The following is a 72,089-nucleotide window of genomic DNA, read 5'->3' as shown; positions in this document are numbered from 1 at the left end:
GGTGGTGGTGGTGGTAATTTTTTTGCTTATGCTGCGGTAAATCAGGAACATTATCAGGGACATGAATGATATTATGCTAGTGTATAGGTACTATGAAAAAGGAAAATGTACAGAAAATTTAAATGGTATCATTGATATGAATATAAGATGCTTACTCATTTTCCTTGTCTAAATATTCAAAACCATGCAAGATGCAAGAGAAAACCTTCATAACTAGACAAGAAAGAGAATTTACTGTTAAGGCATTTGTCCTGAGCTGCTGCAAGTTATCCTTGTTCTTCAAAAAATAAATAAATAAATAAATAATTTAAAAAAATCTGCTCACCTACAGAAGACAAAACCCTTCCTTATAACTTATGTCCGAAGTTCACTGTGGCATAAACACTGTTGAGCATTTCTTCAGTGACCTCTACGATTATGTAGGGCCTTTTTGACTGAAGGTCATCTTTATTCTGATGGCCATGGACCTCTGCTAGATTTTTATAAGGAAATGTAGATTAATTTTCTGTGATAAAATACCTGTATGTTTGCTGTGGACTCAGAAGTCATCTGTATGAAGGAGATTCTCTTTTTAAATTTAGTTACATTGCAAATGTGATCAGACAAAAAAGTAAACTGAGAAAGTCAATGGAACTGTGGAAATGGTTCAGTAAAGCCATCATTATTACCATCATATAGTATGAAATTTTCCCACCACATATATTGTTGCAGCATAGGTTAATACCTAGAGAAAGAGTCTACACCATTACTCTTGTCATTAAAGCAATATTTGACCTCAACAGTAGGAGGATGCCATTATTTCACTGAAAACAGCTTTTAGCCAGTAGGAGCTCTAAAGCCAGTGAGTAGTGGCCTGCTACTTGCAAATGTTTTTTTTAATCCAGAAGTGACAAGAGAGAATTAGTTTTGAACTCTGTCTTTGCTGACCTCAGAGGAATAAATTACCTTCTCCTTAGAGGTAGTATGACAGACTGACACTTTACACAGTGTTAACAGTTTTCACCAGCCTAGGGAATAATCATTCAAATCTCACAATTATTGTGGCACCTCTCATCTGGCAGCCAATCACTGTTCTTAAACTGTAGTACTAGGGTGTATGTACAATTTTAGTAGACACTGTTTGAAATTGGCTGTTTCTTGAAGTGGACACTGAAGCTATAAACCTGTCAAGAATTTTTCCTAAGAGAAAATTGTTCAGAATCAGTTTATAGCATTTTATTGGAAATTTATATTATCCCTTACCCAGACACATTTATAAGAAGCATTTTTTCTCCAGATAACTGCAGTGTGGTGTGTTTTTTGTTGTTGATTGTTTGTTTGTTTGTTTTTGTCTCAAGTTTTAATAACAGAATCAGAATGCAAAACCCGTGACTATGAATTTATCAGTCATTCTACAAATATCTCATGCAAATATGTTAACAGGATTTTTAAACCTACACAGTGAAGAAGCAAACAAAAAAAAAGTATTATGCAGACCAAAATGAAATACATGAATGCAGACAAGACTCACATACTAAGACAAACCTTATTATAGCACATGTTAAGGTGAACCTTGTTATAAAATAATCATTTCAGCATGAAGAGTTTCATCTGTTAGTTTTGGAAGCAGTGTTATAACTCTTTCAATGTGAAATTTCTTCTAAACTGTAAAAATATATCAGGATATGCCATATCCCAAATATGTATATGTTTGTGTATTATGTAATTGGTTCTTAATAGCTGCAATCTTGAACCCAACTCACATTCAGGTGTTGATTCATCACAGAAATGTTTGTTAGATAAAAAGTACCATTTAGTGAAGATTGGAATTAAACAGAAAGCCAACTTATCCATATTTTTACTTATGTTTATCAGATTTCACAGACATAAAATACATTGCATACAGCATATTGTAGATCTTCTTACACCTGTTTAAGTTACATCTGTCTTTCACAAGTAGCCAATTATACATTATGTTCCTCTTAAAATCTTTTCTTGCTTCTTTTCTACATAACTTTGTTTTCATTTCTCATAGATCATAAGTGTATTTATTCCTTATTACTCAAAAGTCTATGAAATACAAGTAGTTGGTGACAATTGGGTCCAGTGTTCATTGGTTATATGACTAAACGAAAGGAGTGTGAGATACCAATCTGTTACGAGTCAGTTTAGCTCTGATGAAGAGACCTCCTAGTTTGTTTGCTAACGAGATGTCTATTCTTATTCTACATATCAGAAACATGTTTATTTCACCATAGTTAATTGTCCTTTATATGTTACTATTGTGTACCTGTACTATTTGCTATCATAAATGCAGTTGTAAATAGCTTTTAATTGTTATATTATATATATACCATTTTAATATGCTAAAACTTTTTTCATTTGGAACATATATATATGTATATATATATATATACATTGCCATTAAGGCTGTGTGCGAAATGATATCCCTGGTAAGTATTTTCTCTGTACTAAATCTAGTGTCTCTGGGAAGTGTAATAGAAGTGCCACATTTAGTGCCACATGATAGCTGGAAGTGTCTTTCCTAATGACAGCCACTTCAGGAAAAAAGAGAAAAGGAAGCACTTTGCTGTTCTGGATAGTGATGATGAAAGAATGATGATTATTGCAATATTGCACCATTAGACTGAAATGCAGATGCCTTTGACAAGAGTTTTCTCTAATGTAATAAGCAGTACAGGTCTTTCATATTTGCTATGACCATCAGTATACTGAAGAATAAACTGAAGGAGAAAGAAGAAAGTCTAGCTACAGGTCCACATTGAATTGTATTGCTGAGTATTGTCATGTTGAAAGACTTCGTAACTTCAAGTGCTAATCTAATGAAAGCTATTTACAGTTGTATTGTTTGCTTGCTCATTTTTAATGGCAGAATCTGTGCATAGATATTGATATATAATGTAGATATATACATTATTATAAGTGGTAGCACTGTCTTGATTAATTTCTTCCCTTGATTGCTCATGATCCTCTTGATGTATGGAATAGGACTGTGATTTGACAAGACAATAAACCTAGCTTGAAAGTGCCTACTGTCTGATAAGAAATGCCATGGCTGTGTGATTTGGAATTACTCAAAATATTTTGATAGGTAGCATTGTTGAAGCAAACTTTATGCCAAACCAGATACCACTTATCAAATCTGGTATTATCTCATCTTCTGTTGCTGATATCATGCCAATGAAAAGGCATATGGCTAACATAAACACTCCATTCTATGTTCTTACTTACTCACAGTAAATAAAATCATGTTCTGAGGCTTAATCTAGATTCAGTCTCTGACTGAATGATACATCTGTGCCTTACTGATGTTAATAATAAGGTTAGAACAATGACACAAATCTCCATTTTGTTTTTTTCTCCTGGCTGCTGCAGTAGTGGAATTCGGGACAGTGTTCAAAGATTAGATCACCAAGGATGCAAGAAATAACACACACATTTGAAGACATAATATACTCAGGCAGTGTTTCTGGACCAATCTAACATTTAAATTGCCCTAAACCAGTCAGTCTGCCTTTCTGATTTAGATGATTACTTCCTTAATATTGCAGGTATATGTTTCCTTAAGCCCCTGGAAGGTGTAAGTCTCTAAATAGAAGTCAGCATTGATAGTGGTATGATTACAGCTGCTAACATAAGCTGAAGGTGTGACTCCCTCTGTTCACTGTAAGTATGTGAATCCTGGGAAAGTAAGTGCCTTAAATTCCCAAAAGCTATGAGTATAGTGTCATTATAGGAAGTATTTTAGATTTTGCAAAAAAGCCCTCAATCCTCAAGTCCAGGTGTCAGGGCAAGGTTTCATAAAAACAATGCGAATAGTTCCAGATACCTATGCCTGTCCTTTCTATATGGACTATGGCCATGAAAATCTGGACATTTTGAAAATTAGGTTTCTTTCTTTCTTTCTTTCTTTTTTTTTTTTTTTTTAATACTTTGTTTCTGCAATAACATTTTTCTTTGCCTCACTCTAAGCTTTTAATAAATCCTTTTCTCAGCTCTCATAGCTTATGCAGTGAAGCTGCATTGTTGAGCTGGCACAGATAATACAATTTGTTCATCCTTCTGGTAGATACTTCCCATGGAAATTATTGGGAATAACCTGCTTATCTCTAAGACTATTTTTTTGTCACACTGAGAAATAGGGTGATTTGAAGAAATGTTATATATAATCACCATTGTAGTTTTAAGTATATGATTGGGATAAAGAATATTATTCATAAAATATTAACTAATGTGCAATTCTGAAATCAAATTAATTATGTCTTAATTTCTTATAATGACTCTGCAATAAATATTTTTCTTAACTGTTTTACAGTTACATTTTTTTTACTACTAATACTTGTTTCACTAATGTGAATTGTCAGTTTCATCATTTTACTGAAAAATCTGAGTTAATTCAAGAAGCCAGAAATAGCTGAGATACCTCAGGATGGGAAGGAAGGGGAGGTGGCAGTGGGAGGATGTTTTTGAGAATTTTCTTCTGTAAAGAGTTTTCAAGAAGTGAATAATCAGTATTATGTTGGGTCCCTCCCACCCAAGAAGCTATGTGCCAAAATTTAAGCTTCTTTTGAATAGCAGCTATATTTACATGGCTGGAGAGTTTGCTTGGATCTGTGGCTTAGCATCTGAGGAGAAAGAGGAAATGCATGAAACTCTTCTCTTTTGATTGCTAATTGCTTAGAAACTGTACATTGTATCTACTGCTCATCTTATAGTTACTAACAAGTACCTTTATGTTTTGATCAAACTGTCGTAGGGCTGCGGTAGTCTATCATTTATTTTACCTAGAAGAAGGAATGTGTTTAATATTGTGAGCCTTTGTAGTCCTATTGAAAATAGAGAGAGAAAAAGAAGGAGAGGTTATATTTTGCAGTGACTCAAAAAAATGAAACTTTTTGTTCTCTGCCCTGGAATGTTAATAAAAGCACTGTAGTGACAATAATATATAGCCTTTTCCAGGATGGAAGGAACAGAAACGTATGTTCTGCCTTCTGGCAAGAACAATGATTATGTGTTTTATCTGTCAAATCTATCTGTATATATAATGCTTCTAGAAGCATAGTATCTCTATACTGAAATTAAATTAACAATTCTACAAACCAAAGTCATGCTGAAAATAGAAAGCATGTTCTGAATTATAACTGTAGTTTCTAGGAAAAGGAAGACAGAGATGTTCATCCACTATGTAAATATTAACTATTTTTTTGCATGTATGTATAAAGTAGATCTGTGACCAAAAAAAGAAATAAGCTTTTTAAAGACACTCTTTAGTTCCATTTTAACAGAAGGTTTTGTTTATTAAAAATTATAACTAAAATTCTTCCAGTAATTTAGAAGTTTAAATTCAAACCTTCCAAACTTTTTTTTGGCAGACATTACTTTTTTGACATTATGTTATGAGAGGGTAAACACAAATAATACCATATTTTCAGTATTTTGAGAGGCACAATCAGTATAATCCAACACACTATCAACAGTTAGGAATAAAGATTCATTTCTGAAGTGTTTTATTTAGAGAAAGAAATACATAATACATTTATTTATTTAGAGAAAAACACACATTTATTTAGAGAAAAAAATACATATTCTATGGATATACTTCAGTCATTTGACTCAAATTTATTTATTTATTTTACAAATAAAATTAATTTAACAAATTATAAGAACGTTTACTCACAGCTAATTTTAACTTTGAAAACTATTCTTTCTTGTAACATAGATCTGCCCATAACCTTTTTTATCACACTACATGCATAAACTAACTGAATTCTACATCTGTATTCAGCTAGGCTTATGCTGACATCACTGGTTTTAATATGTTAAAATAAGATCACTTTTAGGAATGTCCTTTTACTTGATACTTTCACACTTTGATTACATTCATGTTCTTTACCTAGTATTTATTTTAACAACACCAACAACCAAAACCAGTTTTGAACTACTTTTCAGAAGGATTTGTACAGTCTTTTGTTATTATACTTTCTAGTGACAACATCTTTGTCATTTTCAGGATTTCATATAACATGCCTAGGATGTTAAATACTGACATCAGACAAGAGGAACTAACAGTGTCTGTGAGCAAATTACCTGTGAGCAAATTTGAGGAATCATTCTCAAGGGATTAGCACACAGGTAGATTCCAGTGAACATATGGATAATTGATGAGTTTTGTCTTAAATATTTCAATTATTTCCATTTCCAATTGATATTTTCTAGCAAAAAGAAGAAACTCATAGTAACTTCCAACATATATCCTATCATTTGAGACATGCAATACAATTATGTATTCCGTTTTTTTTTTTCTAGTATAAATATAATAGATGATAGAACTGTAATTCTGTTCACTGTGTTAGGAAAGGCCATAACTGTGCAACAGAATTCTAGCAAAGGCAATAGAAAAAAAACTGTCAGAGCACATTCAGTTCTTATAAAACAAACAGAAAAATATCGTGATGAAATACATGTACTCATATGAAAGAGTGAATGAATGCAGTAACAGTGATGTTCATTTGAGTGAAAATTTTATCTTAACAATTAGCCTTTATTTCATGTCAAGTACTATTCTTTGTTGTTTCCTTTTGATATCCATATAAGAAAATGTGTTATTTTTCTTCATTGGCATTTCTATCAATCTGAAAAATAGTTTATAGTGATATGATATACTATACCCATAAATGTCATAAAATCATACCCTATCATCAACATCCATGTGGTTTTGGTCAAAAGTACAGAGTAGATATGATGAGGATAGTTGGTTTTATGACACACTCTTATTATTATAGAGCTCAGATGGCTGAAACAACTGCTTGGAACAGAAACACCTAGATTTTACCCAAAGGAAGGGCACATTATCCACTTGCCATGAGGCCAAGTGAAATATGCTATTTCTCTAAAAAGGAGCAAATTGCCTTTCCATAGGTCAAGAGACATGCTAAGCTTCACTGTCATATGCATAATATGTAGCTATGGACTACAATTAGAGGGCGCCAGGAGCTACATTTATTGTCATTATTATTGTCATTATTACCATTATTACCATTATTGTCATTTTTACCATATATTGTCATTATTACCATTGAATGCCAAAAGGTACATGACATTGAAAGAAAATGTGATTCTTGCTCTATGAAGACTTCAGTTTTTCTGTAAATGGAGAAAGGCAAGTATTAGCTCAGACCTTATTGTGGGTGGAAATTCCATACTTTTGTGACCTCTGCAAGAGGTTTTTGTATGCAAGCAGACATTTCTATGAATTTCAGATGTTAGAGTGAAAGGAGGGGACAATTGAAAATGCATGATCAATACATATATAACTTCTTAGTCTGTAATTTATCATATTGCTTTTGCTAGCTATGGGTTAGATTATTTATTGTCATATTTAAAAGGGTTATATTTTTCTCAGAGAGCTTATTTTTCTTTTAATTTACTTAACTGATACCAGTCCACTACTAAAACTTCCCATTAAAGATGACTTTGTGATATAAATATTAGCTGTTTCCTTTGCTCTCAGTCTGTTAACTGCTAATGAGTAAGGGAGTATTCTGCTTAAATATTGCTTAACATCTTATCCATGAAAACAATGTATGAAACAGTTTCTGAAGCCTACATATATGGTCCTTCTGGTAATCTGGAAACTTGGCAAAACTACTTGACTATAGATGAAATGCCATTTTGTGATCAGAAGGGACTGCAGATACAAGGCTGATAAAGTGCATCCATATCACTGTAAGAAAAAAAAAAAAGAAATGACATAAATGCTTCTCCAGAGCTTCATATCACTAGACATTAGGTCTTTAAAGGGAAAGTGGGAGGGACTAAACCAGTATTTTTTTTCTATTTTCCTTTTTTGTGCATGTGTAACTCTGCACAGACAAGTATTTACAAACCATACATTAAATCTATTGCACACCGATAGAAATACTATAGTGAATCAATTTCTATTTTGATTCTGTATTAATTATTATTAAATTAATGAGACTCATTTATAATTTTTTTTGGCTTGGTCTATCTAGGATGCTGCAAAATATTGTGCTCCTAATGGCATGCAAATCATTTTTCCATCTGCACAAGTGCTCAGCCCCTTCCCAATCAAAAGCAACAACTTTAAATGAATGATTTAGCACAAGGGAAGTGTATTTGATAAGAGAAATTGGAGTTATATTCACTGAAAAAAAGAAAAGAAAAAAAAAAAAAAGGGCACTGACAGAGAAGCAACACTGCTAACTTTACTGTGATCACAAAATCACAAAATTCAATCCAGATGATTCATCTGACTAAAGCAGAGTACCTATTGCAATGGTTGCAATATGCTGTTTGTATATTTATGTATGCATTTTTCCTATTTAGAATTTTCCAATATGCATCTGTATACTTTTTTTTTTTTTTTTTTTTCTTCTAGAGAAATTTACCATGCATTTTTACATGAATGTAGGGAATTCTTAGAGCAGGCTTATTATAGTTCTGCATGTAATCTGACAGTGGGATAACTACTGTTTTTTTTGTTAGCAAATTAAATCTACAGGGCTGGCTTCATTTTCCATAATTTTAATGTAATAGCAGGATGGGACAATTTTTTTCTAGTGAAAATTCTAAAAGTTTAAAATATTCCTTCTTCTACAGGTTGTGAAATGAGATCCAAGTGCAGGAGCATGTTTTGGTTTAAGTTTAGAAAAACAAAGCACAAGAATGATCATTTTAATTTCTTAGCATGATATTAATTCTTTTCATTGCTGTGGAGTTGACACGAGTTGTTAAAAAGGTGTTTGTTTCATTTCTACACTGCTACATTTGAGTACTTCATTTGTATGTTATTCTCAGTCAAAGTATATATATAGAAGGGGAAAGCACGTATACTACTATTCATTACTTTCCATTACACAACTCATTCTAATTATTCTTCTTGCTTTTGAATGATACAGTAAAAAATAGCTACTACATGTATAATGCTCTCAGTTGGTATTTTTATGCAATATCTGATATCAAATAGTGAAACCCATTTTTAATAGTAGAAAATGGTACCTTTAAATTTCCTCCTTATTAAATACATCCTCAAACTTTTCAGCTTCTATATGGAAGGATACATGATGGATAAATCCAAGTATTTCCAGGGATAGAATGCAACCTAGAAACATAAACACAATTCAAAATATGAAATACTATACTATGCTATATGACCCCAAAAAAATAAAATTCTTCAGGATTAATCTTGTTTTTTGTTTGTTTAGTTGGTTATTTTTGTTTGTTTGGTATTTCTTTTCTGGGCATAACTAAATACAGTGTGCTTTCGGAACTGAGGAATTAAGATCTACTGTTCAATACAGTACATAACTGGAAGACTTGAAAGTGTCCTTGACATAAGCCAGAGTTGGGACACAGAATCTGCTTTCTTTAAACTAAGTCTACAACAAGAAATTGTATTCTAATGCAATTTCTATTTAAGTTTAATGTACTATATTTAATGCCACCAAAAGTGGTGATTTGGGATGAAGAGAACACAGAGCTAAAGGATGTCCAAGCCCTTTGTCTTTTATACTGCCATGCTATAGTGAGACATTGCCAGCATTGAGGCAATTACTAAATGAGTATTGGCAAATTCTTTTTGTATGATCAGCCTTTGAGTGTCTTCATGAGTTACCTAGTTAAGAAAATGGTAGCTTGGATCACAGGCATGAAAAGAGTGCCTCTTCTCTATTCTGGCAGAGATCAGAAGGAAAGAATAATAGATTCACTGTGTTATTACATTTCTGTGTCAAGGGAATCTCCTTTAAACTGGATCCCTGAGCAGCTACCAGCTGTGACAATGTATGGCAACAGCAACGATTTAGCACAGATATGTAAAGCTTTTTCAAGCTGTACCTTTTTCTTACCAAGTTCTCATACTAATCCCAAATGGGTCGTCCTCCCTAGTCCATTCCCCATGGCAGGGTAGTATGAGTCCAGCTGATACTATTGTTATAAAAGCAAACTTCTGCACCTGCATTAGCAATCTGAACATGTAGTATCTGAGTGAATAAAAGGTGCTTTCTTCCATTCAGCAGATTGTGTGAAATAAAGGTAGTTTTTCCCCTCAGTTTCTAAAGTGAAGATTCCCACAAAAGACATTAATCTGATAAATATCTGCAACAGTTTTAAGTGCTGGAAGTCAGTGCAAGTAAATTAAAAGTAGTGCTATATTCTCAAAGGAGAGTTTGAAATCTCAGTTCTGGGACTGAATGATTATTTTTAAAGCTCTTCCTGCAAGAGAGAGATCTTTTAAAAATACTTTTTTTTTTTTTTTTTTTTTTTTTTTTTCCGTATCCTTTATTAAAAATTCTATGAACTTTTTTCAGCTCACAGAGTGAAAAGTGCAGGAAAATTAAAGCATTCACATGTGAGAAAACAATTGTTTGATGGCATCTGTACTTCTCTTTGTAATGCATTATTTATTCCCTTGCATACCTATGGCTTGTACAACATATATGGAAAGGAGTGCAAAGTTCTGTCCCTAAATCTTATATTATGCTCTGGCTATAACATAAACAGTATTTAACACAATAATATATGCACACCTACTTCTATATGCAATACAACTTTTATTACTGCTTTGTTAAGAGTCTGAGTTAAGAGTCTGTGAGTTAAGGGTCTGTGGCCTGCATCTCCTGCATCAAATAACATTAACAAGGTCACCAAGGCCTACCTATATGGCTGATCAGTCAAAGAAAATTATCAACAACTTATCTATTTCATGTGTATCTGGTGATGTCTTCAGGGTTGTCTGTACACTTATCTGCTATTAAAATAAATAATTACAACAAAACAAAACATTTTTAAGACATTATAAATATCTGTCGAGTTTCAAAACAATATTGACACTTTGCTTAAATAATGAACTTTTAAAGAAATAAGTTTTCAGATATTTCCAAAGTGAAAACATTCTTCACTTCAGGACTTGGCCAAGTATATTTAATAATGATCAGAAACATATACATCATCCCATTTTTCATAGAATATTCAAACCATAGAATGGTTTGAGATGGAAGGGACTTTAAAGATCATCTCATTCCAACCCCCCTACCATAGACAGGGTCACCTTGCACTAGACTGGGTTGCTCAAAGCTCAATCTTACCTGGCTTTGAACACTTCCCTGGATGGGGCATCCACAGCTTCTCTGGGCAACCTGTTCCAGTGCCTCACCACCTCCTGAATGAACAATTTCTTCACAATATCTAATCTAAATCTACCCTCCTTTAGTTTAAAGCCATTGTTGCTTGTCCTATCACTACACTCCCTGACAGAGTCCCTCTCCAACTTTCATGTAGGCCCACTGTGTGTACTGGAAGGCCACCATAAGGTCTCCCTGGAACCTTCTCTTATACTCCATCAGCCTATCTTCATAGGAGAGGTTCTTCATCCCTTGATCATCTTCATGGCCCTCGTCTGGACTCGTTCTAATACTTCCATGTTCTGGGGACCCCAGAGCTGAAGGCAATGCTCCAGGTGAAGTCTCATGAGAGCAGAGTAGAGGGGGAGAATCACCTCCCTCAACCTGCTGACCATACTTCTTTTGATGCAGGCCAGGATACAGCTGGCTTTCTGAGCTGCAACATTGCTGGCTCATGTCAAGCTTCTCATCACCCAACATCCCCAGGTCCCTCTCATCAGAGCTGCTCTCAATCCATTCTCTGCATGGCCTGTATTTGTGCTTAGCGTTACCCTAGCCCAGATGCAGGACCTTGCCCTTGGCCTTGTTGAACTTCATGAGGTTTACACATGAGCTGTGATTCATGAAATTTCAGAGTCATACTAGAAATGAAATATTTTGCAAGACTGAGGAAATTAATCAGAATGGCATGATATAAAAGAAAAGTTTATTGAAATTTTTAGCTATTTCGCAGGGAAACATAGCAATGTCTCTTCACTTTTTGATAAACAAAGGTTACTTTTTATCACACATAAGCTTTGGGGCTTGCTTTCTTTTCCCCAATATTTTACTTTCTTTGACTGTGGATCCCATGACACTAGGTGAATGGAATAGAAAGAGGTGAACTCCCATGTAAGCCTAAATGTGTCACCAAATTTAAACTGTTCTGATTTGGGTGCATTCCTTTATGGAGATTTAAAATTTGTTCTTTCCTACACCACATATTTCCAAACTTCTAGTTCGTCTGTGATCCTTAGATTCACAGCAATGAGCACTGAACAGGAGAGTGAGTGGCTACGTCGACAGCCCATGCTGAGATTCAAATGGCAAGTCACTACCCTTTCTCCTTCCTTCCTTCTGTCAGTAGGATGGTTATATCCATACAGATCAAATCTTGCAGATAGGCATCTGTACTTCAGGCTTAGAAAATATATATTCAGCCACTGAGTGAAGTGGCTGAATAGTGGCAGAGGTTTTTCATTAATCCTCTGTTACATTCCACTCTTCCAGAAGGGCTCTAACAGAAATAGTGGGTTCCACAAAGCATCATCTAAAAAACCTATACAACTGTGCATGTACCCAGCCACATATATTTCTGCAGAAGGAAATAAATTACCCCTATGAATGATGCATTAGATCTGCATTTGGAAATGAGATTTCAGGACTAGATTTTGTGAACTTGTTTTTCTTTTGATTACTCATATGGGTTATGAGATATGTTCATTGGTCTTTGTCAACCACTGTTAAATAGTTCTGAACTGACAGGATACCTAGTGAATCTACACTTACCATTTATACGTACTTCTTTCTTACTCTTTCTTCTGGACAAAATTTCAGGTGTAGGTGTTCTTACTGGAACAGGGGAGATTGTTTTAAACTGCAGGGATTTTATTGCTACAAAATTCCAGCAACTTCTCCAATGCTGTAAAAGATTTTCACCTATTACAGCTCTGCAGCTGAATGTATCACAGCTCAAAGCCAGGTGGCATATGTCTTGTGACTGTACACTCTCATAAATACAGTACAGCAAAAGCCTAAGTGGAAACACATCTTTTTGAAACCATCTGTTCTTACAGATACCTGCAACAATAAAGAAAATAAAGACTTTAAATGTTGCTATGCTGTTTTAAACCTTAAAGGCATTTCTTATAGGTCTCTCATTGCATTCTGAAAAGCTCAATTTGTTTCACTTATAAATAGCTTAGCTGCCATGTTTGTTACTGTTATGTTTATGAGCTTATGAATTTATGAGTTTATGTATATGAAAATTTGACTATGGCTGATGTACCTATATGTGAATATTTATAAAACAGAACCTTTGTCATGCTGGAAAGTGCTGGATTGCTCTCTGGTAAATATAATTCTTCTTTGATTGCACATTTTATAAAAATCCACAGTGTGAAACCGTAAAAATACAGTATTCCTAAGTTTACATATTTAGTTTGTACTCCTTGATTGGTGTAGTCTATAGGAGCAGAGACTTTTGCAGTATTATTTTAAGCCAGAGATTTCTTCTAAACTAAACTTCCGAGATCGCTACTCTCAGAAATTCAAGATGCAAACCAATATATGAAATGACCTTAGGCATTTAGGCCTGACAGTCTGACCTCACTGGGGAATACTGGGGAATACTGGGGAATGTTGTGGAGAGAATCAATTTGAGTACCATCATAAAGCATATTAAGGACAGCTGAATGATCAGATGCAGACAGCATAGGTTTTTGAAGGGTAGGTCCTGCCTGACTAACCTAATCTCTTTATTTGACAAGATGACCCACTTAGTAAACAAGAGAAAGGCTGTGGATGTTGTTTGCCTTGATTTTAGTACATTATTTCACATCATCTCCCATGGTATTCTTCTGGAGAAACTGGCAGCACATGGCTTGGACAGGTGTACCAAGGTTCACTGGGTGAAGAACTGGCTGGATGGCAGGGCTCAAAAAAACACAGTGAATGGAGTTTAATCCAGTTGGTGGATGGGCACCAGTGGTGTTTCCCAGCGCTCAGTATTGGGGCCAATTTTTTTTTAACATTTTTATTAATGATCTGGATTAGGGGGTTGGGTGCACCCTCAGTAAGTTTGCAGACAATACCAAGCTAGGCAGAACTATCGATTTGCTTGAAGGTAGGAAGGGTTTGCAGGGGGATCTGGATAGGCTAGATTGATTGGCCTAGTCCAATCACATGAATTTCAGCAAGGGTGTGCTGGATCCTGCACTTGGGTCATAACAATCCCATGCAGAAGAACAGGCTTTGTCTAGAAAGTTACACAGTGAAGAAAAGGATATGGGGGTGCTTTGACTGAAAGTGAGTCATCAGTGTGCCCAAGTGGCCAAGAAAGCTAATGGTATCCTGGTCTGCATCAGAAATAATGTGGCCAGAAGGATTGGGAAGTAATTGTTCCCTTCTACTTGTCCACTGTGAGACCACACCTCAAGCACTGTATTCAGTTGTAGGCCCCTCATTACAAGAAGGCTATTACGTTGCTTGAGTGTGTAAAGAGAAGAGCAATAAATTTGTTGAAGGGACTACAAAACAAGTCTTGCTAGTTTGCTCCTACTCTGGAGAAGAGGAGGCTGAGAGGAGACCTCATGTCTCTCTACAAGGTTGCAGCAAGGAGGGTTTCAGTCTCTTTTTCTCAAGTGACAAGTGATAAGACACAAGGAAACAGGCTCAAGTTGTGCCCAGGGAGGTTTAGATTGGACATCAGGAAGAATTTTTTCATGGAGACAATGGTCAAACATGAGAAGGGGCTGCCCAGGGAAGCAGTGGGAGCCCCCATCCCTGAGGTATTTAAGTTTAGTGATGGCACTCAGCAGGTGAGGTTGATGGTTGGACTTGGTGATCTTGAAGGTCCTTTCCAACCTGGATTATTATACAATTCTGTGTTTCTATAAACAGTGCCATTCCTGAAAATCTTACAAAGAACAGAAGAGGAACTACAGCAAGATAAGCTGCAAAGTGAGGTTGTGAGCCGAGTAGGGACTGGCTCCTCAACCAGAATCTGTTTTCAAAACTTTTAAGTAATTTCTGTGGAGTCTGGGAGCAATCCCTCTGAAAGAGGTGGAATTGCACAGCTGCAGCATCGGTGTCTGATCAGCAAGGACTTCACTGGAAGTATCAAGGGGAAATCTGAAGACACTGGTTGCTCTACCCAAATGGGGAAATGCATTGAGGGAAAAGTTCATATTAATGTTACTGACTCAGCTGCCAAGGTGAGCTTAGTTTTAAGCATCACAACAAGTTGTTACAAGCTATTGTTTAATGAGATGTGGAAAAAAAAAAATGCCACTGATAACTGGAACAGTGATGGAGATTAGAGCGACACCTGGGTGTGCTAAAAGCTGTGTTCTGCTTCAGTGTTGTTTTGTTGATAAAAAAAATAATCCAGCTGATCAAAAATGTTTGAATCAGAATGGGGATTTGGTGTAGTTGTTTCTCAGCAAAACTCAGCCAGCATAACAGTATTGCGAAATTTAATGAGGTATTGCTTTCTCAGGAAATTAAATATTTGCAGAAAAAAGTTTCCACTTTACAGGTGGGACTAGGTTGTTCTCATCCAGATGCTTTATATAAATGGTACACTTTTCTGGTGCATGGGGGGAGGGTCAAAATAATTTTAAAAAATCATCATAATACAGTTAATTAATATTCACAGTTTTCAGCTGGTGTTCTAACTCCTCATATGGCAGTGGGACATTCTGCTAAGTGCTGTGAAATGACGGCAGTTGTGATAAATGTAACTTAGATATTAAAATACTTTAGGCAGCAATGGTATTCCAGCTGATAAAGCACCTGTTTAAAAACTGGTTTTATTTAGAGTTTCTAAGACAGGTAAACAACCAAAGGAGTCCATCAAACACACTACAGGTAATAAAGTGGTTAATAGGTGTGTCACAGCTTGCTATACTTCAATATATTTCTCTTATTTCCTTCAATAATATTTAGTATATAGTATAAAGCATCCTTTTATAGTGAGTCCCCTTTAAATGTATGGGCATTTGAGGAGCACATAATAGTGCTCAGGTTTTTTTCACCTGAAACATGATCTGCTTATATGAAATAAAGCCAGCTTAGAAAAAAATGCTATGAGACAAAATCAGTAAAATAGTAAAACTTAAAATATTCAAAATCTTCTAGAATATTTTTAGGATTCTTAATATTGCATTATACATTTACCATAGATCACTCTTAGTGGAAAGTGTATATGTGTGAGATATTGCTGATAAAGCTAAAAAACAAGTTATGGAGTTATGGTTATATGGAAATATTGGATGTAGATAATAATACTAACGGGAGGAAAGTAAGAAAAGGCTCTGTTTAAAAAGGTGTTTTCTTTCTCACTAAAAAGACTCCATTCCTGTGCCTTACCTCTGACCATCAAGAGTAAGGCAAGTAGCAGAGAGATTGCTATTACTACAGAATAATGAAAAGAATGTTTTGCTCTCTGTATGATATTCTAGGAAAAAGATCAGAAACCTGGAAACATCCTATTCTTGCACCCACTGCATCACAGTTGCATTAAGCAAGGGACAGAATTTTTTCAGTGGTTTGGTTTGGTAGTGCTCATCATTTGAAAAGGTTTCTATTTGGTAAGTTAAAAAGCACGTATATACTAGGTTCCTGTTAGGAAAATACAGGGCACTGAAAAAAAAAATAAAAAGAATGGATCTGGTGCAATATTAGGTGCTTACAGTAGTTTTAAAGAACCTGGTCAAAGGGTGATACTCAGTCAACCAAAAATCACATCTTATTTGTGGGGAAAAAAAAAAAAAATAGCATATGCTATAGAGGTCCCTTCTCTTCCCGAAGGAAGGCACTGCAAGGTATTGTGACACGTCTGCTGTTTTTTCAAGACAATTTATTTAAAAAATGAAGAATAATATCTCGCAGAAATAGTAATGCTGCCTTGTCAATGTGCTTCTTGCTGCTACTGCTTCCTCATTTTTGCTGTTATAGTTGTAGTGGTAAAATGGTGCATCTGTTTTTAAACTGTTTTAATCTGTTTTTAAACTTAGTGAAAACTTTTATTTCCATCCTTTATTTGATTCAGGTGATACAATGTAATGCATCATGGTGGTCCAGTTGCCTGAAATATTGCTCCTTAACCCTTCCAGCAAAGACTTAAAAACTGGATCTCCTCTTGCTCATTTCATACTGAAATCCCTGAATATCTTCTGGAAAACACATTTATAGAAGCAAAGCATATGTTCTCAAAGCCTTCAGCAGCAGGCCTGAACATCTTCTGAAATTATGATAGCTCCCCAGAAATTCAGTTCCTGATTATCCTCTAAAGCAAATGGACAGAGGGGTCCTATGCCACAGAACAGTTCTTTTTTTAGCATATGACTCTTTCTATGAATTTATTTAAAAAGCAGTAATGTTTGTTTATTTATTTTTTTTCCTTTAAAAGTGAATTAATGAAGCCAGGGATTTTTATAATGGGTATACACTGGCTGACATTTTGAGTTCCTGCAACAGTTTCTGAGTTATTTTAGAGGTTTCTATACTCATGCCTTTATTTCATTAGTATTCATCCTAAAGAAACAGAAGTGGAAGTAACTAGCTGTTACTAGAAAGATATGAAACCTTAAAAGAATGCGAAGATTTCATTTTGTGAGAGACAAGGCTCTCCAAAAAGGATATAATACTCCTTCCTCTGTGAATTAGTTCTCACATCTGCAGCTGCAAGACTATACAAAGAAAATTATTTTAGCTTTAGGATTTAAATACGGTGATTTTATGACGCAGAATCGATGTCCTGAGTAATCAGGATGGAGGGATGAAGCAGTCATCACCAATGTGAGCTATAACTTAAAATATTTTAGTTCATGCTCTTCTAATCATATAAATCGTTTATATTTTGTTGTTAATAGCATACCTGTTCTATGAGAGTTATCTCACACCTCAGCTGTTGCAGCGTGAGGACTCTTCTAAGAACTTTATTCTGTTTAAACAAGTGATGAGTAAAATTCCTCACAATTACTGATTTTTGATTATTATTTCTCCAGGGAGGAGAAGGCTATAAGAAGATAAATTGAAAATAACTGGAAAAAAACATTGGCTTTCCTCTTTATTTTATGAAATTGCTTTGTTAGGTATTTTTTGCTTTTTTTTTTTTTTTCTTAAAAAATGTCCTCAATATGCTCATAAAATAGAGGATATATATTTTTAATTTTAGTTTGGCTTTATGCTTGCAACCTAGAGCCAGTGCCTTATACAGCACGGTTTTGCAAGCTGCCATTTTTCTTTAATGCAAAAGTATGCCATCATGTTTCAATAGATTCAGTGCCTTCAAAGTAGTTTCTGCTAAAGTTATGCTTTTTCTTTTTAAATCACAGTTGATCGCCAGCTCTCTAAATTCCCATTTCTTGTCCTTCTGAAATACTATTTATATGCTATTATTTTTCCCCTCCATTTAGAGTTGCCATAATAAACTTAGAATGTTATATTCAAGTTAATATTTTCTGCAGTGTTCATGAAGAAGTAGTGCTGTAACTCAAGAATATCGTATCTCATATCGTATGCTTCTACATTATATGCTGCTCTGGTGTAATATTAACTGAGAATAGAAATTGCACAAAAAGCAACAAGACAAGGCAATGGAAGGACAGAAGGAAAAGCTGCTTTTAGGCTCTTTTGTGTTTGAGTGTATTTGGAGCAGCAATACACAAAAGGATGCTCTGAATTTCACTTGTTCTGTTGATGCCAATAGCCGAAAATTGCTGGAGTAGTATATGGTCTAGCCATATACAAGAAATTATAGCCATATACATAAAGTAAATGCTAAAGTGGAACCTGAAATCCAGATTTCATTCAGATACGATGAAATAGGTCTTTTATGTTACTTCTCTTTCTCTTCTGCTGCTGATGGCTCCGTGTTGTCTTGCTCTTAGCTAATCGGCTACCAAAGACCTATATCTTTAACACCAAACCATCTTGAGGGAATCATCATTGTTCACTTTCTGTTATGCAATACTACAGACACTCACAATGAATTTGACTTCTGCTTGTTCCTATCAAAGCCAATAGCAAAATTACAATCAGGAAAATGCCTTGGTTTAACATAAGACGTTCTTTTCTCCAAATATCTGTATGAAATATAATTACTCTGCACATGGCATGTTCTGAATATCATTGTTGGTTATTGCTTTGTGCTATGGGAAATTTTTAAAAATAAAATATTTATTTCCTAGCTTACTTTAATAACATTTAACTAATGGGCACTGAGAGAGGGCATCACTTAAGAGATGATAGCTTTCTGCCCTTTCTATCTTACCTGTGCTTTCAGCATGTCAATCTGCCAGATCTGCCAGAGTGCACTGTTTTTGTCAGAACTCTCTTCCAGGCTGCTGGGACTAAGGAAAGCTGTTGAAATCACAGCTGCACTGCTTTTACAGTTTCTGTGACTTGAGTGGTCACAAAATAAATGCCAAGGGGGAAAAAAAAGAAAAAAAAAAAAAAGAATTGTTATTATTGTTAGTTTTGATATTCTATTTATTTGTTTATTAGCTAATTGGAAAGAAATAAGTGCTTTGACTTATGTTGTTTCTTCTGTCATCTGAGGGAAAAAAAGGAAAAGGGATGACTCCCATCTCTAGACAAAAACAAATAGTTTGACATATCTTTTTAAGATTTACCTCAGCTCATTTCCTCTAGCTTTACACAAGTTGGATGAAAATGACACAGCTTGTTCACACTGAATCACAGTGAATTCCCTTTCAGGGGGAATGCAAAAGAACATCAATCGCATCCCTCAATGAATTACAACCATTGTTTTTGATTTCCTAGTGAGTAATTGAAGGCTTTTACAACTAGAAGAAATAATTTATAGAGCCATGAAAAAAAGAATTAACTTTTCTGAGTGCTTCATTGATGTTTTAAGGCATCTACTTTATTCCAATTAAATTTATATAATCTAAAATCACTGAACTTCTTTATTTTAATGAATAAATTATGGAGTAAAATAATTTGTTTAGCCTGTGTGAACTGCCTTGTTTCCACATATTTTATCTTTCTAATCTCTGAAAGGAAAGGAAGAATTCAAAATTCTATTAAGCTCAATGCAGACAGAAACCTCCCAGTGCCTTCAGAGGCTGCACAGAAGCCTGTCTTTGGGAAGGAGTCTAGGAGTTTTCCTGCTGGGTTAGACCTATATCCATCTAATAAACTGTTCTACCACTTACAGTGTCTACTACCTTAAAAGAAGGCATAGAAACATTCAGGACATCTGGTATATCTGTCCCCTAAGTTATTTTTATTTTATTATTTTTTGCAATGCTTAGAGAATTTCTCAAACTCACAATAAGCCTTAATTATCTACATATATCATAAAATCTGTTCTCTTTTTGTGTTTTTGTTTTGTTTTGTTTGTTTGTTTTTTTCCATACAGTGTGCATGTTTCTCATCTGAGAATAGTAGGATTTTATTTCCAATTCAGATCAATATATATTGATTTATCTTTTGAGAATACCTGGCTAAGTAAAGATAAATGAAAGGTAAATGAATCTAATGAAATCTGAAGTGACATTCTTAATAGCCATAAATCATTTTAAAAATATATAATACAATCTTTATTCATGGGAAAAAAATCTGTCTGGACACTGAACATGGAGATGGTAAGGCCATCAGTTAAATAACAGTGACCAGAACAGGTCCCTGTTACCATGTCAGCAATAATCATCATGTCTCTTGAGCTAGCTCAGGATGGGATCCACTAAGATGAGAATTCCGAACTTGTTCAAGATGCTTAGTTTTTACCAAGTTGATCTCAAATTATCCTATTCAAGATGAATTTTTATACCATAATAACATTGTGTCTGAGCCCTGAAATATTTTAGATAGGCAAGGTTTTTTATTTCTATTTGATGAATCACGCAAGGGTTCACCGTGAAATATGAGAAAACTGAACTAAATCCTGTGAAACTAAAGGAAGCATTAAGTTGTCATTCTTCAGAAAATAATCAAAAGGTCTGTTTGGGGCAGATGAAATACTGATTAAGAAATACCCAAATCTTAGGATAATTGGAAATAGAAAAATCATTTATCAAAATGATCAAAAATCATTTATCAATTATCAATTTTTTTCTAGTCAATCTTTTATGTCTCAGCTTAAGTTTCCTCACTAAAACATAAAATAAATTCACAATCCTAAACTACAATAGTGAATTGGTAGCCTGTAAAATTCCTTACTAGAAAAGTATAAGTATTAGGTACTTTTTCTGGTAGAACTTTACAACTTCACCTTACCAGCAGGCGTTGAACACATAATGATTGAACATACATTTAAACTGAAAAATTCTTTCGTGTGTGTAAGCTTAACTTTCTTACTGATCATTTTCAAAACTCTGCTGATTTTTTACTTCCACGAGTGTATAAGAGAAACTTTTGCTGTAAAGATGACAGGAGAAAGATAGGGAGGTTTTAACACATTTTTTCTGGTAATTCAGCCATGATGGAAAAACATTCCCCTCATATGATAATCTTCTAAATCTACAACTAGCTATAATCATGCTTTTATTTGGTCTAAGAAACATCTTTAACTTGGTGGACTTGGCAGTTTTAGGTGAAAGATTGGACCAGATGGTCTTAGAGGTCTTTTTCCAATCTAAATGATTCTGTAATTGCATGTCATTCAGCAGATTGTCTTTGCTATTTCAGAGAGAAAGTATCACAGCATTCCTAAATTTGGAGTCACCGTATTTCAGTAGTTCAGTTTATCCTTTTAAGTTGTTCTGGGAATGTATAGTGAAAGGTTAAGTTCTGTATTAAAGAAACTCAGGAGACCTTACATTTTAGATAAAATGTCTGCAGTCTTGAATCTTACTAGTTAAGTTTAACGCAAAACTATAATTTCAAATTGCTTTCAGAATAAACCATTGTAATTTCTTCTTTACAACTGCTGGAAAGATTTCATCTTCATGTCTTCAAGTGTTAGAAGAAACCTCTTAATCATTGCCGGAGAGCTAATTAAGCTAACGTAATATTTTCACTTTTATATGGCATCTACTATTACTATCTGGTTGTAGCATAAAATAACTTCAAAGTCCTCTAAAGAATAATTCCAATTACTATTTCATCGAAAGCTTAAATCTGAATAGCAAATGGTTCCAGAAATGCTTTCAATGCATGAATAAAAAATAGAACATCATTTAAAAGGTATAAGTTCTAAAAGCTGTGTTTCATCCCTGAATATATTAATGAGATCTATTATCTTTTCTGAAGTTTGTTCATTGGTGACAGCAAAGAAATTAAAAAAAAAAATGGAAAATCTGTAGTCAGCTTAAATAACTCATTTTATTAAACTGAGGAGTACATTTTTGCCACCCACAACCCGCCCTCCTCCTCCACTTCCCAGCAAAATACACATACGCAAGACTAATTCCCATGTTACATATAATTGTAATGTTCCTTGAATGACAGAAGTTTTACCAAGTCCAAGATTTTTTTTCTATCTTTGAAGGATATTATCTACAGCTTGAACAGAATTTGGTCCTCAAATATATATAAGGAAGTGCAATGACAGGATGACTCTGAGGTCTGTATCAGAGATAGAAGTATAAAAACAAAGCAGCTGATGCAGCTGCTTTTTGCAGCTTTTGTGCAGTGAAGAGCACTAGCACAGCTCAAAGGAGACTAAGGCTGTAGTGCAAAAATTTGTTATAGTAATCTAAGACATATCTGACATCAAAATGCATGGTCCAATTATACTTCATAACAATTTTTAACAGCAAGACATCCCTGCCTTTTCTCTGAACAGTCCAGAACTGGAGCATATCTGACTACACAATGAAAGCCAAGCAGGCATAAAACATGGTTCAGGATTGGATTTTTGATATTTCGTTGGTTTGGGTTGGGTTTTTATAAGGGTTAGTTTTATTACCATTTATCTCCTCATTTCCCTAGCTCATCATGTGTGCAAAGAAACTGGCTGGGAGAGTCAAAGTAAGGGCTGAGCTATACTACCACACTCATCCTGAATGCCATAGACTTCGTGTTCTATGTGTTTAGCTCTTAAATAATACTCATGTGATAAAATTGGCTGTGAAAAAATGAGAATTTGTACATTAGCTATCTATTTGGAGTGCTGTAAATCCTTCTCTCCACACCTTTTCCCATGTCAAGCAGTGTAAACTATACTGCTTGCTGTTTGTTTGTTTTTCTAATCAAAGTTGTATTTTACTTGCACTTAACCATGGTGAAAATCATACACACTCCATCCTGTCATATCAAATTTGCTCCCTGGCTTCAGACCTCATGTACTGAGTTTCATTTTATGGCAACTTTTTATAAGGTAGTTATAAATCTTTGTGAATGGAGTGTTTATAATAAAAATACTACCAAGCGAGGAAATATTGGCAACACTAAATATCAACAGAACTATAACAGCAAAAAGATTGGACAGTACTAATCAATCAACCTCCAGCGGCATTTCATTTTCAAAGGCAGTATCCTAACTACATTATACATTTTTGTCAATGAACATTTTTTCCTTCATATAGCTTTACATATATTCTAATATGAAATTAGAATTTTTTTATTTTACTTCACCTCTGTACTATCAATAGATTTCGTGCAGTTTTTTGTAGTTAGTAGTTTTGTTGTTGTTGTTGTTTTGTTTTGTTTTGTTTTTGAATAGTGTATCCAAAGAGAAATACCAACATGGTTTGAAATGCAGTAAGTGTTTACCAGTGAAATATTCTACATCATCAAACTGATATGCAATATCAAAATTTGCATTTTTGCAAAATTTTTGGAATTTTTATCTTCATGCTAAATCCATTACAGATTTAGGGGTTGATTTTTTTATTTTTAACATGTTAACTGATAAGACCCATATTTTGAATGCACATTTAGTTTGGCTTTGATAAAAATGCAATAAAAATATTTTCAGGAAAGGAAAAATTAACAGTGAGCTAACAAATTGGTAAAGTGAGATGATAACACTGCATGTATAGCTACCTATTTTGAATTACTCTGGTAGATGTAATTTTCAAGGATGCAAAAGAAAACTATACTTGAAATTTATTTATGTACAGATATCAACAATCAGTTGACTCATATAGTGACTTGCTACTCTTTCCACACAGGAACCAAAAGCAAACGAAGACAGCCAAGTGACCAACCAGCTTTGCCTACTCAAATACAGCAGAAAATCATTACTTGAGACAAAATAACTGAATCCACACAATTTTAGCTATCATTTGTATTTGTTTTCACTACCTTTATATTCTTCCCACTTTTTTGTTATTCCACTAGAAAGGTATTTTTTCCCATTGGTTCATTTTGCTTGTTTCTTATGTCCCCATAAGGCAAAGTATTGTAAAGACTAAAATTATTTGTTTGTTTTTTTTTTTTAATTGGAGTTTTCCTTAGCTATTTTTTTAATTTTTACTTTCCTATATGCACTTAGGATCAGAGCATTTTCTTCTTATTTCTTGTCTTTTTTTTCTATCATCTTGTCATTTGTCAGCATTTTTAACCAATTCAAATGTTCTTTAAAGTAAAAGAAATAGTCACCTGGAATAATTTTCCCTCTGCCATTTTCTTATTTCCTTAGTATTGATAACATGGAATGTCTCAGTACTGTGAAGATCCTGTTTAAAATGCTCATTAGGTTTTGAGCTTGAATAGGCATATGAAATTAGCTGCATTTTGTGCAAATAAAAATGCTTAGTCTCTGTTTACTTCTGTGGTAAATGAAATATTTTTACTTGCTTTTGGACAGACACAGAGTTCAGGAACAAAGTTATTATTCTCTCACTTAGTGGTTTATATTAGTTTCTTGTTGACTGAGTCTGTGGCTGAAAGGATGAATTAGGCTGGGGATGCTAGCCACCTTGCACAAAGTGTTCAGCCTTTTCCAGAAACTTTGTTAGGACACTCAAGATCACATTCAAGATCAAGATCATATTCAAGATTTCAGATTTCACCATTAAACTGCACAGATTTCCTCTTGGAAGCTTTTCTTCAAGGTCATGATACCTGTATCTTTCATTATAAAACAAAAGCTCTGTCCATGGTCACTTCTCTACCACACACAAATTGTATCATGTTTGATCTAGAGAAAATCACAGGTCTCCTAATATAACATGCTACTTATGAAAAACAGCTGAATGTTTTCTTTGAGTGATTTAAAACAAAGTGGTTTATCTTCTCTCAAAAAGCAAAATAGCTGAAAACAAAGTATTGCATCTTATCAAAGCATAATTTGAGTTGGAAGATAGCTCTGAAAGCAATTTCATTCTAAGCATGACTAGCTTAGATCAGCTTTGATACATCTTTTATAATTCATAATCAAAGTATCACTGAAAAAAAAAAAAAGAAAAGAAAAAAAAAAAACTTTTACATAGTCTGTGAAAATGAACTCAGAAAACCCTTCTGTCCAAGAGTTTTCATCTGGAAAATTCTATCTGTTTTGAAGCAAAGTTGGACCTTAGCCTAATTCTGTGTTAAGTGAGAACACAATTATGCCTCCTTCAACTCTGTTGGTATAGTTAAGGAGCTGGACTCAGAACTGAGGGAGGGAGGAGGATTTTCTCTTATTGTAAGACTAGCATAGTGCAAAAAGATGGAAAGATGAAATCAATTAATCTCTGTAAAGACCACTGTAGTCTGTATATGGAAGACAACAAGAGAATGCTTAGTATGAGCTTTCTGTCCTTATCTGCATGTTGGCTTAGAGTGCAGGAATAAAAACATTACCACTCTGGTTGGATAACTTCTTTTATTTAATCTCTCTGTGGTTCAGGCATGAAGCCATACAAATATATATTATGAACAGAATAGCACAGGAGTCACAGAGATGAAAAATATATTACTTTCTCCCAAACACGTGTCATATTTTGGCGGCAGGAATAGGGGTAAAAATGGAAAAGATGTGATGCATGTAATGTAATGTAATGTAATGTGACACATGGTCAAGTAGATGGAGATGTTCAATAGTGGGCATATATATATATGACTCCTCCCTTTATAACACATTGAGGCATGGAAAGCTGGTACTATGAATAAAAAGATGAATTATTAGAAAAAATCCCTAGCAGTCAAAGAGTAATAAATTAAAAGTAGAGAGCAAGGTAAACCTACTCATCTTTGTGAAAGATGTTGTTGATGTTCTGATATTTCTACCACAAGAGCTACAGCAGCTTGTGATAGCTTGTGATAGGATTTTAAAGGTAAAATACATTTTAAATGCAATAGGAGAGCAAAGTATTTAAAAGCAATGTTTTGCAACACCCAACTATGATTAAACTATGTAGTAATCAATCTGCCTTCTAGTCGATACATCAGTTTTAGTTATATGATTAACATAGTGTTTTTAAATACTTGCTCTTTTAGGTAGGAGTACAGATGAAAGAATGCTCATTTCTTCTGTACATAATGTTCACAGTCAATTACCTTTATTTGTAAGTATTAAAACAAGTACATGCATTTTCTTGGTTTCAAAATATTGATGTGTAAATGTACTTATCATAAAACACTAGTATTCTTGTGCCAAAATTGCAATATTGAAACCTTAATCCTTAAGATGCAACAATTTTGTAAATTCACTGCCAATTCAGCAGTCTTTTCTGAATGCATAAGTAGAATTTCTTCTTTTCTAGAGTGTGACTTGATAACAATCCCAAAAACTTTTAAGATAAATAATGGACTTTTAGTTCTGGAAAGTGGTAGGATTCTGTAACAAGTATAATCTACTCAGATACTGACTGATCTCAATGATATCCAAAAAGAATTATACATTTCACTTAAAATTCCAACAAAAATTAAAATGCTATTTGAGAATAAAACCAAAATATTTTAATATATAAGGAAGGTTGTTTGTTGGATTTTTTTATATTCACTTTCTTAACATATTTCCTATATATTCTAGGAAATCAATTTAAAATATTTTGATTCAAAATTATTTTTAATTATAAAAAGTAATGCTTAAAATCTGTTTCAAAAATTATGTTTCCAAATACTTATTTTCCCTAAAGATATATATAATGAAATGAAATACAAAATTGTTTTAGAAAGTATAAAAAATGGAGCCCAGCTGTGTTCCCTGGATTTTTAATTCCAAATGCAGTTAAATTCAGGGGAAAATCTGTATGTCTTTATTTGGAGTTGAAATAGACCCACGTTTTCACTTTCAATTAGTATATGAAAATCAATAAGCTGTAATGTAGTTTATGCTATTTTTCAGTTTCCATCTGCTCCCTTCCGTTGCATCTTTCTGTGAGTGACAGCATAATAACTGCTGTACCAATTAATGCCCTTCCAATCCAACTGCATCGTTACTGCAAAATAAATGTTTTGCTTTGTAGCAGTTTGTCGTGCTATGAAACTTTCCTTTAGTTATTCCAATCATCTAACAGCAGAAAAGGAAAAGCTGCTTTGTCATCAATAGCTCAATAGAAGACACTGTATATTCAATACAGAGAGTTGGCAGAATTTTAACCAGTATCAATTTATAAATAGGATAACAGCAATCACTTATTTTCTGCCTTAAATGAAAGTATCCTTTTTTTATGCAATAATAGCCACTTAACTGATTTCAGATTGTAGTAGGGTAGTTGTTGTTGTTGTTGTTGTTGTTGTTTTTGAGAAGCAGAATAAAATGTGGACTCTCTTTCTTTGCAACAAAAGCTCTTAGAAGGATAAAAGCTTCCATTGGAAATAAGCAGTCATAGTAATTTAGTTTCTTGCAGTAAGAGTTTCATTTTTCCTAGAGGACTTTCAGTGCATAGCTACAGTGCCTTTCCCATTTTGTCCTGTCTTAACAAAAATGCTACAAAGAATATTAAAGGCTGAACCATTTCAAGACACACTTCCCCATCAAAACTTTAGTACAATCTGTGGGCTTCCTCTGGTAAAAATAGGAGCTGTCACTGCTATTGGAAACGTCCTTAGAGAACTTAAATCTAGATTAAAGGCTGATATTAGCTTTGTGAACTTTTCTATCTGAGGGACCACATTCATTGTCTGGTCAGATTTGTGTGAGCAAACAACATAGAACTAAGTCCTTCTTGCTATCATTTCATTCCCGAAACATAATAGCTAATTTGTTTCATTTGGTTCATTCACCTCCTCATGTTTTCATTCACCTCCTGATGTTTTATCCTTTGTAGATAAAACATCATCTCAGTTTCACTGTTTTCCGGACTGTTTTCTTTATTGTGAGCACCAGAATTTTCCAATTAATACTTATAAAAAATAAAAGACTGTTTTACAGTACAGCAAGTGTTTCACCAGCTTGGTCAGCTTGCACTGACTGATTCATCAAAGTTTCTATTCAAAAACCATGTTTGTCTATAACATTTACAATCGTAGAGCTTTCGTCCTCATGAAGTCTCAGAGGACTCCCAAAACACAAATTTCCAAAATATCTGAATATCCAGTTGGCTTTAATTTAATGACTTTAATTTAGTGCTCATAATATCGGGAATGGAAACGCTAAGTTTTATTTTGAAAAATAAAGTTTATTATTATTAGCTAGAAAAGTAATATGTAGAAAAGTAATGTAGAAGTAATGTTAAAAAAAAAAAAAAAAAAAAAAAAAAAAAAAAAACCTACATTAGAAAACATCATTTTGTTTGTAAAGTCATCTGCTCAGGGGTTAGGAAATCCCAGATGAAGTCTTGATGTGCAGCTGCAAAATACTGCTTCTTTATTTTATCTAGTGACTATCTAATGTGAGGTGCTTAAAAGGATCTGCAACAGAAGCTGATACACAGTAGTCTCTGGTCCAATTAACTTTTAATCACTGTAATGTAAGAATGTACGCATACATGAGATCTTACAGTAGAAAAGCTTAGCCACAGGGTTTCGAAAGTGATCCTGCATCAGAAACCTGAGTAGCCTGATGGCAATATAATTTGCCATCATATTTGCTTACTATTTGCTCACAGGTCCTCATTCCCTAGACAAACAATCTGGCACTAAAGCCAGTTGGAAAAGTCCTGTCATCTCTTCCCTTTGGTGACTTGTTTCTGCTCCTCAGCTGTGCAAGTGCAAAAAATTTTAGGGCTCTCTGGCAAGCCAAGTGGCCAAAATGCTTAATTTTACAAAGCAGTCTTTCAGACAGTTGTAGTGGCACAACTGAGAGATATTGAACAGTGGTGTGGGCAGAGAAGAGGAAGGGAACATTTTCAGCTTAGTTTTCCGCTACAGAAAGTGTAATGACAAACCCTACCCAGAGAGAGGAGAATTTTAACACAGGACTTGTATATCATAAATGAGTGCTTTAACCAGAGAATACCAGATGAGATAGTCCCTTGACTTCTTTTATTTGAAAAGAAATTTGACCTTTTTTGTTTGTTTGTTTTAGAAAAAAAGGGTTTGCACATGTATTTTAGTTAAGAATTTGAATTCTGAATCCCAGAGAGAGAAACATCTCCAAGTAAGCAAAGCAGCAGTAAGGGAGTTTTTAAAGCTTATCCCTGGATCCCCTCCCCCCCCCATCTCATTTAGCTGAGTACTGCAAGTTTCCTCTTAGAAGTTGTGATCGATCTACTTATATGTACATCAGTCATTGCTGTTACTAGGAAACCATTGAGTATTTCCTCTAAAGAATTGTTATAAATAAGCACCATATCAAGAAATAAGATTCTTGTGTATACTGCCTCTGCTTCCAATATAATTAAGACCAGAAAAAATCTAATTTTGCTGTAATTTGACAGGTTACATTAAATTATCTTTATGAATCATTCATACTTAATTGCTTGGGACTACAGTTTCATTGCATTCTGTGATCCTGAGAGTAAATTTAAATAAGGGATGAAGTAGACTGAATAATGCTTAACAAGGTCCTGTCCTAGAAGACAAAAAAATACATTGCATAGGTATGCCACAGGGGAAAATAAATAAATAAATAAATACATAAATTAAATAAATAAATAAAATTCTGATGGTGTCTTCAGGTTACAAAGTGTGTGGTAATCAAATTCCTCTTATGCTGACTTCAGAACAATAGAGAAGAGTTAGGCTATTATTCTTGAAAATGGCTTTCCATTAAAGAGATGGAAAATCCACAATAAATAAATCCACAAAAAAGGAGTTCTTCTTCTTCCCTCTTAATAAGATCCCAAAATTACAGAGAAAATATTATTCAACCTTAGAATATATTATTCAAGCTTAGAAACCTGTGGGATTTAAATTCTTTACCACAAAATTCTTACTGCTGACGTAAAGCATGACTGTGGAGACTCTCCAGGCTAAGGCTCCATGATGTTGATCAGCCATATCAGTATTAAAATGATCTTTAGTAGGAATGCAAATAAAAGAAATGATTGTGATTGAGAATTTCTAGTGCCTAATAATAATAATAATAATAAATGATAATAAAAAAAGATGAACAAACTCCTAATTTTGGAAAGTTATAGACTTGGAAGTCTTAAGCAAACTTGAAAGCCGTTGAAGCATTTCATTTTTTAACCACCATTATTTTTCATTGATTTTATTTAAATGTTAAAATATGTTTTGTTTTGTTTTGATTTGTTTAAAAAAAAAAGAGATGAAAATAAATATTTTGCCATTCTTTCCAAAGTCAGAAATTCTTTATCATCCATAGCTTTCTTGTTTCATTTGAACTGAGATCTATTCTTTTCATTATTATATCCATATAGTGATGTCTTACTGTTTGACTTGAGCCTAGACCCAGTGTCTTTAATCTTTTGTCTCTGCTGAGTGTGTCTTTTAATCTTTTGGATCTCTGATTGTTTCTATCTCTCACTACATGTTGTAGCAGTCAGGGAAGGAGACACCCTTATTAACCCTTTTTCTTACAGAATGTCTGAATCCTATTATGTGATTTAGCAGCTTAAAAATTTCTTTTAAGGAACAGTAAGGAATGTGCTAGCAGCTGAGGCATATGTCTAGGAAATGGAAGACCTGAATTCAGTTTACTTTTTAACCTTAATAAGTTCAAATTTATCTTTGTATTCTAAGAGACTGCCTTAATAACTTATCTAGAAATCAGTGGGAGCACTCTTCATTTCTGTACTGAAGCTGCAATATTCTATGGCAGCAAATTCAAAATTGGCTATATGACAGACAGTGAATGATATAAATAGACCTGAGTTAAGGGAACTCCTTTGGTTAGCAAGTGTTTTTACTCTTGCTCATTGTCACAGGGTCTGTTTCTGTGTTCTACACTTTTTGGATAAGATAAATAATGAGAATGGAGGAAAATGTCACATTGACATATTTTATTTATCTTTACTAGTAAGAAAGAAAACAACAAAGATATAGCTAAACACATGGCTGGATTAAAAGTTACCTATGGCCCTTAAAAATATATGATTCTAATTTCTGAATAAAAAGAAAACAAGATAATACATCCTTAGAAGGAATGACAGATTTGGAACACAAAATTAAAACCTACTACTACTACTACTAAAATCATGCTACTTTATATGTTTAGGTTTGCATGAAACTTAATATAACTTAATATAATGGTTAAAAATTACTTGAAGTACAGCTTTTAAGACTATTCTCAATGTATTATCGGCCTTTTCAGTGCTTTTACTTTGCAGGTCAGACCTCACAACCACCACACATTTTAATTGTTCAGTACAAAAGCTTCTCAAAGCAGAAAACAGTTAAAATTGGCATCTTAGTCAAGTTTTGATAGCCAATGTCAACTTACTCCACAGAATGAACAGTAAAATCAAACATACAAAATTCATTCTGCTTGGTCATGCTCTGAAAAGGATTTTATGGCCATTAACATGCCCTTGGGAATTCAGTCTGTAGTTTTATTGTTTCCAGTGTCACTGAGATGTACCTTTTATTCTGTTTTTAATTTAGTTTTTATTCCTCTCTTGGTCCCAGTATTGCTCTTATAGACTTGTCTTCAGAGAAACTGTGATTTTTTTGCACGAAGCAGTCAGTAACATGTTTTAGTCAAACTTTTCATGTTACAACAATTAAGACAAAGTTTTAGCAAGTCTGGTAACAGCATTCTTACTTCCAGTACTACTAGGGCAATCTAGAAAATTGCTAACCATTTTGAAACCTTTCAACATAAGCAGAATTCTTCAGTGTATAAGTGCATATTCTGTTAAAGGTATTCTTAATTAGTACTGTGCTCAACAGAAAAATACTATTTTGCTTTCCTACTTATAATACATGTATTAAATATTGTTTTAAAAAGCATTTTCCAAAACCATTTTAAAACTAAGCTTCAATATGCATTTCCAAAATCTGGAGAATATACTTTACATGAAGTTACACCTGTTTAGCTACTAATTAGGTCTCAATTTCAAGAGGGAATTTTGAAATGGGCAAATGATCAGGGTACAAAATAAAGTTGTGGGAGTTAGCTAAGTTTTGCCATTGGGTTTTTAATAGCTTTTCATGAATGATTTCCCATCTCCCTGACTGTGAGTGAACAAGCCATGACTATGTGAAATTCACAAGACCACCTGAGATCTTATATCCTCTTCCTACTAGTCTTCTGCCAGATGGCCCTATTCCATTTCCAATTAACTTTTACCAGTTAAGTAGGGCATCCGATAAATAAGAAGTGGGTTAGTTCTTCATCAGCTCTAAGAAATATAAGAGACTTACAGAGTATCAAATATATAGACGTAGATTTGCAATTCAAAAATAAAATCCAAGCCTAAATAACATACTTGTTGGGTCTGGGAATTCTCTGCCTCAGCTGGATATATGTCACCTGCTTATGCCTCAGGTGCAGGCAAAACCCTCCTTTCTAGCCACGGAAAAGCACAATGGGGTAGGTCTGCTCCCAAAGCACCCTGGCACTACCAGGAGCAGCAGAATACCCAGGGAATACCATGATTTTGTGCTGGGGCAGCACAGTTGTGGCTCACCTGGTGCCTCAGACCAGTGTGTTGAACTTCAGTGAGCCTCTCACACATCCCTTTTCCCCCCTGCAGGTCACGGCCTGGGCTCTGCAAAGGTGTCCCGGGCACAGACATTTCCCAGCTACCCCTCAGAGCAGGGCGAAGAGCACCAGCAGTCCCTTTCGCTGGCCAGCAGCTACACCTTCAGCTACAGCTCGGGCCTCGTGCAATGACAGCCGGGGACAGCCGGCCGAGAGAGACAGTCAAGCCTGGAACCTGCCGCCAGGGCCAGGGAGCAGCGTGTGCCCTCCGCACCCACAACTCGCCATGAAAACTGAAGCCTACCAGCTCCAGCCTGACCACCGCGTAGATGGGAACCTGGAGAGGCGGCTTCCCTGAAGCAGAGGCTAAGTCTTTATTTATTTTGCCGTTCCTTCTGTTAATATGTTTAGGAAGGAGGGGGAGGGGTGGGAGGGCGGGGGGGCAAGCATTCGTGTTGTAAGACAGTGGTTAAAACAAATGAAACTGTGTTGGTGTGAAGGTTTCTGCATGACCAGAGAAGGTCCTGTCACAGGGCTCTGTCACAATGACACATTCAACATTGGGGTCTTCCTACCCATCTCCATCAGCAGGTTGGCCCATCCTAACTGGCGACATGTTTAGGTCACTGCTGCAGCCCACTAACTCCAGCTGGATTCACTGAAATGTTGCCAATGGAACAAGCAGCATAAGCACTGCAGGTGTTGCCTTCAGAGCCAAGCAGGGTTGCTAATTGCCATAGAGGGCCTGGTGTTTTTTAGAGTCAGACTCCAAATAGCAGCAAGTTAATGCTGTTTGTTGAGAACAGAATCTAATGTGTTAATATAAGGTTATTGCCTAGTACATTTCTTAAATTCTTTAAATTCCTGGGGCACAAATTCAGCAATTATTAATATGCACATACGTCTCATGAATGCCCACAGGAGCTGCGAATGTTCATGTGAGCAGCAAAGTCTCATCCTTAGAACTACCAAGAAGCCTTCTAATTTGCAATTGATTTAAGTATCCATGCTTGCAAGAATAACTTTAAAAAGCAGGAAAACTCTTCTTCAAAATAATAAGCGTGGGCTGCATCCCTGGCTGGCAATCCCCTGTTCCATGATTGGACCAGTTATGGTCCAGAAGTTGAGCTCTGGTCTTTTTTTCTCTATGTTCAGCTTTGCTTTGAATTTTCTCTGTTTCCTTCTCAGCTTTCTGTTTTAGATGCACATCGTATCTTGTATGATCACATATCAAGCATCAGTTTACTTTGGAAAGGATGATGAGTACATCTCAATGGAAATTTCTGTCTTTGGAAGACATCTTTCAAAATTCAATTGTTATAGGTGTGTTTGTGATCAGTAACAAGGGAGTAAGTTGGAAGGCATACCAGTGGGTAGGGAACAAGTTTTACCTATCCTGAATATTTGGATTTTTGTAAGTGATATCAAGTATTTATGTACGTCTCATGATACCCTGAAATGTGTGAAAATGTGGGGAGAAAAATCTTCTCTTTTGCTATCATACAAGCAGGCCTTGCATTCTATTCCCAGGATGAAACTGATTGCCATGATTACTAGAGGAATTCTTCTCATTAGTTGTTTCTCAGGACAGGCTGGAAGCATATCAAGGAGGAGACACAGACTCTTTTCCAATTAAACAATCAGTTTTATGTACTACAATTTAACTGAAAAAGTGCTGTTTGATTGTTTTATATATACACATATCTATATATATGTATTAAAAAGTATGGAAGAAACTTCTGCTTTTAATTAAACGTTTACTAGTACATCATGTCCAGCTTTTCTCCAACCATTTTACAGGCTGAGAGACTTTGCAGACACAGCTTTCTACACCTCAGTGAACAGCTGCTGAATAAAAAGGCTTTGTGATCCACTTGAATGAAACACTTCCACCCCACCACAATCAGCTTTATTTTTCCTCTTTTTTTCCTGTCTCATTCACTACCTCTTCTCCTTCTCACAGTGCTGCCATACTCAGGAATAGAATGACTTCCTGTGGAGAATATTTTGATGAGCTAAAATGAAAACCTGCTCTCCCACGCTGTGAGGGAGCTATACCTACAGTGCTCTCTGAGCTGAGCTGTACCCATCAAGGAAGTTTCATTCATGCTTTCATATAAAAAATAAAAACATGGTTGATATTTTGCTTTGAGAAAATTCCGGTTTGCAAATGTTATATGCAAAATATGATTAAAATATATATAATGCTGGTGTAATTCTGTTAATCAAGGGACCTTTACCAAAGAGCTTTTTTTGAAGAACTTACTAATTATTTTTATTTCTATGCAAATGAGATTCTTTCACTTGCCCTATTTTTTTTTTCCTTAAAATTTCTTAGATTAAGTTTCCAGTATGTTCTGCAGTTTTCTATTGCATGTCCATTTAACTGTTTCCCTCTGTGACTTGAATACTAGTCATTTAATGCTTTTATATTCTTCATAGCCCCAAAACAGGCAAAAGGCAAAATAGGAGAATTATCAGAACTGCTTTGAGGACACAGTGCCCATACAGTTTAAGAATCTTTTCAGAATCTAAATCCTAAAGTGAGTGCTTTAGCTGTGTTTAGATAGAAAGCATAAGGTCTATATAGTGCACTCTTTCCATTATCTGGGGAAAGGCCACTGTCTGTCAAAGAAGGTTTCATCTTTTTCTGTAGTGCCTAAATATTAATAAATAAATAAATAAATAAATAGAAATAAAAATAAAAATGGATTGGCCATTTAGAATTTTACTAAATATTTTGCTTTCATTATTTAATGCAACTATCTTCTCAATTCATACATTTATAAATACTTGTGAAATTGTATCTTGTAGCAACAGAAAATGAACTCCAGGGCAAAGCACAAGAATGCTATCAACAAAAAGCAAAACTGAGCTATTGGGAACTTATGTCTTGCAGACAGTAAACACAAGCACACTGGAAGTTGAAGATAAGGATACATCTTCACAGTGTACTGCAACACAGTCATAGAAAACTGGGCGCCAGAAGCACAAAGGTACTACATGTCCAGTGGAGTTTGCCATTTCTGCCACTCCAGAACAGCAGATAATACCGTTGTAAAATTTGTGCATTTGTGTAGCTTCCAAAAATGTTCTTCAGAAAAGCTCCATGAGAACCACACAGGCACTAGGTCAACAGTTTGCCAGAAAATTGTTTTCATGGAGTTGCTTTGATTCCTGGTGTATGCCTCTCAATAACCTAAGTAATTCCCCACTGAGACAACTTTGTACAGCTCCTAGTGGTTCTGCCAGAAAGAAATCTCTCTTTTGGCGAACGTGGTAGAGCTGCCTGCCTAGAGACTACAAGGGGCTTTCAATAGGCCCTGGGGCTCCGCTGGTCCCTGTTCAAGTCTCGGCTACCTTCAAGTGAATGTTTATTCCTGACCCAAGAAGAGCTCTCTGATTTCAGCCAATGAGCTGGGAAGAGCAGGAGGGCAACAAAATGTCTTCAGTGGTAACCAGATGCAACTGGTGAAAAGGGAACTTAACATTAAAAAGGGAACTTAACCATAAAATTATAAAATTGATGTAAGGCTATTGTTTTCATTTCAGTTCTGAGGAAGTGTGATGAATATATAGCTGTAATATGATCTAATTTTTTTTTAAAAAAACAACCCTTGATACAAATACATTCATTCCTTTAAAAAAATAAAATAAAATTATATATATATATAACACACACCATTGCTGATATAGTTACTAATAACTCTTAACTGACTATTATAGATTGATGCATACTGGTACTTTTGATTCTGAAATCACTCGGTGCAGAAAAGGAGAAATTGAAGGAGACCAGTAATAAATCATAATATGGTTTAAGGTACTTGAGTAATCCCATTTTTTAAATGGCTACATTTTATTATTACTAGTTTGAATCATCAGTGAGTGTGCTCCTTTGGAACAAATTTTCTTGCCTATGTAAAGGAAAAAGTAAGAAGAATATCTTATAACATGGAGTTTGCTGCCTTACTGTTCAGGCTCTACTTTGTTCAGGCTCTACTTTCTGTGGTAGGCTTTAACTCCAGCTGCTCACATGTATTTGGTTCATGCAAAATTCTTTTTTTTTTCCCCTTTTTTTTTTTCCCTAAAGCTAGCAAGTAAAGCTTAGAAATGTATTGACAAACCAAAGAAGTTTACTAGACAGCATCGATAGCTGCTGTCTTTTGTTTTGTCAAAAGTCTGGTTTGGGAATGTCAAAAGCATTTTTGGAAAATACTTCATTTCACAAATGAATAGAAATCCTGTTGGGGAGTAGCAAACACATTTCTAATCAAATCGTGTTCTAAACTAATAAGACTGTGCTGGAAGAAGAGTTGAAATTAAATATCCGAGGTCAAAAATCTTTTTGATTTTTGCATTCTATAGCAATATTTTATAGCCAGCAAACAGCCTGCAATAATGTAAAGCTGGCATGCAGCCTGCAGGCACATACTTGTTTAGGTGTTGCTTAGTGCAGGCAGACTGTGAAAACCCTCACCTGTTCATGGCAAACAGAAAAAAAAAGAGCACTAATCAGACCTCTATATTGCATTTATCAGAACTTCATACTTGTTCAGCTTGATCTCTAGTGTAATAGGAAAAACTATGAAGAGTAGTGATTTTTTGATCTATTTGATTTCTAGCAGCTGACAAAGATCAGCAGCCTGTAGCAAATAAAGCTCTACACAGACTTAGCTCACCAGCCACATTTACTAGTTTTCAGTTGTTAACCTAGAAGCTGCAGGATAGTTTTCCATGACAGAATGTTAGTCTCGTGAATGTCTGTACTTCCTAGCATGAAATGCAATGTTATTTTTTTTTATTTCTAAAAAGAAAGGAGGGAAGTGTTCCATTTACTTTGTTGTTTGGGGTGGGTGTTGGTTTGTTTTTTGTTGCTTTTTTTTTGGTGGTGGTGGTGGTTTTTAGTGTTCAGCATCAGCGTATCCTTTTTATTCCTGCTGCAAATAAATAAATGTGGCTTTTATCCACATATAGAGTAGCATGGACTGTGGAGAAAATGTGAAAAGGGACTTGGTTAGAGGAACTGATCCAACAGCACTAGAAATTTAATTTTTCCATACATCATCCAAATATTTCTGACTCTTTCCAAATCAACTTGTTACACAAACTGTGTATATTAGAATCTTTTATTTTTCAACGCTGACAGCTGGTTAGGTCTATGTATTGTTAGAGGAAGTTAATGACTGTGCACACCACTGTAGTGATAAAACTTTAAAATTATGGGGTATAAAGGTTTGATATATTCATTCTTGAATTCATTCAAGTCTTCAACTCCATAAAGGATGCTGTGTTTGTTCTTGATATTCTAAATAAATGCTTTTCAATTTTGATTTTGGATAAAAAGGTGTGTTATACTGGAAACATGTACAGGCATATGGTGAAATAAAAGTCAAAGAATATTGACTAACCTGTTGTAGCAAGAAGTCTGTCTCTCTATTTCCAGACCCTTACAGGACAGTAAAAGGTGACAGGTGAACATGCTGAGTATTCAGCAACTACTTAAATGGCACTGTGCTTAGAAACCTAAATATTAGAATCCAGAGGTGAACGGGTTCTACTGAAGTAAATGGAAGTTCCACTTCACAAAGATGCATCTAGCATCTTTGCATGCATATGCAACTTAACAGATTTTTATGTATAAGATTAAAAAAGATATGAAAGTGACTGAGGTTTAAGTATGTTTAATTACAATTAAAGTGTTTGAAAATGTCAATATTGTTAAGAATGTTGCAAGTTACAATTGAGAAAAAAAATCTGTTTTAACTAAATGAAAGCTCAAAATCTAATACCCATCTCTTTAAAATGGAGTTAATCCCTTTAAATCTCATACTGAAAACTCATAGAATGGTTAAGATTTTTTTTTCCTTTGAGTACAAAAATCCTGATGAGGTTAAATAGATTTACCTCATGCTCTTCTTACAGTCCTGGGTTTGTCAAGAGAGTGGATACATTTTACAGTAGACTTTTTTTGTTGTTGTAGTTTTTTTCTGTAACAGTGTTTGGCATGAGTGAAGTTAACCCTCATTTTTAATATAGGCTACACATGGTTTTCAATCTTTTTTTTTCACTGTATGATAGCAAGATGTATAAAATAGCAAAAAATTAGTTTTGGTAATTTGATACCAATAACAAAACTAAAGGTTGCAGTTAAATATTTATTCTCATCAGAGCTTCTACAGCTAAAACAGAATAAATGATATAAAATAAAGCTGTCCTTGTTGATGTTAATTATTGCATTTCCTGTCTTTTCTTAGATGACAGGCTGTGATAGGAAATATTTATGTTCTAGAACTGCTGAAAGTTTTATTGATTTTAGATAGTTACCGGGAAGAACAGACAATGCAGAATAAATGTATTATGACTTCCTAGAAAAGTATGACATATGCTCACCTTTTCTTTCACTGTTTTCAGTCTTGTTTTTCCTTCTTTGAAAAACACCATTATAGAGAGGAAAGTTTTTGAAACCTAATGAAAAGAAAAAGAATAGCATAAGAAATCAACAAAAATAATTTAGAGAAAAAATCTGTAATGTTTAAAAATATTAGGAAATATTTAGGAGACATTTTAGTGCATTGCAGTGGTTCGTGTTGAGTGCAGAATAACTTCCCAGAGCATTCAAATTCTGATTTTATCAGGAGCTGGCAACAATATTTTGTGTTTAGTGTAACTCACAGCTCTAAGCTGAGGTTTCAAGAGTGCTGGGCCCATTCTCCCTAACATGTCTGAAAGAACCAAGTACCAACCTAGCTAAAGTGCATTGTAATCCTCAAAATGCAATTATAATGCAATATAATCCTTGCAAAATAGTATCATATATAATGCATCATAATTGTTATCACACAAATTTGTGAAACTTTCTGCATCCAAATATTGCTAAATATTACTAAATATTTGGATGCAGAAATTTATAGTATTTCAGAGCTGATCAAATTCTGGATAATAAGAGCAACATTTGCATTTATGATTCATAAAAATACATACATGGGTGCTTACACTTATGCTTCCAGTTATGAAGTGATCCGACAAAGCTGCATGAGAAAGATCCACCTTTACTACAATTGTTATGTAAATTATGGAAATTTAAAATTAGTTAATAAATGTCTGCTTCAGACAGTCTTATTTCTGATAAATATGTGATGTTAATAGAGAGTATTTGTAATAACGTGTAATCAAAACATATATTTTCCCTCTTCAAATACACAGATAGACATCAACACAAATGGAAAAAAGATATTGCAAAAGAAAAAGGAAAAGTTGCTGTGCATTTTTTTGTCTATATCTTAGTATGATAAGCTATTGATCATTTAAATCATGTTATAAAACATACTGCTTAATACTACAAATGATTTATTTACTTTAACAGTCTAATTAAATAAACTGTTAAAAAGGGTGTTAAATTTCCTTCAGAATCACTGAGACTTTTTTTCTAAACCTAGAAAGTTATCTTTTTGAAAAAGCATAAGGTAAGAAGAAATATATCAGTTAATACTAGTAATTTATATTAGTTATTTTATCTAATTCTACTGGCTAACAATGTGGATAAATGGAGGTAGTTAATAACATTCTTTAGAAAGTTGCCTTGAATAACTTGTTATTTCCTTTTGTATTTTCTAGCTTGAGCATTATGTTATGAGAAGCTTATTATATATTTGTCCCAGATGCTCACCCGGTTCTCATCACTCTGTATGCATTTGAACATAAACAGGGATTAGAAAAGAGTAAAACAAGGTGTTACAAGACAAAGCAGAAAGGAGGATACTCTTGCTGGAGGAGTGCCCTACTAAGCCCTGCAGGCCCACTCCTAGCTCTTCTTAGCCCTTAAAACCTGAGCTGTTTCTGTACAGGAAGGAGCCCAGCTGCAAAGGGAAGGGTGGAAAGGGCACAAGGAAAATGGGGAGTATCTGAAGTTGTCTGCAGGAATTGAGCCAGGGTCTTCCATTTCCTGGCTGATTTGGTAGGTAGGAAACAGTATGAAACAACTGTGGTAGAAGAAACAGACGGGATTTCATAGGCCACTGAAAAGCTTAGTCCAGCATAGTGTTTTGAACACCACTGTGACACTCTAGCCTCGAGCTGGGATCCTTCATATTGCATGTCAAAGGGACAGTGGCTACCCTGACCCCACATGCAGGAGGATGACACATGGCATACCAATAGAGATGCATCTAGCCCAAGACAGTTCCACAGGAATGTGTGAATATTTGAAATGTCTTTTGAGTTGTCTTACTCCACCTTAAATAATGCAGTCAGAGAACTTGATGTATAGTTTCTACTCCTGGGGTCTACAGACTAAAAGATTTTTTTTAGAACCTATCTTGTAGGCAGTATTTGGAACTAACCCTTAATGTCAGACTTACAAATCTGTTTAGGGGATTAACTTCTACTGAACATTTAGGCTTTAAAGGAAATAAGTCTTCTTGTGCTGGGGAATATTCTCTGAGTCAGTGTCAGCAGGTGTAAATAAATACCATGGATTTGAACTTTTACATAGCTCAATATCACAGAAGGTTTAGAGGAACATCTTTGAGTCCCAGATAGTTACAACACTCAGGAAAAAAAAAAAAAAAAAGAAGAAAAAAAAAAAAAAAAGAAAAAAAAAAAGATCAGTCCTCTGCTTCTTTGTTTGTTTGTTTGTTCTTCTTTTTGTCAGGTTTCTTATTTGAATTTTTCAAGAGTAAGCTACCATCTACTTATGATCAAAATAAAACCTGTATAGCAGGCAGATGGTTTGGTTGTGCATCGTAATTAAAACTAGTTGTTTCTGAGGGAGATTATAAAACTTTAGGTGCCTGATAGAAAATACAAAAATGTAAAATTCCATGGGAAAATACCTGGGAATTTTGGACAGGTTGCATCAGAAACAGTTAAGTGATGGACCACCCTGCGTAAAGTGGGAGTTTGGAAAAGTCCAGGTTCTTCTATTCCTTGGTGAGTCCAGTCCTTGAAGCAGACTGTTTCCTCACAGGAACACTGTTTTACCCTAAGATGCACATTCAAGGAAGATGAAAAGATAAGCAGACTAGGCAGTATCGTGAACATATTACAGGGTCAGAGACACTCCTTAAGTTATAGGGACATATTTGAGACAAAAGAAAGATACAGGATCAGGAGGTAGCATGCAGTATGTTGCTGTTCTAGCTTTCACCTTCTTTCATAGACAGTGGGTTTGGTGTTCTGCCTTGTGATCCAGATTCTGGTGACTATGTCTCCTACATTCGGAAATCCCAGCAAAGACAGATTTCAAATATTTTTTTCTCTGATACAAGTTTAAGCTCTTCTAAAACTTACTATTACTATTAATCTAAATGGTACTAAAAGTAATGAAAACAGAATTTTAACATGGGCTTAAATAGCTACCTTTTTTACACAGCATAAAACATAAACATAAAACATACATTTTTATTATTAGGGAGGAGAAGACTTGTTTTCCTTTTCTTAAAATTTCATAGGTTCATTTTTCTGTTACACAGAAATTAGTTATCCAGTGATTCAAGACTGAATTAATGAAAATGAAAACATACTTTATTATGTTTGTTGCCTTTGAGGAAAGCTTCTAAGGCTTTAAAACAACAAAAAAGACAACACTATCTTACAGTTCAAACAGTATTCTGACTTTGTTGTTGTCCATATTTGTGTTGTGTTATATTTGATTTTTTCTCCCTTTTAACTTCTTGAGCAAGCAGTAAAGAATGAAATAGCACGGTAACCATTCAAAATAAAATTTCCAAATTACAGTTGATTAAGTTTACACAAAAGGAACTAAAATTTTCCCAAAGAAAATGGGAAATCTATGGAAAATCCTGAAAAGAAACACAAGTAAACAATAGTTTTTATTATTTTACACTGGAAAGCCAATTTACATAATCCAAATTGTGTCACAGCAAACATGCTTTTGCTAGGTCCCATTCTGTCAGACTCATAAAATATATAAGGAGCTTTAATATCACATTTTAAATGACACTTTTGGATTTTTATGTTTTTCTTGGTGCATAGTTTACTAAACTATTGAAGAGGTTTGAGTTGATTTCTTTCTTTTTGGTTTTCGTTTGTATCAGTCTCATGTTCAGCTGCTGTTCACTGGTATTACAATGGTACAAAAATGAAGCTGTTGTTTTGGGTTTGTTTTTTGAAAGAAAAATAATATATTGTTATTATGCTATGTGTGATTGATGTGATTTTCCCTGTGGACTATCTTGGTAAAAGTAATGTGTCTATGGAATTTGAATTAAACCAGATTAAATACCTGCAAAGATGTGAAGTAGAGATTTTTTTTCTTTCTCAAATCTCAAAACTAGTTATTTTTAAAAAATGTATGCAGACAAGCTAAAGGCATCAGGGGAGGCAAGAAATAAGGACAGTAACAGAAATAATCAAAGCAATCTGGTATTATAGATACTTAACCTCCACCTCTCCCCTTTTTTTACCCTCAGTAAAGTAGGGATGTATTTTGAATGTCTCTACAAGCAGTGAAACAATGCCAACTTCTTGGCTTATGTATAATTCTGTATTAGGATTCCAACTGAGATCTTCAATGTAATCAAATTCATTACATCATCATTTTGGCATTTTAGTATAAATGGAATCATCAAACAAACAACCCAATGCTACAGGGTTTTTCTTGTAATGCTGTGCACAACTTAGAATTATCTGATATGACATATGATAACTCAGGAAATAAATCAACTTATTAATAGTACAGTTCTGTGTTCTCATCAACTTCACATGCAAACATTTATATATCTGAAGACATTCAATAAGTGAAAGCAAAAATATATACCTTGTAATGTGTATGTGTTCTTGTTCAGGAGTACACAAAACCAAAATGACATGTTTTCTAATGGTATTGTAATGACATGTAAAAGAATTTAAGTCTTCAATGCCAGGTTGAAGGACTCTTTGGTTTAAGTTTTTAGATTTTTAGCTGAAGCGTAGTATAACTGTACAACACTATTATCACTCAAATAGTTCAGACAAGCCTTGTGTCCTCATTATTGTCCAAAGAACCTAGACTTGTATTTTCTTTTGTGTGTGAGGAAAGCTTTGATTTGCAAAGAGTTACACAAATGTGCTTGTCACTGTCAGGCTGTTGATGCTCCTTCTTAGCCAACCAAGTAGAACTGTTTTGTAGCAGACTAACAATGCCTTCCCCCAACCCCTTTCAGAAAATAATAATAATAATAAAATAACAAATGAAATAACAAATCACTTTTACTAATGCTACAAGAGAAAAGGGGGATCAGACATAGGTGGGCCAGGAGGAATACAGTTTGTAGAACACAGACACATCTGATTATTAGCCGTCATGGTAACACCTTCATCTACTGGGATTCCATCCTCAGTAATACAGCAGGTTTGTAAAATGCCATAAGATGCATAGATCTTAATTCTCAGGTCTGCCTTCTAGTGCTGTTTGTTTGAGGAGTTTTTGTTTGTTTGTTTGTCTGTTCAATTTCTGTGTGGTTTATTCTGTAGGTTTCAGCAGAATATATACATATGCGCATATAAAACCACACATGTATTGTTTTGTAAATGTTCCCAATCATGCCTTTTCTGCTTTGCATCATTTATTCATGTATCTTCCATAATCTCATTTATTTTTTGTGCAACTAAACCTTATAATAAATTATTATGAAATATAACTTGACAGTGACAGAGTCTTCATGTTTTGCTTTCTTCTGGGCACTAAAGAGAGGGGAGAAAAAAAAAAAAGTTGTGTGTGTGCACATGCATGCGCGTGGGTGTGCATGTGGACTACGGGCTATATTTCTATTCCATCCCCAAATAGTGAGTGCTGAAATAATTTTGCTGCATGCAAGAAGCCTTTAAAACCACACAGCTGTCAGATAGAAAGCTTCTTTTCATACTTTTAAATCTAGGTTCAAGGATCCCTGATACATTTGCTTTTGCCAGCTGAATAGTACTGTTTGCCCAGCAGTATAATAACACATCCTTTGCAGAAAATAATGGATATTTATTATTCCATAAAGCTCTCGATTTGATATTTGAAAGTCATGGATACAGAGAACATAGAGCATATTTTCATTTTCACCTTTTCACACAGCTTTCTCAGACATTTATTTCTCAGACAAAATTAATGTTATATAAACATGTGCACCTCTGTTCTGTATGTTATAGTTGCTCTAAAATTATTATAAGTACACTTACTGGGTAAAATAATAATAATAAATTTTAGAAATACAAAAAATCTTCACTTCTACTTATGAATCAAAAGATACATTGATGCTGCAGACTGTCATGTTATACAGACGCATCCAGGCTGGTTCAGGGACCAATGCTGTCCAGCCGGGGCAGCCTGGGCAGTGACTTGAATTTTCTGCAGCCCACCAGTGCAAAGCAAAGCAAATCCAACATGCAAATTTGTTGACTGAATTTGGTTATTTCATCCATAAGAAGTAAGCTAATGGTCTTTCCTCGGGTTTATGCAGTTGATGTAAATCTCCTCTGTCTGATTGGGTAATGATTCTTCTCTTCTTTCTGTGTTCTATGGGGAACAAAAATTACATCTTTCATAACCATTAACGCTCTAGAAGAACAGAAAAAAAAAAAAAAAAAAAGAAAAGAAAAAAAAAGTAGAAGAAATTTTCTGAAAAAGATCTGAAAAGATATGACTGAAAAAAAAAATGACACATTTATTTTACACTGATTTATTATTGGAAAATATTCAGCCATCAATCTCTCTCTTTTTTTTTTTTTTTTTTTTTGGTGTGGGGGGGTCTCTTGTTTCCTAGAGATAAATTTTAGATTCAAGGAAATTTCATGGCTATTCCACATCAGATGCCTGGTAAAGTATCAGTATCAATGGAATGCCTCCTTTTCATGTACACAATTCACATACTGAAATAGTTACCTATGTCAGTCTTAAAACATAAATTCTCTACAGGTATGGACCATGCTAAGAATTACTCGTGTAATTAATGTGATGGTGCCTTGATTAATTGTCATTTTTTCAGAAGATGCTTTCTGAAGAAAATTAGTAGTCCCTAAGGTAAGGTTACCCTAGGAAGAGCTTCATTCTGATGTGAACAGTAACCAAAGGGGCAGAATGAGATAAATTGAAATGTTAGGAGGTCAAAGGGCTTTATGTGTCCCTGTCTACAGTGGACCTGTATGCAGAGTCATACAGCAGTGCTGTCTGAGGGAAATAGATGGAAAGCTAGAGTCACACCACTGTGAGGAAAGGGCCATTTCCCTAAGAATATTACTACCTCATACCATGACGGAGGGTATGAAGATACAAGGCAGAAGCAGAAGAATTGGATCCTGCCTTACCACTTGTAAATTTCAGGCCTTGAATAAGATCACTAAGACAAAAAGAGTAACAGAGCTTCAAGAAATTGATTATTAAAGTAGAAAAAGAAAGGAGAAACACTCAAACAGTTGTCCCAACAAATTACAATGAAGTTGAATAGGTAAAGACAAATGCTATGACAGGATTCAATTTTTTGCTTCCATTTTACAAGTAGTTACTTGAGGAAAAAAAAAAAAAAAGATACTGCCAATACACAAATAGTATAAAAGACAGCAAAACCAAAAGAGCTACATGAAACACATCTCAATATAATTAGATGCATTTAAAAAAAATGCATTAAGCATTTAAAAAAAAAAAAAAAAAAAGATAATTAAGGGATATATCCCTTATTTAAAAGTTATGCCAAGCATCAGATACTGAAGAGATGTTAAGAAATATACAAAATACATTATGAGTAAACTCCAGATGATCTTACCTTGGTCTGAGTAGAGTACAAAGGGTTTAGTAAGGCCTCTTTTATTCTCTTTCTCTTCTTTCTGATGGCACACATTCCATTAGAAACATAATGGAAACAAACTGCACCATGAATGATAGTATAGACCAAACTATCTAATTTCTGCATACAAGAGATAACAGTGGTATAGCTTACTTGTCCACCAAAACCAATAAAATCCAAGTAGCCTTTTCTCTGAACTGCAGACCATAACATGCTAGCACTGTTTTGTAAAGGCCTGGACACAGATAAAAAGACATTCTTATTCAGTAATAACTTGCCAACAAATTCCAGAAACTTTATATATTGTAATGGGAGAAGAAATATATGTATTTTTTTTCTGCTCAGTATTTCTTTCCATTGGAAGCAGAGATTCTGGATCAGACAACTACGATATATTTGGTAGAGAGTAGATATAAAATGCTAGAAGATGTAGAAACATCAAGATGTCATATGTTGTTTATGCATAAAACATGAACAGCCTATGCCTAAGCCTATGTTATTCTTGACAAATCACCTTTGGCATGATGTTTCAATTAGTATCAATGTAAGCATTTAGCTGACTAAGGAACTTCAGTAAGCTGTAGGTGTTTTTTTTTGTTGTTGTTTGTTTGTTTGTTTTTTATGTTGTTTTATTATTTTTTAGTGTGAAAAAAAAAGAAATGAAAATGTCATCTCTATCATAGGTTGAAGAATTGTTTAGTTGTTTTTTTTTCAAATTTTCAAAACTAGCTTTTTTTTTTTTTTTTTTTTTTTAATATCCTCTGAAGAGGATAGCAGAAGATGAGCTGTTAACACCTTCATACATTCATGCCACTGTATCAAGCAAATTGATTTGTTACTCACTTTTTGTCATAAGCAGTGGCGATGAAGATAATCCATAGGAAAACTAACAGTAAAACAGCAGCTGATATTCCTCCAGCTATGTAGATAATAAACCGTTTGTGATCCCAAGTTGCTAAAATAGAATTGTAATAAATACTATTAGTATTTTTTATAAATCATAATGAAGTTGCCATAACAGATTAAGTTGAAAATCAACAATTATGTAGACACATGGGATCTCAAGATCAATATTCAGAATTCACAAGCATTTCATCATTTCTAAAATGCCATTGTTATGCTGAGCTAACTCTTACAGAAGCTGTGACTGGAATGACCAAAGGTGAATGAACACAGCACAGCAGTATGAAAAAAAAAAAAGAAGTTTAACCACAGAACTTCAACAGCTTTTTGCAGCCTACCACAGTGTACAACTTCCTTCTTTTCTGCAGCATCTCTGCACTAGATGTCTTCAGACTTGAGAGTAATAGCACAGAAAGCAAACAATCACAAATAGCATGCAATAAGCACTACAGTATATAGTGGATTTGTGGCTAGCAATAGCAGCTTCTAAAGCACAAATCTTAGCCAGATGGTCTTGCCAACTTCTAGCAGTCTCAAATGACCCTATGTGATAGGATCTTGATGAGGTAAGCATCAAAAGTGACTCTGTTCAGTTAAGTACAGAAAAATAAATATTTCCTGTATATTCTTCAGTTTCTCAGCATGTAGGAATAAAACAAAAAACACTGATTACAGAAAAGTCTAATACTAATAATTTTTTTTCCCTGGAAAGATAAAAGAAAGAAAATTATCTTAGAAATTACATGCTGAAGGTATGTCACACAGTACGGAATGCTGACTGGTAACAAACTGATCTTTTCTATTGTGTTTTTGTATTGTTGTATGTTGTATTATGTGGTTACACATAAAGTCACCTTACTCCCAACATGTTTTCAGTTGCTACACCCTTGAAATGACAGGCTAGTGCATGTGGATGTGTCCAACTTTGAAAAAAATATATTATGTATTTTTTCTAAATGTTTGGCTACCCACCACAGAAAACCTTCACCTGTGCCAGTGAGTATTTACAGAAATAGGGAGAAAACCCTCTCTAAGTAACAGAAATTTTAAAAGTTTAGCTACTTTGTTAAAAATTCTGTGTTTAATTATCATCTAGGGTGGGTGAATTTGAATAGTTCTGGACTTCAGCAGCATCCCATCCAGCTGTCTAAGCATTCCAGACCTTATTTTTCTTTTCATGACATTTCACCTTCGGTTTTATCAGGTCAAGATAATGATCTCTGAGTGAATGAGTTTGAGAGCTGGGATTATCAGCTATCAGTTGAATTTGGATGAGAAAAATCATTAGATTTTTTTAGAAGTAATAAAAACTCAAAGTCCTTTTGCCTTTTCTCATCTGAAGTGAGTAAAGCTTTCCTGAGGCTTGTTATGTTTTATTTTGTTTCATTTTTTGTTTATTTGTTTGTTTAACTGTACAAAACCTGTTGTAATTACTTCCTTTAACATAACATTCAAGATTTTGCAGAAATATGCCAGAGGCTTTTTATGTGTCTCTTTAGTTCTCATGTTCTCATCAAAGGTGATATGCTGAAAGGAGTACAATTTCTATTAAGCATTAGAACAATATCCCACCTCCAGCTGCCACACCTAGTTTTGTAGCCTTGGGATTTGCTCTCCAGGACTGAAACCTTTCTGAGTGAAGGTTTTCAACCTTCAATGCCCTGACTTTGGTTTTGAGGAGGAAGCATTGATGAGGCAGACACAGTTACTTGTACCAACAAGAGATTTGAACTGCACTGGAGATCTTCATGTAGCTTGTCACATTCCTTGCTGGTCTAGCATGTAAGCTATGCTAACTAAACATCACTGAGATAATTTTGCCCACAAGTGAAAGGCATTCATGCTTGGAGAAAAGTGCTTCACTGAGAGACCCACAGGCGCAGATTTATATCTTGCGTTAATACAGGAAGAATTCAGGAAGGAAGAAAGAAGTTAATTTCACTCCCACCTTGATTCTCCTCACACCTTACTTTAGCCTTATTTTGTGTCTGTTTTCCATGGCACAGCTGTGATTGGTCAAGGAGTCCCCTGCTTTTCATCTCATCTGACACTTTTGTCTCGATGTTGGATTAGTCTTATTCTGTTCTATTATCTTTCTGATTATTTGGTTTTTGTTCTCTAAAACTGAAAGTATCAGGAGATGGAAAGGTTCCATTACAGCCAAAATAATACTGGAGGCAATTTATGTGCCCTGTCTCAGTGGGTCAGTGCTCTGAGACCCAAACAGCTCTCTATCACCCATTTTAGACATAAGTTGCATATGTGATTTAGGAAGAAAAATGACAATTTCAAAGGACAGATTTACTATTAGTCAGTTTCCATATTCCTGAGGAATAACTGGATCTTATAGGCAGTTATCTAAATTCTGCATGGAGCTCAGCTATGTAATTCTTTTTTTTTTTTTTTTTTTTTTTTGTTCTTGCAGAATAGGTGAATCCAAAAAGATGGTTAATTGTATGAATTTGTATTAACTTAGTATGAAGCTACAGTGAGGCTTAACTGTAATGCTAAGACAAAGAAAATGAAGTGGCTGGACTGGTAGAACATACACAAAAATATATACATACACATCAAATATAAACGTACGCATCAAGTTTCTGCTACCATTCTTTCATTCAAGCCACATCAAGGCAGAGTAAGTAACTGAGTTTGTGAGAGGCTTCACAGGATCTATGGGAGCTGACACCTGGCCTGTCTCTCCTTATCTTTACTGTTTCTCCATAACCGTCATGGAACTATTAGTCATGTATGGAACAGTTCGAAATGTTTAAAGACCAAAAAAAATAATTGGGAATCTTTGACACCTCATTTCTTTTGGAATAACAAGCAAGCAAACAAATAAATAAAAACGTGTGATAATGCAGAGCATTTAAAAGGTAGAAAATGTATATTTTGAATCATGCTATACTTCATATACTTCAGCTTCTTCAATGGTTTCACACTATTTTTTTCTCCTACAAACATGCATAACTATGTTGATATTGTTAAAATCAACAGTGATAAATAGGGTTTGCTTCAAGATCAAAAGAAGCACGTAAACTGAAGTTTGGTTGGGTTTGGTTTGGTTTTTTAGTAAAAGAATTTGCATAGGTAGGACATTTTTTTATTATTATTACCTGGCAACTCATTGTTTGGTTTAGTTTTGTTATGAGAAGCACTATGTTCAGAGTAAACATTTTCATTGCTCTACAATTTGTATGTGCTTAATTATATGAATGCAGTTGTCAATATTTTGAAATTTGAATGTTTAAAATTTTTGGAGGTGAGAGGAATTATACACCTGATAATTCTTATCATATTTTGTCGAATTTCATGGACTTTTGTGGCCGAGTATTCAGAGTAAAACAGATAAACATTTTCTTTCTGAGTGCATTCTCAGTAACAATCAAGCATATTCAGTTTTATATCTCAAGCCACAGCTCTTAGTGCTGCCAAAGGGTTGTCTGCTTTTTATTTATTATCACTAACAAAGGCAGTATCAAAGACACCAGAGAGCTCACCTGAATGTTACAACAGAAGAGGAACTGTGGTGGTACAAGAACCATGTTTTCAAAATCCATTCTACAGAGAACTAAAACTGAGCCTTTTCTGTTTGTTGTTGTTGTTGCTTTTGTTGTCATTTTCTCCAGCCATAATAAATAAATAAATAAAAATAGAACTAAAAGGGATTCAGCTCACATTTTGAGCAATCCAATTTTATGTGTTTACATACGGAGACCTAAGCTTACTTATAATCAAACTATGACAATATTCACAGCAAAACCTGGAGACATATTCTGCTCCCCAAAAGAAATTCCTCACATGAATAAGGCATTTTTTTCCATTTTTGGACAAGAGTGTGCTCTTAGCTCTTGTAGGAAGATAGGTCTTTCCCCTGGGACACAGATATGTACCACACAGTGCCCTGTGCTAATGAGGACTGCTCCACATCTCCAGGAGAGCACCCCTTGCTGAAGAGTCTGCTTCCTAGCATCAAACCAGTTTCTCACAAGCAGGTGTGAAGTCCTGTAACGAGATCAGACAACCTTAAAACCAGCTTTCTTCTGTGGAAAAAAGATTGGTTGTTAACTTTGCCACTGCTCATTTGAATGTGTTATGAAGTGTGATTTCATATAGGTAAATGTGTTAATACCTCAGAAGGTCCTGCCTGTGGAAACATTTACTACTACCTTCTTTACTTACCAAGCATGGTGAAACTCATCACATAGGTTTTGTTTCTTCCAGTAGCCACACAGCGATATGTTGCAAAGTCAGAGTCTGAAACATTTTGAATGACAATCACGGAGCTTGCTTGATCAGAGCAATCCACCAGTGCACGCTTTTTAAAATCTGCACCAAAGCGTTGCCCTCCTACTGAATTACACTGGACAATGGTATCTATGCAATCTGCTTTAATCCTTTCCCACATCACTTGTTGAACTGAATCTTCTCTTCTGTTATAAGGACAAATAAAAGTAACATTTTCTCCTGGCTTGGTAAATACAGGATTATTTTGTTTCTCAGATATTTCAAAAGCACCAGCTGAAAAACATTTAAAAAAATAATAATTAAAAAAAAAAAAGAGAGAGAGAGAGAGAGAGAAAGAAAGAAAAACTGCAATTAATTAATAAATGGAAGTTCTGTATTAACATTTCCTGCATAGCAAAAATGTTAATGAAATTGACTTAGAGCAGAAAGATACTCAAATCATTTGAAATACTGAAAAATAACATTTATAACTCTTTATGAGTTTATTTTTGTGCTTACCTAGACCTAACAGTGTGTATAGAATTGTGAGGCTTTACTGACATTGCAAGAAGCCTATTTCTACAATGTTTGAATATATTTATGTTTTATTAACAGTTTCAGCAAATATTCTACAGCATAAATTATGAGGCCAGTCTAATAAAATTTCTGATAGTCTTGTTCTGCTTTCACGTTGATTATAAAAAGAGAGTAGTTTGATGTGACCCTCAGAATATGTATCAGTAATGTTACAGGACATTCCAGCCTATGAACTCTAATTCTCAAATCTTGCCACTTTAATAAAAAATATTCTTAACCACCCACATATTATGGAAAAACATGTGCAATAGCCAGGCTATAGTAATAAAGGAGACTTACAAATAAATTCAAGACTTCACCCATAGATATATTCTTATCTCAAATAATTTTGACTGAAATTTCTCTGCTTTGAGTTATTACTTTAAGTAATAGCATTCACCATTTTAAAATCAAGTAAATAACAAAAAATATCTTCAGTAAAAAGCTTGTCAGTGTTTCTAATATTCAAAGCATTAAAGAGCCAATTGGTTTCTAAAGGCATCCTCGTAATACATATACCTCATAAGTTAGGACTAGCACCATCACCTTTTTGAAGACTTCACTGGTAAAAAAGATTAATAATCTGACTGTTTTTCCTACACTGTAAAAGCAGTCTTTTAAGCTCTTCAATAAGTTTCTACTTTCATTATCTGTCTTTATAGTGAAAAATATCACTAGTAGGTACTAGTAGGTGTTACACTAGTAGGTGTTTTCCTCTATGTAAGGTAAAAAATGCAAGCAGCAACGGAAAATTTAGGAAATTGCATAGAAAAAAAAAATGACATTCAATAAATGTACCAAAAACTGTTAAAAAAAAAAAAAAAAAAGTTTTAAAATGAAGATATAGCCAGATATGGATAGGATGGTTGCAGTAGCAGTCTGGATAGAACATAATACTGTAGTACTGAGCTAGATCCTGCTTGTTATGTTTATTGAAAATCTAAAAGAAAAAAAAATGCTTGTAAAACATATTGCTTTGAATGCTTGTAGTGCTAGAGCTGTCAAAATCGTAGGTACCAGAGAAATCATCGATACAGGGTGACCTAGCTCACACCCTAAGTTAGGTGCAAAGAGTAACAGGCTTTCATGTGAGCAAGTATACTGTCTTTAATAGGAATACTACCCTCACTTAGGAATAAGTGATTCTGTTCATATTGACAGGATGGAAGTCACTGTGGCAGCCTGTGACTTCTGACAATTGTCCAGTCTACATTTTCCACTACAATCATGAAAATCTCTTCTGTCTTTTAATTTATTAGTCAACTCTCTGTGTTATATTTGCCTAAAAATATATCCCAGTTTCCTAACAATATGTAATACTGTAATATATTTTTTTCTGCAACCTATAAATTACAAATCTAAGGTTGTCTTACAACTTCAGTGAAGAATTTCTAGGATACAAATCTTAATATATTTATATAATTTGCTGGATTTACATATAATAAGTAATATGTTAATAAGGACAACTATGTAGGAACAGTAAAAATAAATTATAAATATTTTTGAGATTCTCAGCCACTATACATTCTGCCATTATTTTCACAGACATTCTGACAGATTTATTTATATTTTTATTTTTTGCTTTACATGTGTAATTTACTTGACAGTATGAAGCAAAATTCAGGCATTTGCACTCCAGATAAAAGATGTAAATCACTTTCATCCCTACAGTATCATGCTGTGCACAGCTTAAATTGTTATGCAACACACAAGCAGTGGGGAATAAGGCCTACATATTTCTAATTAAATTTTCCAAGTACACTGAAGTGTTTCAGGCTTTTGTTTTAAGCAATTGTCCCATTTTTATTTTGACACCTACATAAGAACTGTTCTTTCATCCTCCTTCTCCTCTGTTTAACCACTTGCTTTATTTAGCATCTTTCTGAACAGTTTCTTTGCTTTCAGCCTGGTACGCGTGGGTTGAGAACCTCCCGCTCTGAGAAATACTTCTATGGAAAAAAGAAAAAGGCATACCCACATAGCTTCACCCCCGCACACACGCATCTCAAGGTGATACACCATGTCAACATTTCAATAATGCTAAAAAAATAAATAACATTGCTTCCAATAAAAATAGACTTCCCCATCTCTCTGCTCATTCTGGCCACAGCTGCTGCTGCCCGCTCTGCCCCCTGCCATGGCCACATCATCTCTCCTCCTGGAGAGAAAGGAGTAGGAGGTGACAGCACTTAAGGAAGGCACATTTACCTCTGCTTTATAAAGAAATGCTCAGCATTTGATACCGTCCTCGCATCTCTTGGCATACTGTTATCACATCATATTTTGCAACTACACATATTTCCATATGGTTCAGGGCCATTAGAAATACAAAGAGAGAAAAATAAGCTTTTATATTTTTAAAAGCATAATATTTCAATATATTTCTTGGAAAGTAAATCTCAGATATATAGAGGTATAAATGAGTGCAAACCAACTTCCTAGGATTTAAAGGCTCAAGAAACTGAAAAGAAATTCTGCAGCACAGAAATTGATTAAGTTCAGGATTCCATTTTGGAGGGAAAATAAAATAATTCTGTAGCTTTTTTTTTTTTTTTTTTTTTTTTTTTCTTTCTTACAGCAGGGAACTAAAAATCAAAATAAATGTTATGTAAAAGCCTGGTCTTCATTCTTTTGGTTAGAAAATTTCAGACTTTCTATTTGTGGTTCTTGTCTTATCCACTTCTGATATTGTTTTTTGTTTGTTTGTTTGTTTTTGTTGTTTTTTTTTTTTTTCATTCTTTTGGTCTCGAGCTAGAGGTGTTTCTTCACTGGAAAGTTACTTAAATATTCAGACTTGTTTTCAGCTAGATTATTCATTTTTAAAGTTAGTATATGTGACATTTTAATTACCATTCATTGTGAGTTTCACCAGTTCCAGATTTTTAATCTTACACAAGGTTCCAGAGTTTCACTCTGGGCTACAGAAATATTTCATAAATTCTTTCTGATCTAAAACCATATTTAATAAATAAATAAATACATATCACGCTTCAGCATTTGTACTGCAATATCAGAAAGTCAAAATCCAGCTGAGATGTACTGAAGGACTTAGGCATTTTTCTGGCTTTGCATGTTTCTGCTTTTCTGTGGTTAAGCACCACCAGTGGAGGTGTTATACAGAGCTACACTAGCTGCTGCTGCCCAGTGGGCCAGTGTACACAATGACAAGAAATTAACATGGTGAGTTACAGCACAGCTCCAACCATCCCAGCACAAGGGTATTTTCTATGTGCTCTGAGGTACCTCAAAGTCAGGACAAGCTCATATCACTCAGACTGATGATAACAGAACTATCTTCAGAGTAAGCTACCATTAGGAAGGAATATTATCCATCAGAAATAACAAATGACCTTAACAGATTTTTTCAAAACAGCAAAGCTAACTTAGCTCTATGGCAGAGATAGATTCCCAGGTTTGCTTAAGGTTGGTTTATGTACTAGAACAATTGTCTTCCTCTGCTAAGAGGAAGTGACAAAATAAACTGCAGATGAAAAAGAGTCTCAAAATTTTCTGCAGATAAACTTTTTCCAGGGCTTTCTAGCACCAAGAAAATCAACTTTCAGATTAGAAAATATTTCAAGAATGGCCTTTTCACCCTTTCGCAGTAGGCTATATTTGGAATTGCATTTAGCTCCCAAACTAACATCTTGTGTGCACATACTATGCAATTTTGTTGAGTCCTTAAAAAATGGTTTTGTCTGGTTTTGGATGAAGCAGGGAAATGTGGATACATAGCTATTATATACATTGGGCCAATAAAGATCTTAGTTTCTTATGAGCTACTGGCACCAGTTCTACAATCGGACTCAAAAAACAGCACTAGTAAAATAATTTTTCCAACAGCAAGTTATTCAGGTTGCAGAAGTCAAAATGAAGGTATTTATAGCCCTATACTTTTAAGACATACATTTAAGTTGTTATATTGTAACAACTTCGTGAAATAGTGTAACAATTTGGTGAATCTGTCTGTACCAATTAATAATTCTGCATGAAGTTATAAACAGCATGTGATTTTAATTCATCTGCTCCAGTTTGTTTGCATATATTGCACCACCATTTGTTGTAATTTTACTCTTTTAAACTGAACTTTAGCTATCTGCAATGCAAAGAAAGAAAAAAGCCAAAGAGAAGGAGAGAGAGAGTACAGTAGGTACAAACATTTCTGAGCAAGGAAAAACTTGATTGTTGGGAAAGAAATCATATGAAAAGAATATAAAATGCATCACCATAAGACTTGACTGCAGGAGGTCTTGAAACTATAAGAGGTCACAGTTTCAGATTTTTGTCTTCTCCAGGAATTTCATCAGTTCAGAATTAAGGGAATTTGCCCACAATAGCAGTTCAATGAATATCTAGAAATGGCATAGGATACTGTGCTCAGCCTTCACTTATTGTTAATGATCCATATTTTCTCACTGTGGATGAAAATAAATATTATGCTGGAGAACTGTATGTCACAACATCTCTGTGTGTGTCTGTGTGTACGTGCATGCAAGCATGTGCATGTGTGTATTTTGTGCCTCTCTGCTCACATCTCCCATAGAACAGAGGACATCACATTTTAAGTCATATAGGGCAGAAAAAGCAGAGGAGAGAGGGAGAGAAAGGGTGTGAAAAGGTAAAGTGGCTCCTAAGAGCAAATGTATTTTTAGATATATTCCCTCTGATGTTTCTCGGGGGGAAAGTCAAAGGGGTTAAGTCAGTGGACAGTGTATATACAGCCTCACAAGCGTTATAATGCCCTGGAGCACAACATGAAGATGTACAGGGTTGTTTTTTTCTGTTTGTTTTGTGTTTGTTGTTGTCATTGTTTCCCTGCATCTCAGAACATATTTAGTACTTTTAATGGATTGTTTCATGAACTGAAACTGTAGTGGAGAAGTATTTCACAATAAGTTCGTTATGCAGTTTGGTGCCAAGTAAGAAAAATAAAAGAAATCAATATATCATCAACATTCTACTCTGAATATTTCCATTTCTTTTTGTTTTTAGTAAGTTATAAATTATATTCCCTGTCTGACAGGCCAGCTGAAAGAAAAGTTCATCATTAGAAATATAAGTAGTAGAAAGAGGTTCTACAGATGGGAAAAAATCAGAACTTAAAATATTGATCACGTCTCAGTAATTTTCTTCAGAGTATTTTGGAAGTTTAATTATCTGAATCTGTAATTCCTTTTACCTTCTGCTTTTCACCTACCTCTATTCATTCCATAACTTAACATGTATTTCTCCAAATAAAATATTATTCTGTCCTATATAAATACTGTATCTCCTCAATTTCAAATGTTTTAAAACCGTCACTGTTCACTTTCTATTTTCCCCTGCAATTGCATCCTATAGTGATTTCCAAATTCCATTACCTCAAGATTTCATCTATCACATTTACACTTGCAGAAATAAACCCTAAAGTCATAAAACTCTTGAATCTAGATCTGGGTGTCACAGAAGTAATTGTTGATACCAGAGATAATTGAAATTATAATTAAGTTGAAATTCACAGTGATTCCTGCAGTGGCATAGAATTGGGGATTAGTAGCTGGGAAGATAAAGTGTTCTTGGCTTATAGAGACAGGGGAATACTTTTTAAAAAACAAACAAAAAAATCCACTAGATTTAATTTCAGGTTGGTTTTCCTTTCCTAATTGCATTCCTGCATGCTTGGACAATCTTCCAAGGTTCCTGCCATGTTACGTGCCACTGCTTCCACTTCTTCTATGCTCTTTTTTTATGCTTCAGTTTAGTTGGGATCTTGTTCACTCATGCAGGCCATCTGGCATTTTTGCTCAATTCCTGCTTGTCTGGATGTAATGCTAAGAGAAGCTATACTTAAAAATCAGCAAGATCTCCCCCAGCCCCCTTTTCTCCATCACCCATTGGATTCTTCTAAGCAGATCTCTGAATAGACCAGTCTGGTCTTCTGAAGCCCTGAGTTGTGATCCTACTTTTTCAGTTTTATCATTTTTAAATGGGATCATGAATTCCAGCACCACACGGCCACTGCAGAAAATGTTGCCCTTGATCATCATGACCACAAGTTCATCCTTTTCTGTAAGTCTGAGGTTCAGCAGACTGCCTCCTCTCATCAGCTACTTAATCACCTGTGGGAGGAATTTATCATTAATGCATTCCAGAAACCTCCAGAAATGTTTGTGCTCTTCTGTGTTGCCCCTCCATAGATACCAGGTAGTTTTATTCTCATGAGGTCTGGAAAATGGCAGGATGCAGTCTGAAGGAGGTCTCATCTACTTATTCCTCATAAGGATGTTGGTAGCTGACACCCATCACAGCATCACCCATGTTGGTCTGCCTACTAATCCTGGCCCATTATCTCTCAGATGGCTTGTCATCCATGCTAGACAGAACTTTCTGCATTCCCTGTGCTTTCTCACATAAAGGGCAACACCCTCAAATAGGGTGTTAGACTAACCTGGCCTGTACTTCCTAAAGGGCCCACATCCATCCATCGCAGCACTTGAGTCATGTGAGCCATCCCACCGCTTCTCTGTGATCCCAATGAGATCTTAGTCCTACAACTGCACACATAGTTCAGATTCCTTGTTTTTTCCCCCTGCTATGTGCACTGGTGTACAAACATTTCATATGGTCATTCTGATTTACAGAAAGGTATGAGTTTTCCCCCCCCCAGTGCTGCCCTTCAGCATTTCCTTATTTGTGTGCATACATTTAGGGTAGTCATCCTTCTGTCTTGTCAACTCAGTCCAATGCCTTGCTCATTTGTGGGTTGTCATCTCTCTTTCCTGTCATTCCTGTTAAAGATCTCCTCCTCAGTTTGGGACTGAACAGCCTGTTGGCAAAGATGTTTTTTCCCCTCTTGCTCAGTTGGATCCTGTCTCTTCCTAACATCCCTTGATCCTCAAAAAGGGTCCATGGTGATAAAAGACAACACCTTATTGTCAACACCAGCTATCCATCAGGTCCACAGAAAACAATCCCTCCCTCTTGGGACTTTTCCCTTCATCTGCAGGATCAAGACACCACCTAAGCCATGCATGTCCTTGACCACCACATCCAGCACCATGTAGTCATGCCTGGTCTCTTCTTGCCATGTTGTTGGTGCCTGTGTGGAAGAGCAGTTGGGGGTAGGAGTCTGATGACAGAGAAAGCCATGGCAATTTCTCTGCAACAACTGAATCAAGATCTAGTAAGTAGTAAACCTCCCCAGACAGCAAGTTTTGTCAACAGGTGAACAGATCAGAAGTGAGACTCATCCCCAAATTATCATACAGCAGCAGGTCAGATAATAACTATAGTATCCAGCCAACATGCAATATATGTTCATTAAAACAATGCTCAGAGAGAATGGATAAAATGACTCTTCAAAAGTATCTTATTTTGTTAAAAGCACACCACTCTTCATAGGTAATGAATGTTATCATTATTCCTTAAGATTGTACATTCTGATGAAAACATAGTAAGTAAGAGTACTACTACTAGTTTTAAGAAACAACCAGACATTCAAAATGGTAAGGAGAGAGGAGAGGAGAGGAGAATAATAATAATAATAATAATAATAATAATAATATTAATAATAATAATAATAATAATAATAATAATAAAGTCCTGAGTAAAAGGCTAAAAGGCTCTGGATGTTATAATTGATTGCTAGCTAGATAGAATCAAAATCAATTTCCAAAAGAAATTTTTATCATGTATATAAACCATGTACATGTAAGACAAAGAAATTATTCTGCTTCATTCAGCAATGTTAAGGCCTTAGATGGAACATTCTAGCTATCTTATTTTAATAAGGTAATATACAAATTGGAGGCAATTCTAATGAGCATGAGTGGGGAAATTAAGAATCATGATCTAAGTATAACACTTAACTGTTTGTACAAAGAGATGACTGAAGTCTGACAATAAGAGTGCCTTCCTTTTAGTTTTCAAAGGGAAGGACTACAGTGAATAAGCTCAATATTAAATAAAAGATACCTAGGTTAGATGTAATGGGAAAAAAAATCTCACTGCAAGACTGGTTAAGCACTAGAATGACTATGCAAGAATATTATGCATAAATTTCCAGCATAGGAATTAGTTAGAGATTATTCAGATATTCTTCCTCAGAATACAGAGATGGATAAGATGAATGTGCAATGTCTCTTCCAGCCTGAATTTTCCACTGCTCTGTAATTCCTTTTGATCAAAGCTTTTCCTTTGGAAGGGAAGCTTTTCCTTCTACTCTTCTCCAAAGAAGTAGTGTGTGTGTTTTGTTGTTGTTGTTTGTTTGTTTCTAGTCTTTTATACTGAAGGGGCATCCAGCCCTTAGTTCTTCACAGAAGATAAAAACAAAGAAAAGCAGTATTTAACAGGTCAATAACCACAGCAGAGGTGTGGAAAAGGCAGCTTCCCTTGGCTCCGTCCTCTTTCTTTTTAATTAAGTGCTGATAATGTGGTTGACACTTTGTAAAATACAGAGATACTTCTTGTTCTGGGCATCTCAGAGTCTAAGAGCTGAGGAATGAAGATCCCTCAGGATTTGTTCCTGTTTCCATGTGCTTTAAAGGGATGATAATTTTTCACTGTAGACCTATGAATCACAATCTAAATTGAGACAGAAATAAATAGAAAGCAAGCTATTTCAGGTGAATAGGTACTTGAAAAAAAAAATCTATACAACGTACTGCTTTTGGCAGGCAGAAGAACATTAATATAGAAGTAAGTGCTGAGTGGCATGGATATCACCACACTAGCTAAGAATAGAAAAGCTGTCTCTGCTGTCACAGAAGAGGTTGATCATTATATTTAAAGTATGGGAGTACTTTATGGTACATCTGGCATTTAAATACTTTATTAAAGAAGTTATTCAAAGTTGCTAGCAAAGCACATCTCCTGAGCAAATGATCCACTGTCAGTAACTAACTGAAAGACAAATTTACTCAAAAATTTAAGAAAAAAAAAAATTTCAAGCAATTTAACAATAAAACCAATTATGCAGCTATACATAATTAACATTACAAGACGTAAAAGTTAATATGAATGTCAAAAGAATATTTCCCGTTAAAGCACAGCATGACATTTTTTTTAAGTCAAACTAGTAATATTTTATCAACTAACTGAAATAAAGCTAGTGAGAAAACAAACATAAGATTCAAAATATATAGAAATTCTTGGTCAGATTCAACAGATTTGAAAGGAAAATAAACACAGAACAAAAACATTGAAGGCAATTTTAAGTATATCCACTCTTCCTGTAAATTAACATACAACATTGGTCTGACAATTGCACGGTAGCTTTCATTTTATATATCAGTTTTCATTTTATATGTCACTTTTTTTTCTGATGAAGACTTTTGACTTTCTATCCAGATGTGTGGCAAAGACATGGTGCATACAAGTGGAAAAATACCAGATTGTCATAGATAGATGAGGGTGGAGGCCCTACAGACAGATATTGATAGATTTAGAGAGCTGGGCATTCACCAGCCATATGAAATGTAATAAGTCCTGGATTCTGCACCTGGGGTGATACAGTCCTGGGTGTTCATATAGGTTGGGGAAAAAGTGGCCAGAGTGCAGCCCTGTAGAGAAGGATATAGGGATTTCAGTTGACTCAATATGAGTCAACAGTGTCTTCTGGCAGCCAGAGGGCCAACTGTATCCTGGGGTACAATAACTACAGCATAGCTAACCAGTTGAAAGAAGTGATTGTCCTGCTGTGTGCAGGTACAGGCTCATCTTGAGTATGTTATATATGGAGTGGTAATTTGTGTCGAGAAAATGGTTGATATTAGTAAAGAAGGGGGAGATTTGGGAGTGTAGCCATGGGGGTCGGAAAGCCCTGTGGTTGATGATAACATCAGACTCTTAACGATGAGGCCATCAGGAATGTAAAAGAGTTTAGAGGGAACAAAGAAGGGTGATTCAGGAGACTCCATGCAGTCTCAGGGTTTCTTGTTCTCCAGCCATTGAGGCATGGAAGTTTCTGGGTGTTCACTGTTGCTGTTACTTGCAAAGTTGTTTGACCAATGAAAAGCTGTTTTGAAAAGAACTGCTGTGGGGAGAAGGGTATAAGAGGGGAGCCTGTCCTCAGGATAAAAACAAAAAAAAAGGCAACACTATGTAATGAAGTTATGTCGTCAATGGGGAGGCAGAAAGAAGGAATGAAGAGGAGCAGGCTAACAGAACGGAGACCAGGACGGGAACAGGTACGTTGATTGCCTCATGAAGACAGGTTTGGCCAAACTCAGCAAACTGCTCAGAGAAGCTCGTACAGAAAGTCGCTGGAAATGGGCGCACCGGAGCTGGGAAGAAGCTCAAGCTGGGAGATGCGGACCTGCACATACAACTGCCCAAGGTAAGGAGCTGCACATTATGGGGAATCATACATCCTTAGAAACAAAGATTGTCCTGGTAACCTTACAGCTTATTCTCCTTATTAACAATCGTACAGTTTATGATCCTGAATTATGGGACTAAATTGAGGTCAAGGTGTGGGACTCTGCAACTAAAAACGACAAGATTGCAGTGGAATTGCTCGGCACCTGGCGAGCAATATCTGAGGCCTTAAAGAGCCATGTGGGGCCACTGTCAGAAACATGTGGTTTGCCAGACAGCGAGGGAACTGTGGGCTCGTTTCCGACTGCTACTCCATCGGCCCGGCCCCTCTGCTGCTACAGTCATCGAAGGCTTTTGCTGTTACGCCCCCTGGTGTGCCTTTTGACCCAGGCCCTATTGGCCTTGAAAAGGAGATGGATATGTTTTTCTTCGATCCGGGAAGAACGGGATACATAAGGCCTGGAGACCGAGTTGCTTGACAACTTAAAGCAAGACATATTGTTCAAAAGGAATGGAAAATGGAGACTTATTTGTAATCAAGAAAAGGAATGGAAAATGGAGACTGTTAAGTCATGGAACTTAAAGGATTGTTTGTTACCTTTCCTGATTATACGTACGTATAGGCATACTCGGGTTTAGTATGTAAAGCAATGTTCTGTCTATTTAGAATGTTTGATGTTCGTGTGTGCACGTTGGTAGAACATAGACTCCCCACGCACCCAGCGCTGTTTACTTGCCTTTTATAAATATTCTTTTATAAATATTACTACATTCAGAGTGAGTTGTATTGTCTTTTACAACAAGTACTATGTGCAGTTTTGGGCACCAAAATATAAGTATGTAAAACTATTAAAATTTGTCCAAAGGAAGGCAACAAAGACAGTGAAGGGTCTAGAGAGCATGACTTATGAGAAGCAGCTGAGGTCACTTGGTTTGTTCAGCTTGGAAAAGAGAAGACTGAGGGGTGACCTCATGGCAGCCTACAGCTTCCTCATGAGGGAAAACAAAGGGGAGGTGCTGTTCTCAGCTCTCTGGTGACAAGAGATAGGACACTAGGGAGTGGTATGAAGCTGCATCAGGTGACGTTGAGACTGGATATTAGGAAAAGGTTCTTCACTGAGAGTGTTTCTGGACCATAAAACAGGTTCTTCAGGAAAATTGTCATGATATCAAGCCTGTCAATGTTCAAGAAGCATTTCAACAATGCTCTCAGACACACGGTTTAATTTTGGGTGCTCCTGTGTGGAGCCAGGAGTTTATATCAAAGAACCTTTTGTGTCCCTTACAGCTCAGTATATTCTATGATCTCTGATTCTGTTAACTTTAAAATGCACAATATAAATAATAAATAATGGTTATACAATAAATGGAAACCTAAATATCCTCAGTCTAGGGATTGTTACATTTTGATGCAATGGTACCTAGAGGACAAGGTACTAACAGGGCCAAGTGGCTTTGAAGGATGTATAAATCACACAAAGCTATCTGTATTTATTAATATTTCTCAAGGTAGAATGAATCAGAGGATAGTTTGTAGTTGTGTAAGAGTAATCAATACAGCGTTTTGGTAACGTGGAAAGTATTGCACTGAACAGCATCTGACAAAAAAAAAAAAAAAAAAAAAAGTCTTGTACTTTCATAAACATAATACAGAAAAGGGCAAGATTAACATCATGGGCAATGATGGTCCAAAACTATAACCAAGCAGTAATGGCATATTATGGGTCTTCAACAGACATTACACATTTTGGAGTGTAGTAGGAAAAAAGTTTGAAGTAGCAAGCCTAAATTTAACCCAATAGGTTCAAGAAAGTATTGTACCTGGACGATGTTTTACATGTGAGTTATTACTAATTTATTTGTCTAAGTTTGGAACAAGACCCAAATACACTTCAGCTTTTTAGAATTCTTAAGATCTTGATGTGGAGATAATAAGGAAATAACATGTTTGAACCAAAGAATTGTCTATTGATCTTGTCTTAACATTTCCTGTTTATATATATCTTAATGATAATGCTCCATGGGGACAAGAATAGCTGAAAAAGAACAGACATAACCAAGAACTTAAAGGCAGATATTCAAGACAGGATGATAGGAGCAAACCTTCATTTCTGTTGAATAAATAATATAAGGGGCCAAAATAATTCCTCAAAATCATTTTTCTGTGAATTGATACTTTCATAAAACTTTTAAAAAGATAGGTAACTGTTGTACTGATGAATTGAAGAGAGAAGAACCAAAGGACTGAGGACAGGTCTGGCAAAGGATCACTTAAACAAATAGATCAATGTCGCAGGTGTCTGTAGGTGAGGAAATATTTGGACAAAACAAGAAAAGACAAAAGATACAGTACAAAGACGGAATTTTGAAAACACCTCCTTCAATTCTTTTGTAAATTAAAACTATCCAATTATTAATTCCAAAGTGACAGAGACTGCAATTGGAAATGTCTCCTTTCTCTGAAAACAGCAAAAATTTATCATTAAAAGAACAGGAAATGGGAAAGGTGAAAAGGGAAGAGGGGAAGGGGAAAGGGAAAAGGGGAAAGGGGGAAGGAGGAAAGGCGAAGGGTGAACGGGGGAGGGGGGAAATGGGATGGGGGGAATGGGAAGGGAAGGGAAGGGAAATGGGAAATGGGAAAAAGGGGGAAAGAAAAGGAAAGAAGGAAAGGAAGGGAAAGGGAAAGGGAAAGGGAAAGGGAAAGGGAAAGAAAAATTGCAGAATTCCTGCTGCCTCTTTCCTACAGTTGGGCACAAGACTGGCAATTATTTGTATTTTATTTTTTATTTTATTTTATTTTATTTTATTTTATTTTATTTTATTTTATTTTATTTTATTTTATTTTATTTTATTTTATTTTATTTTATTTTAATTTTGGTCAGCTTGCCAGCTGAGCACTGTGGTGTTTAATATGGCCATCAGAGATCACAGTCAAACACACACCTCTTTACACACCTGACCAACAGATTAGTAGTGTACACCACTCCCTCAACTTTCTTTTATCTGCAATAAAATTACAAAAATCATCAGCTTAAATGCTTTCTCTTCTGCGCAGTAAACGTATGAAATAATATCATTTTGGTACTCGGCAATCCCTGCATGGTGTCTTCAACTCTAATGTTTCCTCCATTAGTAGTGACTTCACTTCACTCTCTATTCCTCACATTATATATGGTACTAAATCAGTCTTCAGTCATAAGGAACTACGGATTGCCCTTAAACTGTTTATTAAGAAAGGTGAAATATTGTGATTAATGACAATTCCTACACAATCTTTACACCTTTTTAAAAATTATAGAAGGAGTTATCTCTGAAAGCATGGGTTACATTTGTTTAATGTAGGAGTGGCTGTGAATCATAAAAATGTAGGAATATTAAGAGAAAAAAGCTCTTGAATTCTGTTCTGAAAACCATTGGATGTATGCTTACACTACAGGATAAAAGAAGCACTAGATTCACACAGCTGGCAAATACCTTCCTGTGGGATAACTAGACTATTCTTAGCCAATATAATCATGTGTAGTGGTGGCAGAATGTACTCTTGAGTTCTGTGCAATTATGTTACAGAATTTCAGCATTGCATTTATTTGTAAAAATATCCTGTAGCTATATAACATGTGAAGTTGTTATGCCCTAACTATTATTGCTTTTCTGTCTATCTCTGAGTAACTACCAACAAAGAAAACAAGGATAACATTCTGCAGCCGAGGAGAGTTCTTTCTCATGTATTTCATGAATGTCATAGGAAATCTTAGCCAAAATTTAAGGCAGAAAGAAAAAAAATATGTCCTAACATTTTTATTGTATCGCCTAAAATAGTTTCAGGACTGATTTGAAACAACATCTAGTAGTAATAATAACAATAATAACAACATCATCATCAACAACAATAATAATAATAAAACACTTGCTGGAACAATTATATCAAAAAAATTATTTAAGTGGTGATTTATCACCAATTTTAGGGTCTTCCACCTGTCAGTGATACAATGAGGATAGTGCACCAGGAAAAGACCTCTGTAATGAAAACTATAACCTCCTCTGTGTCCTGGGATCTCAGATCCTTATGAAAACTCAGTCATTCCCAATCAAAAATTAAACTTTTCTCACTTTTTATTTTTTTTTTTCCTTATTGAAAATGAAGCTAGTTCACTAGCTTCACAGTGGGACGAACAGGTGTTCAGTGTCCAGAGAGTAATCCAAGAACAGAGTCCTAAATAAGAGTACTCCAGCACTATTGTAGTACATTGTGAGAGTAGTTCTACTCTCACAATGCTAAACTGTTGTGACCTTTTATTCACTTAATAGCATCTTTAATTGTGTGAGAAATTGTAACAATGATGGAATTTTGATTTATAAAAACACCTTTAAGCTAAAGAGAAAGAAGTAGAGATGTCAAAATAATCATAAAAAGAGACTTGCTTAAAGTTTTTCAAATGCTAAACTTCTTTCTTTAAAAGCAAGTTGTGATCCCAAAACTTTTATATCTGATTGGTCTTGTAATGTGTCAGGGGCCTGTTAACATTTCTGTGTGGCTGGATCTAGAGATAGTACTTTAATAGATACTAACTGACATTATTCATTTAGCATTAGTACTTGATCCTTCCTACTATGCAAATAAAAAATGTTGACAAATCAGAATCATGCCAATTTTACTGACTTTCTATTCACAATTTTTAAAAATTGTATACAAGAACATGGGAAAGCAGAATCAGACTCATGACTTCTGTTAACTAACAGTAATGAAGCACTAGAGCAACTTTGAACTGTTTGAGTGCAGAAGCATTCATTTTTTCACAAGCCAGCAAAAGTTAATCCACGATACTTTATCCAAATTTACATAACTGGCAGCAGATATGATTACCACGTGCAGAACATTTTACTTCATACTTTAATCTAGTTAAGAAACTCCATTGTGACTATAATGCCATTTGTAATTATTTCCATTTATTTCCACTCAGTGGAAATTCGATTCCATGTTTATATTCTGTTGCAAATTTTCATTGAGATCTGTGCTGCAAATACATCATTGGCATACTTACCTATTTAAGATAGGCAGGAATATCTGTGTCCCCCACAGTACCAGGTCAGTATAGACAAATCCTGAAACTTCTCAATGCCCAGGTAGAACAAAAATTCTAAACTAGACTTCAGTTTTGACTGACATAAAAAAAATTAATAATATAAGTTTAATTCATCTGTGCTAATATAACAGAGAAAGCTTAAATTTTGCTCTGAATGTTGAATTTTGAAATTTAAAAGTTGCATCCACTTAAAGGCAGCAACAGCTTTAGCTTAGCTAACGGATCTTTAAAACTAAAACAATAAATTACAAAACAGTAGATATCATGCAATTCCCTGAATAAATAAATAAATTTAGTCTATTAAAAGGTTTGTTGATTAACTATTGTAAACTGAAGAAATGGATTTTACAGTGAGTTCATTTATCTGGGTAGTGCAGGCAAATTAGTGTTTTTCTGAAAAAAAAATGTTTATGATGTTTATTGGGAATCAATAAATTATAAATCCTAACCAAAGAAAACAGTGCAATTCAAAAGCAATTTTAATAACCTATAAAAAGATTTTTCTAGCATGTTGGCCAGATTTATGTATACCAGAGGATATAAAATTCCTTTAAAAAACACCTCATTTTCCAGGACCTTAACTATTTAATAGTGTACATTCATCCAACAAAACATTTATGTCCCGTGCATGTATGAGACAAACACTTAGATTTCTCAACACTCTCTTGAATTCCCTGGTGCAGAATACAAACTTTAAAGATGAACAGCAATACCCTAATTTTACTGCCTGGAAGACAGAAGAAAAATTATACTTCTAGTGTCAGCAGCAAGCTATACTGCTATACAGCAAGCATACTGGCTGTATGGAAGTGCAATTGAAGTTTACTGTTGATTAAGCCAAAACAAAATCTCATCCAAGGAATTTAAAATATTTATTACTGATGAATGAGTAAGTAAAATGTACATAAAGTCTGAGTAATAACACTTCTACTATAATAAATACGTTAAAAATAAATAAATAAATAAAATTCTTCAAGCTCTGTTTTTAATAACATATTTAATTTGCAGTGTAGTTGTAATATTTCATCTTCTCTGGTGACACTCTATTCTCTTTTGATCAGTGAATGTAAAGACCTTGTTTATGCACATCTATTGGGAGCTGAACAGGATTGATTGTTCCTGTTCTTAGAAACCTTGATTCTCTAAATGGAAAAGGATTAATTTCTATTTAACACTATTCTCTCTCTCTAGCAGGATTAAATAGACATATTTGAAAATGGGGAGGTTAGCTTTGTATTTTAAAGTGCTTAACCCAAGAGAGAAATCTTGCATACCAAATACTGTATTTATCAGTATTGCATTATCATTAAAAAAAAAAAAAATGTAACTGATAACAGATCCACTTTTTGTTTTGGTTACAGTGTGCTGAAATCTGTAAGTGGATTACCAAACTGAAGTGCTAGGCTGAAGGGTAATATCCCACAGGAAACTCACTGCCTTGTTTCTTGAACCCTTTCAGATTAATGCTAGCCTACACATTCAGAAAAAAACAGCTGAGGTCAGTACTGCTTTGACCAGGGGAAAAAAAAAAAAAAAAAAAAAAAGGCAAGAGCTTTCAGTAGACTTCTACTGCACCTAACTTTTAGGATTTTGTACCAAATCAAACCAGAATGAAGAAACGCTCAGCACTGCCAGAACTAAGGTTGAACAGAGCCTCATAAGGGATCTAGTTTGCCTGTTCCTTTTGGTAAATAACAATTAGGATCTCCGGATCTATGTAACAAAACGTCACCAGAGTGAAGCAAACATTCAGAATCACAGTTAAGGACCTTGACTGGAAGCCTGCAATGAGGGACCCTGCTTAAATCTTTCACAAGATGGTCATTTCATCTACACATGAATGATTGAATTATTTGGGGGCTAAGCTAAGTGGGCTATAGCAGCAAAAATCATTTCAGTTACCTTATGTAACTATGTAATTCAGGAGAGGTAGAATTATTATTATTTTTTTTTAAGTTAGGCCAATAATTTGTGTGTGGTTTAGTTTCTGCTTTGATAAGTAGCCATTTTTACAGATAGAAAGCTATCTGGAAAGCTATAGAAAGACAGAACTGGATTCCCATTCCATCACCAAAATTATTGGCTAAAATCAAGTTTCAGAAGTATTCAATGATGAAGACAGGAACAATCTAGCTTTAACATTTTTTAAATTAGGTATCTACTACAAGAGTCAGGTCCACCACTAAACTGTAACAATGAAATAATAGAAGTGCAGGGAAAATAAAGTTGAAAGAGAGGGATCAGGCAAGGAGAACTCTTATTTTTAATCTTCTTGTCTTTCAAAAGGTAGGAGCTAAATTTCTCTTTCAACTCATTCTTTCCCAGCTGTGAAACACAATAAAATATTGAATGAACTCTATTTTTACTCTGGAGGATGGGAAAGAGATACAGACTCTTTCTACTTGCACTGTATCAAATCAATACACCAATAACCAAAATCAGTTGCTTTCTGAAGAATGTTCTATCATTTGTGTGTAATGATTTTCTAAGGACTTAATGATTACAGCTCAGCTCCTATCATCAGGGAATCTTTGAACCTTCCATCAGAGTTGTAAAGTGACTAATACTGAACAGGCATGTATGGAAAAATACTTGAAAAGGGGTTCTTTCTCATGTTACTCATAGAATTGGAAAAGAAATCAAATAGGATGAGTGGTCAGGTAATTAGAGAGCCTTTGGAAAGTACATGGGCAGCTGAACAGAAAGTACATGGGCATAAGTGGATCTTTTCATTCCTTCTTCCCTTTTCCACCTTTGAACAGTCTCCTTTTGAAGAAAAGGTCATTTTTCTTCATTTATTCTTCTCTACTTCCCTTTATTTTGTTGCCACACCATTCCTAAATGTTTATTATTATTATTATTATTATTATTATTATTATTATTTATTTTTTTCCCTGAAAAGACAACCAGAGAGGAGCTGCTAGAAAAAAAAACTACCCTAGTTTTGAGACAAGGGTACCCTCACTGTGGAACATTATGATAAAAATACATTACCCTCCATGAGTGTAAGGTGTAATTTTATCCTCCGATAAGGATGTAATTTTATCCTCTGTAGAGATCCTATAGCTGACTGAAATGCTAAGAGAACCCTGTTACAATGGAAATATTACTGTTGCAATGAACATTAGTACCTGAAGTCTGGTATGTAACATCTGTCTGGCTCCACAAGTTCCACTCCCTACTTTCCACTTCTCCTAAAATGACCTTTTGTCAAAGTAATTTAATTCTTTTCTGACATGTCATTTTCCCCTAAGTTACTCCATTTCTATGTGAAGAATAATTGAAAAGAAAAATACAGCACCAGATACATCCTGAATTGGCATATGTTTCTGTTTTGCATAAAACAGAAATTAAAATAAGAAGAGAGAGAGAGAGAGAGAGATTCTTACCTGGCTGAATAACTTCTATTACCTTTTCCCAAGTTCCATCTGGGTAAGTTGCAATGGAGCAAAAATAAAAACCAACATCTTCAAAAGTGCTCTTGATGAAAGATAAGGACTTGTCTTCTCTGGAAGCATTTTCAAAATGTATTCTTCCTTTGTATTTGTCTTCAATATGTATGCCATAGTTTGCATGCAAGACAGCTATATTTTCTTTATAAGTTACATTATGTTTCATCCAGGATGTCTGGATTATCACAGCTTTTTTTGGATATATGCATTCCAGTTTCATCTTCTCAGAAAGCTTTACAATTGAATCCACAAACCTTCCTTCTGCATGGGCTAAAACATGCACAGTTCAGTTTCACTATTAACATTGTGGGAATGTATTATAGTAAAACTCAGAAATTACTTTGACAATGCCAAAAGCAAAACTCTGAAAAAAATGCTCACTAAAAATAAAGTCTAACCCTAGATAGTATAATTTTGTGAACATTATTGAACGGTTAACATTTGCACAAACCACACAGTAATACTGATCCTTAATTATGATCCTATCTGTCGTGATGTTGAAAGAAAAAGGAAAAGGAAAAGGAAAAGGAAAAGGAAAAGGAAAAGGAAAAGGAAAAGTATAGAAGTATAGAAGTATAAAACTATACAAGATAAGAATAGGGGAAGGATCTTACTTCCACAGAGCTGAAGAACAACAATAAGGAAAGCTGTGTGGTCCATCTCAAAGAACACTGGAATCAATGACTTTGGCACACAAGGTTTTATGCAGTCTCTGCATACCACATTCTCACAGGAAGTGTTCACTTCTGAAACATGAAAAACATCATGAGCTTTTTGCTTTCACATTCTAACACCAACTTTGAGATATTGATGCAATTGCATCAGAGACTGAACTCATATCAAAATCCACCTCAAAGAAAATTTCTCATTACTATTGAATCTCCAGAAATACACATGAATACTGTAATAAATGATGAAGCAGGGATCTTTAGGCTTCAAAAGAACAAGCAAAACACTTCTATGTTATTTACTCAAAATCAACATAATTTCTCCATGTTCTGACACTGCAGTTCAACATCTACCTATTATTTGAGGAGCAAGAAATCTGG

The 72,089-nt window shown here is 34.9% G+C and overlaps 1 protein-coding gene across 1 annotated transcript; it reads right to left on the bottom strand.

The window, feature by feature from the left end:
* Positions 1-44,863: 44,863 nt before the first annotated feature.
* Positions 44,864-71,682, bottom strand: CD226 (CD226 molecule). Its single transcript, XM_082752752.1, has 6 exons — positions 71,655-71,682; positions 70,978-71,310; positions 51,588-51,926; positions 47,346-47,457; positions 46,482-46,542; positions 44,864-45,238 (listed from the first exon to the last, which is right to left on the bottom strand). The coding sequence occupies exons 2-6, from the start codon at positions 71,258-71,260 to the stop codon at positions 45,155-45,157; spliced, it is 879 nt and encodes a 292-aa protein (XP_082608878.1). The 5' UTR covers positions 71,261-71,310; positions 71,655-71,682; the 3' UTR covers positions 44,864-45,154.
* Between the last annotated feature and the right edge of the window lie 407 nt (positions 71,683-72,089).

This window comes from Aythya marila, assembly GCF_965140915.1.
Source record: "Aythya marila genome assembly, chromosome: 2".
NCBI classification, from domain to species: domain Eukaryota; kingdom Metazoa; phylum Chordata; class Aves; order Anseriformes; family Anatidae; genus Aythya; species Aythya marila.
The sequence above is the reverse complement of the archived record's forward strand: the minus strand, read 5'-3'. Positions and strand labels throughout refer to the sequence as shown.

What these genes read in the sequence shown, in the direction of transcription:
- CD226 (XM_082752752.1), bottom strand. Translation starts at nt 71,260, where the DNA reads ATGAAACTGGAATGCATATATCCAAAAAAAGCTGTGATAATCCAGACA. An exon ending in GATGAGTTTCACCATGCTTG is followed by an intron (nt 47,458 to 51,587) that starts GTAAGTAAAGAA and finishes ATTCTATTTTAG; the next exon opens with CAACTTGGGATCACAAACGG. An exon ending in TGTACTCTACTCAGACCAAG is followed by an intron (nt 45,239 to 46,481) that starts GTAAGATCATCT and finishes TGTTCCCCATAG; the next exon opens with AACACAGAAAGAAGAGAAGA.